Source organism: Coregonus lavaretus (genome assembly GCF_964263955.1).
Source record: "Coregonus lavaretus genome assembly, contig: HAP1_SCAFFOLD_352, whole genome shotgun sequence".
In the NCBI taxonomy this organism is placed as follows: Eukaryota; Metazoa; Chordata; class Actinopteri; order Salmoniformes; family Salmonidae; genus Coregonus; species Coregonus lavaretus.
Window position 1 is genome coordinate 220,143 of NW_028164143.1, and position 64,858 is coordinate 285,000.

Consider the following 64,858-nt stretch of genomic DNA (forward strand, 5'->3'; position numbering starts at 1 on the left):
TACCAGGTAGCGTGGCGAGAATCTGTCTCCGCACCATGTGCTCTCACCACTGGTGTCCCCCAGGGCTCAGTTCTAGGCCCTCTCCTATTCTCTCTATACACCAAGTCACTTGGCTCTGTCATATCCTCACATGGTCTCTCCTATCATTGCTACGCAGACGACACACAATTAATTTTCTCCTTTCCCCCTTCTGATAACCAGGTGGCGAATCGCATCTCTGCATGTCTGGCAGACATATCAGTGTGGATGTCGGATCACCACCTCAAGCTGAACCTCTGCAAGACGGAGCTGCTCTTCATCCCTGGGAAGGACTGCCCGTTCCATGATCTCGCCATCACGGTTGACAACTCCATTGTGTCCTCCTCCCAGAGTGCAAAGAGCCTTGGCGTGACCCTGGACAACACCCTGTCATTCTCTGCTAACATCAAAACGGTGACCCGATCCTGCAGGTTCATGCTCTACAACATTTGCAGAGTACGACTCTACCTTACACAGAAAGCGGCACAGTTCCTAATCCAGGCACATGTCATCTCCCGTCTGGATTACTGCAACTCGCTGTTGGCTGGGCTCCCTGCCTGTGCCATTAAACCCCTACAACTTATCCAGAACGCCGCAGCCCGTCTGGTGTTCGACCTTCCCAAGTTCTCTCATGTCACCCCGCTCAGTTGAGGCTCGCATCTACTACAAGACCATGGTGCTTGCCTACGGAGCTGTGAGAGGAACGGCACCTCCTTACCTTCAGGCTCTGGCACCCCAATGGTGGAACAAGCTCCCCCACGACGCCAGGACAGCGGAGTCACTGACCACCTTCCGGAGACACTTGAAACCCTACCTCTTTAAGGAATACCTGGAATAGTATGAAGTAATCCTTCTACCCCCCCCCTCCCCCCCCATAAAAAAAAAGAAGAAAAATAAGTGGTTGTCCCACTGGCTATCATAAGTTGAATACACCAATTGTTGAATGCACCATTGTAAGTCGCTCTGGATAAGAGCGTCTGCTAAATGATATAAATGTAAAATGTAAATATACTGATAAAAGTCAACTTGTCCGAGAGAGATTTACATGGTTACAAAAACGTCACGCCAGGGTAAGCCTACACGAAATACAGCCTTTATTTTATGTGTTTCTAAAATCGGCTATGGGAAAAATGAATGGTGGAAAAACGATTGGAACCATGTCCCTGTTTGACCGCTAGGTTTTTTGGGTATTATCACACCTCCACTGTGGGACTCTATAGAGGGGTTGGTTGTTAAGCAACAAAACTGGCATGCAACTATGGGGCAAAATAGACAGGGTTTGACTTAGACTGTTGACAACATGTAAACTATATTTAGTCTCTAAATGTTTAATGCAAACATAAATACATTTGAACAATGAACTCGTCTCAAATACATTGTTACAGTTGTTGTTGGTTAGCTAGGTAGCGAATTTGAGTCATTGCATAGACATGATATCAGTCAAAACACCTCAAAACAAGACATGGTATCAATAACACCATACAACAAGCTGAAACATGCCACAGAGCTACGATTCCCCACATGGCAGCTTGTTGTTAGCTGAGGTTCAGAATCATAACAAGATACACGACTTCGGGCCATCGATGCGCGGGCATCGTTTTCGTGACGTCAGCCAACCCTTCTATGGCTCCTGGTCAAAAGTAGTACACTAGCCTACATAGGGAATAGGGTGCCATTTTGGACGAAATTATGAAGGTGCTGTCATAACCTTTGACCCCCATTTGACCCTACTGTACCTTTAGCCAACTCTCATGACTCCCCGGCCATAGACTTTCTAGTTTGATATTACAGCATGAATAGCACATTATTTCATTTGTTAAACAATATTTAATCCACAGTAATTAATATAATTGAAGATTTAAAAATAAATAACATGCCTACCTTGAACTCTTTATTCTCCATCTCCTTGCAAAATCAGCACATTTCCTTGCCAAAATGAACGCGCATCCAGAGCGAAAACAAACGCAATCCTCCAGCACTAGGGAGGTTTAGACTGAACTGCTCCAGCGGTTTTTCATCAGTTTCAACGTTTATCAGTGATGACGTAACAATGACCTGTACAGATTTGACGCACTTTCGATCTCGTGCTGATGCAACACTCTGTGTTGTTGAAAGCTCATGTATGGAAATCCTGCGAGTTGTAAACAAATTTAGGCTATTGTTGCCCTTAAAACTGTAATGTTGAGGACGCCATGAAAAATAAAATACATAACCCACACCGTTAGGCCAAGGTACATGCAATATTCATCACTTTGCCAATAGACTTCTTGTTCCTTGTTGTATGTAGCCTTTCTTTTGGGATTAGCACCACTGTCACCTAGAAATTGATACTGCGGTTGTCACATAAAACAGATAACCCATAGTTCATTATTAAATAACATAACTCATTTCTTTATTTTATTACTCATAAAATATACAGCAATCTTCAGATACTGAAAGAATTCATGGGAGTTTCGATTCAGTCACTATTTCATATGTACATGCTAGTTTCATCCTTTTAAAGAAAAAAAGGACACGAAAAAACCTGTGAACCTCCTGATCCTGATTTGACGAACATAGCATATGTATTGTACATATTTCCAGTTAAAATTATTTTAAAAAAGAGACAAAAACGGGGGTTTGAACAAGCAATCACATAAAAGGTTTGAGTGGTTTCATTTTTTTGAAGAAGTTAAGCAAGCAAAACCTGTCAAAATACATTGATTATAAGACCAAGACAAATAATATATATATATTTTTTTCAACAGAAGAAAATCTAAATGCTGCTGTCCTACCATTGGTTTACAGTGTTTCTCCTCTCCAAGGGAGGCATGTTTTCCCCCTCGTATGCCTCGGAATAGTATCAGTGCTTTTCACAAACGTTGTATTACTTAGTGTGCATCATTGTTTTCGCTCATACAGCTGCCCCTACTCTCCTAACCTCCCCTCAGTAACTAAAGAAGGCACAAAATGATGACATAAATATCACAAGAAAGAATACATGAATTAATAATTTACTTTCTAAAATATTTTCTAGAGGGCAAAGGACAGGTAGGTTTAATAACGCAAATGTAAAAAGTCCTGTCGCTCACATACAAATGCAAAATCTAAATGGCACCCTATTCTTTATAGAGTACACTACTTTTGACCAGAACCCTATGGCCCTGGTCAAAAGTAGTGTACTATAAAGGGAATAGGGTGCCATTGGGGATGGAAATTCTTTGAAATTACTCATGAGAGCAAATACTACGATTCTTTGGTTCCCACAGAGGGTCAGGAGCTTAAGACATGAATGATATTATTAAAATGTTTGTTCATAAAAAATAAATGATTTCCCCTCCTCCCACATGGATTACAGACAAGAGGCTAGGTGCGTTCTGACTGTCTTAGTGTGCGGATAAACATGACCATCACTCTCATAAAACTTAAATGAAACATCACTCCTTATGTTTTTTCTCAGGCCAAAACGCTCAATCCCATTTCTACTGTCAAAACAGGTTTTGAAAAGGCTTCTTCCGCATCTTTTGGTCCATGTCTGTTTTTCACTCAGTGAAGTGCTACTATCCCCTTGGACTACAGGTTATTGCCGTCATAAGGTGTCCGTCTGTCTGTTGGCTGGACAGTTTCTACCGTTTAGGACCTTTGTGGGTAAAGGTAAAGGTGGGGTATAGCAGCAGCAGTTCCTCTGAAGTCCAGTATCTGCTGGAAGGACACCTGGTGGTACGAGAGGATGAGTGTGGCCAGCCAGCCTGTTGTGCCTCCCCCTCTCCCTCCCTCCCTCCATTTCTCTCTCTCCATCTGCAGGACTCTTAAGGCTCCTGTGCGGACTGTCTCGGCTCGTGCCCTCCCAAAGCTGGCTGTGGTGATTTAAGACACGGTGTGTATGTGTGGATTTGTTTGTGGCCTCTGCCCCACTTCACTGTCCATCCGCCTACCCTTGGCTCCCCTCCTGGGCAGCGACCACCACCCCCCTCAGTATGTCTCTGAGTCTGAGTCGTTGAGTTCCTCATCCTTGTAGAAGCCTCCATCGTGGTCGCGGTGGCCGATGTTGTTGAAGCTGCAGTAGGAGCTGTGCTCGCTGCGCAGCACGGGCAGGCTGTCGAAGGTCACACTCTTGGAGGGGCTGGTGGTGTAGTGGTTAATGGCACTGAAGGACAGGCTGGGCGCCGGGTTGCAGGGGGACACGGGCATCATGGTGGCCAGGATCAGCGCCAGGCAGTCCGCCACGTCTTTGTTGGGGGCGCAGGCCAAGGCAGGCGTGTAACCTGAGGGGTTCAAACAGAACAGCAGAGGGTCACTTCAGGAGCATCACCGTTTACTATAACACTTTTGGTGAAAAACATGAAATAACAGCAGGCTAGGAGATACAAAGTTAAGACAATAACCAAGCAGTGGACTAGAGAGAAACATTTGTGGACACATTGAGAAGAGAAGTACAGAAGAAAACGGTGTTAGCGTTATGGATCTTACCATTGTCATCGACTGCTAGCACGCTAGCACCCTTCACTAGTAGCTCCTGAACCACCACCGTCAGACCATTTCTGGCTGCAACGTGTAACGGCCTGAGGAGAAAGTACCGTCAGATTAGCCAGCAGCAAATGAGGATACCTCCCAAATGCCAGACTATTCCCTATATAGTGCACTTCTTCTAATTCTTCTGGCCCAATTAATACAGCTGAACCATACGTACGTCTGTAAGGCTGCGTTAGTCGAGTTGATGAGGTTCCTGTCTGTAATCTTCTCCAATATCAACAAAGCACTGGTTTCATGCCCCTTTAAAAACCAGAGTCAAACATGTCAGACCAAAATGTCAACCAGAGAGAGCCAACTGTTCAGATGAACGTCATCTTCATGTGGGGATGCTCACCTTACTGCAGGCCAGATGAAGAGCAGTGTTCTTGACTGCATCCTGCAGGGTGAGCTCTGCTTTGGCACTGCTCACCAACAGCTCTGACACAGACAGAGAAACATAAAGAAACTCAATTAGGAAATGAAGCGACTTATTAAAATGTAAAACAGACATGTTGAACTTAAGCCGGCTGGGCGAGGCAAAGCGGAGGAGAGGGGGCTGCGTACCGACAGCGTTGGTTTGTCCGTTCTCAGCAGCCATCATGAGGGAGGTCTTCCCGGAGGCATCGGGGGAGTTGACCTGGGCGTTGTGGCCTAGCAGCAGCTGAAGACACTCCACGTGGTCCGTGAAAGCCGCCGCATGCAGGGGGGTCCTGGAGAGAGAGGAAACTTATTTCACCGATATCATGTAGGACTGTTATAAACAAGTTTGTTCAATTAACCCTGTTTATACCATAGAAATATAAAATCACTAATAGATGTATTAAAAGTAATCTACAATCCCTCATCCAACCCCAGAGGTCATTTTATTCCCAAGACAACATTATTCTCCAGAAGAAAAGGACTTTGTCATGTGCTGTAGTTACCGGTTCTTGGTGTCAGTGGCGTTGACAATGGCCGGCCCCAGAGTGTCAATCAGCATCTCTGCAGCCCCCTCGTTGTCATTGATCACAGCACAGTGGAGGGGGCTGAACGAGTTGCCCTCGGTGACATATGCTATGACAAAGTCCTGTTTCAGTGTAAGGTCCTCCACTGAGAGTCATAACCCCTAATTCTGTTGTAGTCTTGTTCATTCCCCCACATGGCTCCGTCCACACCAATCGAATGCTTTTCAAGCCACAAGAGGGAGTGAATGAGTGTACACTTCATGGAGGAGAGAACAGAGCTACAGTCCAGTTAGTCAGTACGTACCGTTGTATGTAGGGGTGTAACGATCCATCTACTACATCGATGTATCGATTTATATTCCTATGATCCAACTACATCGATCTGTGCTCGGTGAGTTGGCCTTTTGGACAACATATATCACTCTAACATCGTTTTAAAATGTAATAAATCGATTGTATCGATACTAGGAAATAACCCATTGGATTTAAGCACGTCAGACTTTATATGGATGTTTTTTCTTAGCACTTTTAATGATAAAGGCTTTAAACATTACTCGATTCAGTCTGCCTATCCGTGACGTCATCGCCCCACGCCAGCAGCAGCGCAAAGGCGCAAAGACAACAAAACATAGCATGGCGGACGACAGAGGAGAAGCCGACGAGCGAGAAATTATCAAGCCACCATTGCGGTCCTTACAAGAAACAGGAATCTAGGAAACTTCACCTGCACTGTCCAGTATCCAGGTATTTATTTCAGTCACACTGGTTGAATTTTTGGCTAAAAGGTTACTGAATCGATTTCAAGTCACTGAATCGTTTCGGATCGTATCGTTCTAAATGAACCAATATCGTCCTTGAATCGTATCGACAACCACGAATCGTGATACAAATCGAATCGTTACACCCCTAGTTGTATGGCCTGCCTAATTCAGGGACATGTTTACGGTGCTGAAGAGAGAAAATCAGAAAATATCTAGTGTTCCGTTAGTCCAGTACGTACCGTTGTAGCAGGCCCAGTGTAGTGGCGTGTAGCCCTGGTTGTCTGTGATGACGGGGAGGGTCTCCACTGACTGGGCGGCGTGTAGGAGTCCCCCCAGCACCCCGATGTGTCCGGATGCCGCCGCCAGGTGGACAGGGGTCCGCCCCTTACAGTCCCGAACCAGGAAGCTGGCGCTGTGCTGCAGCAGGGCCTCCACACACTCCTCATGACCCGTCAACGCCTGGGAGGAAGGGCAGGGAGACAAGAATGGATTTGAATAACTAATAATCAATGATATAATAATGAATCATCAATTATTACAAATGATGTCTGGAGGCAGGTCCCCCTACAGGGATGAATACACCACTACCCATGGACAACTACTTTTCTGAAGATAATATGTATATTTGAGCCTCCCCGTCTCTTTCTGTGTGTGAGCGTATACAGCCAGCTCTCCTCCTCACCCCTCTGTGTAGCGCTGTTCTGCCCCACTTGTCTTTGGCTTCTACGCTGGCTCCCTTGTTGAGCAGTGAGTACACACAGTCTGTGTGTCCGCTCAGCACTGACAGCATCAGAGGGGTTCTGATACACAAGACAACAAGGTCATATTACAAACTGGTAATAACCAGGCTGAGTCCCAAATGGCAACCTATTCCCTATATGGTACACTACTTTTGACCCGAGCCCATAGGGTTCTGGTTTAAAGTAGTGCACCAAGTAGGGCATAGGGTGCCATTTGGGACGTAGAACTAGTGTCAAAATCTCTTTATTTCAGGAATTGTATCCAAAACCCAATTGACTTACTGTCCATTCCCGTCTTGAACGTCCACTGGACTCTGGAGGTCAGCATTTCCAATCAGCAAACGCAAACACTCCGAATGACCGTTGGTAGCTAGAGGAGGATAAACAGAGAGGATATAAGAATGTGAGATGATTGACCGTTGGTAGCTAGAGGAGGCTAAACAGAGAGGATATGAGCTGATTGCTGGACGACTATTACCTTCACATGAACAGACAGATTTCTAGAACAGTGGTATTGGTAGATGACATCCTCATGATGTTAACACAGCAGATAATAAAACATTTTGGGGCTGAGGCCCTCGAAGCCTGTCACCTGCTAGCTGTGTACCTGGCTCTGGATAGAAGTCCCCCTGTGCACTGATCTAGGATCAGCTTACCCTCCCCAGATCCTCAGCAATAATGACAAAAAATGACCTTAGATCAGTGTGTAGTGGGCATTTTCACACTATGCTATATAATATCCCTAGAGTGGACATTGGCGTCCTAGCAACATGACCAAACAAATGTCCATCTTGGTAAGGAAAACTTTTGAATTACAGAATCTCTAGGTCTTACGTGATATCCTATGCGTACCTGCAGCGTGGATGGGGGTCCTCTTCAGGGTGAAGTCTTTAACCAGGATGGAGGCTCCCTGGTTGATGAGGACGTCAACACACTCCACATGGCCTTTAAAGGCAGCCAGGTCCAGAGGGGTGCGCCCCTGGCTGTTCCTCACGTCTAGATCCAGCAGAGACTGAACCAGGACCTCCATAGCATGGTGGTGGCCGTGGTACGCCTGAATGGAAACAAACACACAGTCTGAAGCAAAGTCCAGTGGTATGCCTGAACAGATATACACTCCTAATATAATCAATGTCCTATAGTAGACCAGTGGTATGCCTGAACAGATATACACTCCTAATATAATCAATGTCCTATAGTAGACCAGTGGTATGCCAGAACAGATATACACTCCTAATATAATCAATGTCCTATAGTAGACCAGTGGTATGCCTGAACAGATATACACTCCTAATATAATCAATGTCCTATAGTAGACCAGTGGTATGCCAGAACAGATATACACTCTTAATATAATCAATGTCCTATAGTAGACCAGTGGTACGCCTGAACAGAAATACACTCCTAATATAATCAATGTCCTATAGTAGACCAGTGGTGCGCCTGAACAGATATACACTCTTAATATAATCAATGTCCTATAGTAGACCAGTGGTATGCCTGAACAGAAACAGTCCTAGACCCCTAAAGTAGACCAGTGTCTCTCAAATCGGGTGCCCATTTTTTCTCCCGCCCAGCATCAACATCGAAGGTCCCTGCCAAGCGTGAGATTTAGAAACACTCTACTTCTCCTCTGTTGGAGGTTGATTAACTCAAATGGCAAAATAAGGAAATCATCCTCATCATCACCGTGTCAAAATATGCATGTATTTTACACTAATCAGGAACAGATAGGAACATGGTGTGTGAGTGTCTGGACAATCAACTTTTCGTGGAAAAACAACACCATGCCTGCATCCCAGATAGCACCCTATTTCCCATGTAGTGCAGTACTTTTGATCTGGGCCCATAAGGCTCTGGTCAAAAGTAGTGCACTAAATAGGGAATAGGGTGCCATTTGTCATGTGGCGAGACCCCTACAGGAGCAGGTAGGCTTTACTCACAGCTAAGTGTAGGGGGCTGATGGGAGCTCTGACATCAGAGTCGTTCAGGATGTCTGTCCCTGAGGTTTCCATTAGCTGGGGAAAGACAAGGACGGGCCAGTTTAGACTTGTAACATATTTACTTTGAAGGTTAGTCTAGTAGCATGTTTCATGTTGTAAATCTCAGTGACCAGCCCCTGCAGACATACTGGGGTGTTGCATTCGTATCTTAAACAAGCTAGTGTGAGGAAAAGTAACCAACTGGTACTTACCACATCTAAAGGTGTTTCACTTGCAATCTGGAAAAAGAACATCAAGAGTGACGATGCGGCCACGACAAACATGCAACCACACCTTAAAACCTACTGAATATCAACGTCTGTCCCAAATGGCACCCTATTCCCTATATAGTGCATTACTTTTGACCAGAGCCCTATGGGCCCTACATTCATTTGGGACGCAGACAAAATGGTCTGTGAATGCAGGGCGTCTAGTCCCCTGTGGTTCTGACTCACCAGCTCCAGACAGAGGCGGTGTCCGTACGCAGACGCGTAATGGACTGCGTTGTAGCCCTGATTGTCCCTGATCCCTGGGTTAGCGTCGTTTCGCAGCAAATATTCCAGACACCTAGAGGTCAGAGGTCAAGAGTTCACTAATCATTATACCAACATCAAGACAGACAGATAAGCAAGCAGAGACACTTTCCCAAAGGAGACGTGGCCAAGCTTTCACACTGCAGATTTAACACTAGTATGTATTCAAACACGACCAACAACATACTCTAGACTACAGTGAAATGTGAAAGGTCATGGCACCACAACATACTCTCCAGACTACAGTGAAATGTGAAAGGTCATGGCACCACAACATACTCTCCAGACTACAATGAAATGTGAAAGGTCATGGCACCACAACATACTCTCCAGACTACAGTGAAATGTGAAAGGTCATGGCACCACAACATACTCTCCAGACTACAGTGAAATGTGAAAGGTCATGGTACCACAACATACTCTCCAGACTACAGTGAAATGTGAAAGGTCATGGCACCACAACATACTCTCCAGACTACAGTGAAATGTGAAAGGTCATGGCACCACAACATACTCTCCAGACTACAGTGAAATGTGAAAGGTCATGGCACCACAACATACTCTCCAGACTACAGTGAAATGTGAAAGGTCATGGCACCACAACATACTCTCCAGACTACAGTGAAATGTGAAAGGTCATGGCACCACAACATACTCTCCAGACTACAGTGAAATGTGAAAGGTCATGGCACCACAACATACTCTCCAGACTACAATGAAATGTGAAAGGTCATGGCACCACAACATACTCTCCAGACTACAGTGAAATGTGAAAGGTCATGGCACCACAACATACTCTCCAGACTACAGTGAAATGTGAAAGGTCATGGCACCACAACATACTCTCCAGACTACAGTGAAATGTGAAAGGTCATGGCACCACAACACACACAACAGTAAGAGAGGTGTGAGACGTACTTTCCGTCTGTGTCGGAGGCAGCAGCGTAGTGGAGCGGGGTGCAACCCCTTTTATCCAGATCGTTCACACTGGCCCCAGACCCCACCAAGGCAAACAGACACTGGTAGTTACAATTGGCTGCCGCATAATGCAGAGGACTCCTAGAAGAACGCACAGAAACCATTCAACATCAACAACAGAAACAGCTTATTGGAGCTGTATAACATTTACATTTTACATTTACGTCATTTAGCAGACACTCTTATCCAGTGCGACTTACAGGAGCAATTAGGGTTAAGTGCCTTGCTGCAGTGCACATAGACACATTTTTCACCTAGTCAGCTAGGGGATTTGAACCAGCAACCTTTCGGTTACTGACCCAACGCTCTTAACCGCTAGGCTACCTGCCGCCCAATATTTCCCATAATAATTCCTATATGCCCCTATACTATATTCCCCATTATCATAAAGATCACATATGAAAGTTATTTTATGCCACAGACAGACCTTCCGAAGCTGTCCTTTCTGTTGAAGTCTGCCCCTGTGTTGAGCAGCAGATTCAGACAGTCCAGGTTCCTGGTAACAAGATATCAAGTTCAGAAAGGCTCTCGTACATCTGAGCTATCAGGTGGATGGTAACAAGATATCAAGTTCAGAAAGGCCCTCGTACATCTGAGCTATCAGGTGAATGGTAACAAGATATCAAGTTCAGAAAGGCTCTCGTACATCTGAGCTATCAGGTGGATGGTAACAAGATATCAAGTTCAGAAAGGCTCTCGTACATCTGAGCTATCAGGTGGATGGTAACAAGATATCAAGTTCAGAAAGGCTCTCGTACATCTGAGCTATCAGGTGGATGGTAACAAGATATCAAGTTCAGAAAGGCTCTCGTTCATCTGAGCTATCAGGTGGATGGTAACAAGATATCAAGTTCAGAAAGGCTCTCGTACATCTGAGCTATCAGGTGGATGGTAACAAGATATCAAGTTCAGAAAGGCTCTCGTACATCTGAGCTATCAGGTGGATGGTAACAAGATATCAAGTTCAGAAAGGCTCTCGTTCATCTGAGCTATCAGGTGGATGGTAACAAGATATCAAGTTCAGAAAGGCCCTTTCACATCTGAGCTATCAGGTGGATGGTAACAATGAGAACCTTAAAGAAAAGAGAAACCCGTACACTGCTCTTGCTAGTATCACTGTTTTTATAATGCTAATAAAAGCTATAATAAAAAGTGATACTAGCAAGAGCAGTTTGCAGGTTTCTCTTCTCTTTCAAGAAGATATAAAGACAATTTAGACCAGAGCGCAAGTCAATACCACCATGGCATGGAACCACATTATACAGAAATGATACCGCACTAATGATCTAAACGATTTTTTTATACTGCTAAACAATGTGAAATGTAAGAGTGTGAATATGTGTTTGTTCTTTCTGGTGGCTTTCCAGTTCATGAACTAAATATTCCTTGGTGTAAAGCCTGGACCAGTCCACTCACCCAACAGCTGCTGCAGCATGTAAACAGGTCCTTCCAAAGTCGTCAGGGGTGTCTATATCAAAGCCTGATGAGAGGAGCTTCCGACAGCAGTCAGAGAACCCACTGAGAGCAGCCAGGTGGAGGGGGAACATCCCATGGACGCCTCGCCTGCAACACATTTTTACATTTTAGACTTTAAGCAGACACTCTTATCCAGAGTGACTTACAGTTGATTCAGCTAAGATTGGAAACAGCACCACATCACAGTCCTCATTAAACCCCACAGCAGATCAACACATCAGCATGCTGCAATGCCCTGTCTATCAACCCCCCACACACCACAATGTGTTGAGCATAGTCTCCAAGCGGCAATTCGGTCAATGACAGAATTGCAGATGCATGTTGCATTATTGCTGGAAACTGTGTGTGTGTGTGTTCTCACTTGGCTGTGTCAGCTCCGTTCGTGATGAGTGTATTGATGAGTAACTCGTGGCCGTAGCGAGCAGAGATGTGCAGGGGTGTGTTTCCATTCTTTTCTTCACAGTCGATCTCAGCACCTACAGAACACACACACACACAGACACACACACACAGACACACACACACAGACACACACACACACACACACACACAGACACACACACACGTCAACCACTTGACCCTAGAGGCCTCATGAAGCTTCATGTTCAACCACATTGCAAGTAACATTGCTCTGTGCCAGTGAATCATGGTTTGAAGACTAAAGACAATGCTGAAGAGCCTACTGGTTCATATATATTCAGTTGAGAGCATTCACAGCGACTCACCATTCTGGATGATGGCTTGAGATCTGGAGAAGCGTCCGTGGATGGCCGTCATGTGGAGGGGGGTCTTTCCATCTTTACTCTGCAGATAGAAAGACAAAGATGGTTCACACGGCAGTCTGTGCTGCTGACCACAGGCAAAATCAAACACGTATTGGAGGAGCGCTTGATTGCATTTAGTTTGCATTGTTAGGCCTATTCCATTGGTATTTGAATGTAGACCAGGGCCAAATACTAAGCCATGTGCTGCGTCAGTGTGTGCGTCGCAAATGGCACCCTATTCTCTTCATAGTGAACTACTTTTTGAACCAAAGTAGTGTACTTATAAAGGGAACAGGGTGCCATTTGGGACACAGACAGTGTCACCACGGCTCCTTGCTCTATGGGCCCCTGGTCAAAAGTAGTGCACTACATAGGGAATAGGGTGTTATTTAGTTCAGACACAGTGTTGGTCATCCGGTCTCCTCACCTTGATGTTGACGAGGGCCCCGTTGCCCACCAGCAGCTCCAGGCAGAGCGCCCCATGGCACGAGGCGGCCGTGAAGTGGAGTGGGGCGAAACCCTTCTCGTTCACCTGGTTCACGTTGGCGCCACACTCGATCAGCTCATTCACCACCACGTCCTGCCCGTTGTAGCATGCCACGTGGAGGGGGGTGTTACCGTACCCATTGGGCTCATTTATCTGGAGGGAGCAAGGGAGGGAAAAGAGTGGAGAGAGAGAGGGGGGGGGGGGGGGGGGGGGGGGGAACAAAACAATACATTCCTGATCAGGTCACTTGGTTCTGAAAACCCCCTGGCCCAAAACACTGGCTCCAACCTCCATCTCTTCATTACTTGGTTATGAAAACCCCCTGGTCCAACCTCCATCTCTTCATTACTTGGTTCTGAAAACCCCCTGGTCCAACCTCTCTCTCTTCATTACTTGGTTCTGAAAACCCCCTGGTCCAACCTCTCTCTCTTCATTACTTGGTTCTGAAAACCCCCTGGTCCAACCTCTCTCTCTTCATTACTTGGTTCTGAAAACCCCCTGGTCCAACCTCTCTCTCTTCATTACTTGGTTATGAAAACCCCCTGGTCCAACCTCTCTCTCTTCATTACTTGGTTCTGAAAACCCCCTGGTCCAACCTCTCTCTCTTCATTACTTGGTTATGAAAACCCCCTGGTCCAACCTCTCTCTCTTCATTACTTGGTTATGAAAACCCCCTGGTCCAACCTCTCTCTCTTCATTACTTGGTTCTGAAAACCCCCTGGTCCAACCTCTCTCTCTTCATTACTTGGTTCTGAAAACCCCCTGGTCCAACCTCTCTCTCTTCATTACTTGGTTATGAAAACCCCCTGGTCCAACCTCTCTCTCTTCATTACTTGGTTCTGAAAACCCCCTGGTCCAACCTCTCTCTCTTCATTACTTGGTTCTGAAAACCCCCTGGTCCAACCTCTCTCTCTTCATTACTTGGTTCTGAAAACCCCCTGGTCCAACCTCTCTCTCTTCATTACTTGGTTCTGAAAACCCCCTGGTCCAACCTCTCTCTCTTCATTACCTGGTTATGAAAACCCCCTGGTCCAACCTCTCTCTCTTCATTACTTGGTTCTGAAAACCCCCTGGTCCAACCTCTCTCTCTTCATTACTTGGTTCTGAAAACCCCCTGGTCCAACCTCTCTCTCTTCATTACTTGGTTATGAAAACCCCCTGGTCCAACCTCTCTCTCTTCATTACTTGGTTATGAAAACCCCCTGGTACAACCTCTCTCTCTTCATTACTTGGTTCTGAAAACCCCCTGGTCCAACCTCTCTCTCTTCATTACTTGGTTATGAAAACCCCCTGGTCCAACCTCTCTCTCTTCATTACTTGGTTATGAAAACCCCCTGGTCCAACCTCTCTCTCTTCATTACTTGGTTATGAAAACCCCCTGGTCCAACCTCTCTCTCTTCATTACTTGGTTATGAAAACCCCCTGGTCCAACCTCTCTCTCTTCATTACTTGGTTATGAAAACCCCCTGGTCCAACCTCTCTCTCTTCATTACTTGGTTATGAAAACCCCCTGGTCCAACCTCTCTCTCTTCATTACTTGGTTATGAAAACCCCCTGGTCCAACCTCTCTCTCTTCATTACTTGGTTATGAAAACCCCCTGGTCCAACCTCTCTCTCTTCATTACTTGGTTATGAAAACCCCCTGGTACAACCTCTCTCTCTTCATTACTTGGTTATGAAAACCCCCTGGTCCAACCTCTCTCTCTTCATTACTTGGTTATGAAAACCCCCTGGTCCAACCTCCATCTCTTCATTAGTTGGTTCTGAAAACCCCCTGGTCCAACCTCTCTCTCTTCATTACTTGGTTATGAAAACCCCCTGGTCCAACCTCTCTCTCTTCATTACTTGGTTATGAAAACCCCCTGGTACAACCTCTCTCTCTTCATTACTTGGTTATGAAAACCCCCTGGTCCAATCTCTCTCTCTTCATTACTTGGTTATGAAAACCCCCTGGTCCAACCTCTCTCTCTTCATTACTTGGTTATGAAAACCCCCTGGTCCAACCTCTCTCTCTTCATTACTTGGTTATGAAAACCCCCTGGTCCAACCTCTCTCTCTTCATTACTTGGTTATGAAAACCCCCTGGTCCAACCTCTCTCTCTTCATTACTTGGTTATGAAAACCCCCTGGTCCAACCTCTCTCTCTTCATTACTTGGTTATGAAAACCCCCTGGTCCAACCTCTCTCTCTTCATTACCTGGTTATGAAAACCCCCTGGTCCAACCTCTCTCTCTTCATTACTTGGTTCTGAAAACCCCCTGGTCCAACCTCTCTCTCTTCATTACTTGGTTATGAAAACCCCCTGGTCCAACCTCTCTCTCTTCATTACCTGGTTATGAAACCCCCCTGGTCCAACCTCTCTCTCTTCATTACTTGGTTCTGAAAACCCCCTGGTCCAACCTCTCTCTCTTCATTACTTGGTTCTGAAAACCCCCTGGTCCAACCTCTCTCTCTTCATTACTTGGTTCTGAAAACCCCCTGGTCCAACCTCTCTCTCTTCATTACTTGGTTATGAAAACCCCCTGGTACAACCTCTCTCTCTTCATTACTTGGTTCTGAAAACCCCCTGGTCCAACCTCCATCTCTTCATTACTTGGTTCTGAAAACCCCCTGGTCCAACCTCTCTCTCTTCATTACTTGGTTCTGAAAACCCCCTGGTCCAACCTCTCTCTCTTCATTACTTGGTTATGAAAACCCCCTGGTCCAACCTCTCTCTCTTCATTACTTGGTTTTGAAAACCCCCTGGTACAACCTCTCTCTCTTCATTACTTGGTTATGAAAACCCCCTGGTCCAACCTCTCTCTCTTCATTACTTGGTTATGAAAACCCCCTGGTCCAACCTCTCTCTCTTCATTACTTGGTTCTGAAAACCCCCTGGTCCAACCTCTCTCTCTTCATTACTTGGTTATGAAAACCCCCTGGTCCAACCTCTCTCTCTTCATTACTTGGTTATGAAAACCCCCTGGTCCAACCTCTCTCTCTTCATTACTTGGTTATGAAAACCCCCTGGTCCAACCTCTCTCTCTTCATTACCTGGTTATGAAAACCCCCTGGTCCAACCTCTCTCTCTTCATTACTTGGTTCTGAAAACCCCCTGGTCCAACCTCTCTCTCTTCATTACTTGGTTATGAAAACCCCCTGGTCCAACCTCTCTCTCTTCATTACCTGGTTATGAAAACCCCCTGGTCCAACCTCTCTCTCTTCATTACTTGGTTCTGAAAACCCCCTGGTCCAACCTCTCTCTCTTCATTACTTGGTTCTGAAAACCCCCTGGTCCAACCTCTCTCTCTTCATTACTTGGTTCTGAAAACCCCCTGGTCCAACCTCTCTCTCTTCATTACTTGGTTCTGAAAACCCCCTGGTCCAACCTCTCTCTCTTCATTACTTGGTTCTGAAAACCCCCTGGTCCAACCTCTCTCTCTTCATTACTTGGTTCTGAAAACCCCCTGGTCCAACCTCTCTCTCTTCATTACTTGGTTATGAAAACCCCCTGGTACAACCTCTCTCTCTTCATTACTTGGTTCTGAAAACCCCCTGGTCCAACCTCTCTCTCTTCATTACTTGGTTATGAAAACCCCCTGGTCCAACCTCTCTCTCTTCATTACTTGGTTCTGAAAACCCCCTGGTCCAACCTCTCTCTCTTCATTACCTGGTTCTGAAAACCCCCTGGTCCAACCTCTCTCTCTTCATTACCTGGTTCTGAAAACCCCCTGGTCCAACCTCTCTCTCTTCATTACTTGGTTCTGAAAACCCCCTGGTCCAAAACACTGGCTCCAACCTCCATCTCTTCATTACTTGAAAGGAAATCATTCGCCAACCCACTAGAGCTCTGTATTTTCATTGAGTTGTAATTGAACAGTGACTACACATTTGAATGCGTGTTGACTCACATCCACTCCAAGGTCCAGGAGGTACTTGACCACACTGATCATTCCACTGGAGGCTGCAGAGTGGAGAGGGGTGTAGGCCTTCTTGTCTTTACAGGACACCTCTGATCCATGAGAGGCCAGCAGTTTCACCACCTCAATGTGCCCTATGGTAGGTAGAGAGAGCGAGAGCGAGAGAGAGAGAGAGATTAGTTTACAGTGGTACACAGCACCATAAGCAACACCTACATCATGTTAGTACAACTGAAAACATCTAATCAACCTACTTAGTACATGATTCTGACATAATAACACACTAGACGTGGCTCATACAGCTGAGCTGTGAGACTAACACACAGTCCATTCATTCATTCATTCATTGGTATAAAGGACATTAGTCAGAATGTAAATGATGTGGTAAACTCATCACCCATGTAAGCAGCCCAGTGGATTGCTCGGCGATCCTTCTTGTCAAAGGCATTAATGTTGGCTCCTCTGGAGAGAAGCAGCCTCACCATCTAACAGGGAGAGGAGAGAGAAACAAAACACAGGTTGAGGAAAACTAAACAGCAAAATCCGCTAAATCTGGCTTCAAAGCCTTCCCTTTCAAATTATATATTTTGTATTCACAATGAATGAAAGATAACATGTAAAGACATGGTACATTTCTCCCCTTTTAGTCCCCCTTTGACCTCCCCCTCCCCCCAGAATGCCTCCAAACACATTTAAAAAGAAAGGGAAAGTAATTGACTTACATGTCAGAAAACAAAACAAAAGTATACAACAACGTTACTTCAAGCAAAAATGTAATAGCCTAACAATTTCAGGTGATTAAGTGATTTTATAGGCCTATATAGCAGTAATCTCAAGGTGGGGCCAAGAGTACTAATCTGGAGGAAGTGTTTGGAGCTGTTCAAAATAGGATATCATCGGGTCCCAGGAGGAATAAAATGAGTTGGTTGACCCTCGAATGGTAACTTCATTTTTTCTCATTTTAGGAACAGCTTCAGATCTTCGAGCCAAAGAGAGGCTAAGGGAGGATTGATAGATTTCCAATCCAATAAAATCCTTCTGCGGGCTAACAGGGAGGCAAAGGCAATGGCATCTAGCTGTCTATTGGTCAGAGAAGGATTGTTGTTTGGTACTCCAAAAATAGCAATTTCTGCACTAGGCTGCAACTTTATATCAAATGCTTCAGAAAGGGTTTTAAATAGTGGACAAATAATCTGCCAGACGGGGACAGGACCAGAACATGTGGGTCAAGTCCACCAAGGAGCTTTTACACCTGTCACATGTACCATCAATATTTGGGTAGAATTTGGACAATCTGGCCTTACTGAAATGGATACGGTAAAGTACCTTAAACTGTATAAGGCTGAGCCGGGCACAAGAGGAGCTTCCATTTACCCTCAGTAAGGCATTTCACACTCAGATCGGATTTTATTCAAAGCCTCCTCTGAACAAACTCAAGCATACAACTAGGGCTGTGATGGTCATGGAACTTCAGGTGTCGGTGATTGGCGTGTCTTATGTACGTGGTCATCGACAAAACTGACAGCTGACAGGGGGGCGGGACGGACATTAGCAAAGGAAAACATTAGCGCGTTTAGGCCAGTCTTGCTCTCAAGTTTGGGGAAGCTAATTTTCTCCATGAAAAATATCAAGCATTCCATGCATCATCACATTTGCAAACTTATTAAAAAAATTAAAAAAAATTCACCTTTATTTAACCAGGTAAGCCAGTTGAGAACAAGTTCTCATTTACAACTGCGACCTGGCCAAGATAAAGCAAAGCAGTGCGATAAAAACAACACAGAGTTACATTTGGGGTAAAAAAACAAAGTCAAAAATACAACAGAAAATATATATACAGTGTGTGCAAATGTAGCAAGTTATGGAGGTAAGGCAATAAATAGGCTATAGTGCAAAATAATTACAATAGTATTAACACTGGAATGCTAGATGTGCAAGAGATTATGTGCAAATAGAGATACCGGGGTGCAAAAGAGCAAAATAAATAACAATATAGGGATGAGGTAGTTGGGTGGCCTAATTTCAGATGGGCTGTGTACAGGTGCAGTGATCGGTAAGGTGCTCTGACAACTGATGCTTAAAGTTAGTGAGGGAGATAAGAGTCTCCAGCTTCAGAGATTTTTGCAATTCGTTCCAGTCATTGGCAGCAGAGAACTGGAAGGAATGGCGGCCAAAGGAGGTGTTGGCTTTGGGAATGACCAGTGAGATATACCTGCTGGAGCGCAGACTACGGGTGGGTGCTGCTATGGTGACCAATGAGCTAAGATAAGGCGGGGATTTGCCTAGCAGTGATTTATAGATGGCCTGGAGCCAGTGGGTTTGACGACGAACATGTAGTGAGGACCAGCCAACAAGAGCGTACAGGTCACAGTGGTGGGTAGTGTATGGGGCTTTGGAGACAAAACGGATGGCACTGTGATAGACTACATCCAGTTTGCTGAGTAGAGTGTTGGAGGCTATTTTGTAAATGACATCGCCGAAGTCAAGGATCGGTAGGATAGTCAGTTTTACGAGGGCATGTTTGGCAGCATGAGTGAAGGAGGCTTTGTTTGCGAAATAGGAAGCTGATTCTAGATTTAACTTTGGATTGGAGATTCTTTATGTGAGTCTGGAAGGAGAGTTTACAGTCTAACCAGACACCTAGGTATTTGTAGTTGTCCACATACTCTAGGTCAGACCCGTCGAGAGTGGTGATTCTAGTCGGGAGGGAGGGTGCCAGCAGCGTTCGATTGAAAAGCATACATTTAGTTTTACTAGTGTTTAAGAGCAGTTGGAGGCTACTGAAGGAGTGTTGTATGGCATTGAAGCTCGTTTGGAGGTTTGTTAACACAGTGTCCAATGAAGGGCCAGATGTATACAAAATGGTGTCGTCTGCGTAGAGGTGGATCTGAGAGTCACCAGCAGCAAGAGCGACATCATTGATATACACGGAGAAAAGTGTCGGCCCAAGAATTGAACCCTGTGGCACCCCCATAGAGACTGCCATAGGTCCAGACAACAGGCCCTCCGATTTGACACACTGAACTCTATCTGAGAAGTAGTTGGTGAACCAGGCGAGGCAGTCATTTGAGAAACCAAGGCTATTTAGTCTGCCAATAAGAATGCGGTGGTTGACAGAGTCGAAAGCCTTGGCCAGGTCGATGAAGACGGCTGCACAGTACTGTCTATTATCAATCGCGGTTATAATATCGTTATCCTATGTTGATTTATGACAAGTTCATTGACTAGGGCCCTATAAAATAAGCGTTGCGGACCGAATCACGGAATCCAGACATTAAACCGAAATTCAACAATATTCAAACATTTATTGAACTTAGTAAGAAATCAACTAAATCTATTCAACTTGTTAGAAAACACATTCATTTGCCCAAGTCAATCATAAGACATGAACAAAATGCATCAGTGATTCGTATTTCCATGAACTTTCTGAAACGGCACAGGAATGCCCCTGTCTGTGTGCATGTGTGCGGTGCGCGCGTATGTCTACACTTTGTGTAGCCGTTAGCGATGATGCTAATGATAACCTTCTTCTGGTAGGGAAGGAATGGCTTTCCCCAAAACCTTCGCAAGTAAATGTTAACTACAAAGTAGCCTATGCCTGCCTGGCAGAATTATACCGTGATCATTTGCATCACTCCAGTGGCCATTTGTTCTACAGCAACACCGCTTAACCAAACAAAGGTCTCTTCCTGGTGCACGCTTGCATTTAAGGGTAACTACACCCCAAAATCTAAATGTCTTACATTTTTCCCAGACCTCACAAATGGTCACCTGATAGGGTTTAAACATTGTTGTGGACATAGAACATCCAATTGTGCTGTTTTGCTATTAAAAAGGTGTACTTTTGAGAGCGAAAACCTGCCAAAACAGGGACAAACGGTCAACGGGGAAATCTAAACGGAGAAAAGGGAACTTGGGAATTAACGGAATCAGGCAAAACATTGAAGGGATTTTATAGTGCCCTAATGGACTACAGACATTGACTGTCTCCTAGACTAAAAACTAAGATTGCATGTACTGCCTATATTTTGAGGGAAACGCACTGTCCATTATTTGATTTGATCAGGGCAGGGCAGGGCAGCACACAAACTGCATTTAGTCCAATAACAATCCATGATATTATTAGGGTGATAAATAAAAGGCAGTTGCTCCATGACACAAGAGCACGCTCTACTGGGACAAAAAGCTTACAGCACCTGGTATTCCCAGGCGGTCTCCCATCCAAGTACTAACCAGGCCCAACCCTGCTTAGCTTCCGAGATCGGGCGTATTCAGGCTGGTATGGCCGTAAGCGAGGGAACAACTCTTGGTACACTATAGAAAGTAAATTTGTCACTCACTCTGAAAGGGACACAGAAACTTATCCACTTTGTGACACAAACTGAAGAAGCTCAACCCTTGCTTACATTTCCTATATATATATATATATATATATATATGAGTCTTGTGGGGGGGGGGGGGGGGGAAGAGGGCCTATCCTATGTTGATTTATGACAAGTTCATTGACTAGGAATCCTCATCTCATTCCCAGACCCAGTGTAACCCCTCTTCTCTAGGTAGACTTCCATTAACTCCTCCCACTCCAGGACAGAGTACTTATCTGAGCCATCACCCCTAAAAAGAGGTGGAGCACTAACATCTGACTTCACAACCAGATTCAGCTTGGACGCATCAATAAAGGTTGACCCACACTGCTCAGGCAGGGGAAACTGCTGGGGTTGGTGAGGGGGACGGGCAGGAGAAAGACTTGAAACCCCAGGCTGCAGTAAACTCGCTCTGATAGATTCTCCTATCTCTGAACCAATCTGCTTAATAAGGTCACTAAGCTGACTCGGAGGCGTCCCATTATCACCGAGTACTGTGGATGATGGTACATCAAAAGACAGAGGTGGGATACCCTGGTCAGGTGGAACAAACAGCCTACCCCTCCCAGTGCTTGCAAACTCAGGACTAGCAAACGCTCTACTCCCAGGAGCTGACTGTACAATTGGTGTAAATGGAAGGACACCCCTCCCTCTACCCACACTAAAATCCCCAGCATAACACGGGTGCATTTAGTGCATTCAAATACCCCCCCCAAAAAATGCAATAAACAAATTCATCCAAAACATACAAATAAGCACGAATACCTGTATCTAATGAATATGCTACATTCACTTTCACTGTTTACAGTATATATTCACTTACAGTAAGCCATCAACAAATTCACATGCGCAGGTCGTGCACCTCATCCACATGCACAGCTCCGGCGGTCGGCTTGAGCTGACCAGTCGGCAGGTCACGTAATTAGGACACTGCCACAACTGGAATTCTGATGGTTGGATAATTTTTATTCGACCTGCACACGAAGAGACAACACACAATATGTTAGCTCTTGGTGCAGCCACAGCTCTCGGGCACCTTGCTAGTTGAAGGTCAGGCAAAAGAGAACAGGTGCTGCATGCACACATTCAGTGCCTAACAACACACTATACAATACAAGTAAAATGATATACAACATAATTCTGACAAAATAAATGACATACCTGTACACGAAGAGACAACACACAATAGTTTAGCCCTTGGTGCAGCCACAGCTCTCGGGCACCTGCGTGAGCACATAGAAACTCACTCAAACACTGCCCCAAATACTCCCGAGTTACAATAGGTACCCTAATTAGCGAGCTCGGTGAAAGTTGTTAACATAAATCTTTATATTGTCCACATTGTAACAAAACCTGTAGTTGCGTAACAGCACTTTGTGTAACTTTACCACAGTTTTATATCGACAAATTACGGCGCCAAGGACAACATACCTTGCTAGTTGAAGGTCAGGCAAAAGAGAACAATAAGAGGGTACATAAATACAGATAACCCGCGATGGACCAAACCAAAATATACACAACTTTTACAATTAGGTGTATTAACAATATAGATACATAAAAATGTTTGTACACCAAAAAATAACATTAGCTATGGAGCTGTAATTAAATAAAGAAACCACATTGAATTACTATTATTATTAACTTTTTAACATCCCCTCTTGACCTGGCCTACTTGAACTGTCCTTGTGTGCAATTTGGTGCATAATCTAGGGGAACAACATCACACTACTACACATATAATTCAAGTCATACCTTTATTGTCATTCATGCTCTTATTTTTAACCGAGTAGTTTTGCAAAAGTGTAACCTGCGTCAATTCTAGGAAATATTGGAATAACGTGCTTAAGAGGACACCTGACACGCACAACAGGATAACACAACAACCAGATTTTCAATTGACAATCATTGATTTAAATGGACGTGGTCAATAGATTTGTATAGGCATATATACTAATTTAATTTAACTTGTAAGCCAAGGTTTGATTAGTAGGTCTATGCAACTTGCACCTGGATAACCGCGTCATGAATCGGAACGGGCTCCAACGTCCTCATATACACATTATGACAAAAAAAAGATCTTAATATTTCACGAAATAAAGATATAGAAGAAAACAGGTTCTAGAAACTCAATTTCTCCATGGCAATAGAATGTAAACATGTATGTTGCGCCAAACATAACCAAATATCGCCTACAACTCAATTCTCAGCGCAGCAAATTGGACGATTCCACAGGCATTGATCATTCGCGACTTTAAGTAATTCCTGTTATCTCTAGAGCATCCCGTATATTTATAGCGCTGCATTTCGTCCCCCTCTGACCATGGATAGGATTGGGAGCATTCCTGAGTTCACTTATGGTCCCACTAAGGTAATTTTAGGAGATATTCCTTTTGGCATACTGTAAATGCCTGTGCATAATGTACCTAATAAAGCATACTTATTTTAATTATTTTCAAAGGAATTCTGTAGAAGCAGCCTTTATTTTCAGACTCTGCAGGCCTGCTGGGAGGAAGCATATTACAATAAACAGGTAAGATTCATCCCACAAAAACAGTAACCACAGAAAGAAAGAGATAGATTTAATCCCAAAACAAGAGTTTTATTTCAAGACAGTTTAGAGAAGATGGTCATAAGAGTTCTTAATATCACTTGCAAATTGTGAGACATGAGCAGTTGTGAAATGTTACGAGAGGCCCTTCTGAAAGCACATTATATGGTCTTTAGTGGCACGGTCTCACACCTTACCTCATCTTGCAGAAGAAGCTCATGGTCCACTATCTGCTGCTCCAGAGTCGAGGCCAGGTCTCGCCCCATGTCACCATGGAGCACATGAGCGACTGGCTGGTGTCTCAGGGCAAAAAATCCCTTAGGGAGAGGTGAGTACCACGTCAGCTCTCACCTTCACTGCCATTCTCTGTCACCAGCAGCACTCCAGGAGGTGTGGGTAAAATAAACAACAGATAAATAGGAAGCCAGGAAAGTTGAAATGCTTTGTGTTTTATTTGAAGGGTGTGGAAGGAAACCCTGGAGGAGGGGAACGAACTCGCTCGGCTGGTAAGAGAATGAGAGTTAGAGACTTAGACTATCAGTCAGTGAGCTCTTTTCTAGCCTTTCAACAACTAGTTAGTACAGCAGAATATATCTGTTGTGAAATTACACTAATGGGACTTCCTGTTTCCTACGGCAGACCTGGGAAGTAAACACCTGCCTAAAAATGATTGACATGGAGCACAAGGCTGTCTGCAAGCTCCGCCGCTCTATGCACCCCACCTCTCCAGCTGGCGCTGACATGTGAGTTCCATGTACTGCCCCGCATACGGCTTGCTCCATTCATCTACACATCTGGAGCTATGCAGAAAAAAACTAGGGCAGTGTTCTCTGTGTGAACATTGCACATTGTTTAGCTTTCTCTGCTGCTTTTTGTTGATTTCAGCGACCCCAAGGTCCACATCATCATGGAGAGAGCTGTGAGGAGCATTCAGGACAAGCTGTCCAATAAGCCCTGTAGCAACCTGCTCAGCCCATCCCAGGTGGTGGTGGAGCTGGTGCCCAGGATCCTCCTGGCCCTGTGGCTTCAGCCAGAGGAAGGCCATTCAGATCACCCCATCCTCCTAAGCGGGATGGCTGTGAGTATGGTGGTGGCCGTAGGGGAGAAGCTCTCCAGCATGTTGAAGGCCTCTTCTCCTCACACCCCTTTCTCCCGGGCTGCTACTTTTGACTCTGTGAGGTCGATCCTTGGGAGAATCAGCCAGTCCTTCTCCCTGGATGACCTCACAACCCCTTTTTTTATGAGCTCTGTCTGTGCCTTTGTGGCGGACGAGGTGAAAAGCTACTTCCAGCCTACTGCAGACACCCTGCCAGTTCCCCCTGTCCTAGTGGTGGCCGTCTCCGCCACACTACCAGCTGACATCCAAGCAGGTGAGTAGCACTCATAGAGAACACTCTGACATATGCCTTTTGTCATGACATCCTGGTGCCTTGTAGTAGTAAAGCCAATCAGGATTTTAATTGTCACCCCAAACACAGATGCAGACCAGGATTCTTCCCACCTGGAGGTTGTGGAAATCCCCCATAACACAGAGGCAGACCCAGCTTCTTCCCACCCATTGGTTGTGGACATCACCCCTAACACAGAGTCAGACCCTGCTTCTTCCAACTTGGAGGTTGTGGACATCACCCATAACACAGAGGCAGACCCGGCTTCTTCTCAGCTGGAGGTTGTGGACATCACCCCTAACAAAGAGGCACACCTGGCTTCTTCCCACCTGGAGCTTGTGGACATCACCCCTAACACAGAGGCTGAGACGGCTTCTACCCACCTGAAGTTTGTGGTCATCACCCCTAACACAGAGTTAGACCCGGCTTCTTCCTATCAGGAGGTTGTGGAAACCACCCCTAACACAGAGACAGACCCGGCTTCTTCCCACCTGGAGCTTGTGGACATCACCCCAAACACAGAGGCAGACCCGGCTTCTTCCCACCGTATGGTTGTTGACATCTCCCATAACTCAGAGGCAGACCCAGCATCTTCCCACCTGGAGGTTGTGGACATCACCTCAAACACAGAGGCAGACCCGGCTTCTTCTCACCTGGAGGTTGTGGACATCACCCCTAACAAAGAGGCACACCTTGCTTCTTCCCAACTGGAGGTTGTGGACATCACTCCTAACAAAGAGGCACACCTGGCTTCTTCCCACCAGGAGCTTGTGGACATCACCCCTAACACAGAGGCAGACCCATCTTCTTCCCACCAGGAGGTTATGGAAATCATCCCTAACACAGAGGCAGACCTGGCTGCTTTCCACTTGGAGCTTGTGGACATCACCCCTAACACAGAGGCTAAGAAGGCTTCTACCCACCTGAAGTTTGTGGTCCTCACCCCTAACACAGAGTTAGACCCGGCTTCTTCCTATCAGGAGGTTGTGGAAACCACCCCTAACACAGAGTTAGACCCGGCTTCTTCCTATCAGGAGGTTGTGGAAACCACCCCTAACACAGAGACAGACCCGGCATCTTCCCACCTGGAGCTTGTGGACATCACCCCAAACAAAGAGGCAGATCCTGCTTCTTCCCACCTGGAGTTTGTGGACATCACCCCTAACACAGATGCAGACCTGGCTTCTTCCCACCTAGAGGTTGTGGACATCACCCCAAACACAGAGGCAGATCCTGCTTCTTCCCACCTGGAGCTTGTGGACATCACCCCTAACACAGAGGCAGACCCGGCTTCTTTCCACCTAGTTGTTGTGGACATAACCTTTAACACAGAGGCAGACCCGGCTTATTCCCAGCTGGAAGTTGTGGAAATCACCCCTAACATAGAGGCAGACCCGGCTTCTTCCCACCGTAAGGTTGTGGACATCACCCCTAATACAGAGGTAGACCCGGCTTCTTCTCACCTGGAGGTTGTGGAAATCACCCCTAACAAAGAGGCAGAACCCGTCTCTTCCCACTTGGAGATTGTATTCGTCACACCTAACACAGAGGCAGAACCCGTCTCGTCCCACTTGGAAGTTGTGGACATCACCCCTTACACAGAGGCAGACCCGGCTTCTACCCACCTGAAGGTTGTGGACATCACCCCTAACACAGAGGCAGATCCGGCTTGTTCTCAGCTGGAGGTTTTGGACCTCACCCCTAACACAGATAAATACCCTGCTTCTGCACTCTTGGAGGTTGCGGACGTCACACCTGAAGAAAAGCCTCTCATGGTGGCCGTCTACGCCACTCTGCCATCTGACATCCAAGCAGGTGAGTAAGACTTATAGAAAGCACTCTGACAGGTGCCGTTCATCATGATAACATGTAAAGTGTTGGTCCCATGTTTCATGAGCTGAAATAAAAGATCCCATTCAACTGGCCAGTGTTTAGAACCTACGGTTTGCATTTATTTACATTCTGCCCCACTTTTGTCCCTTTCCAGAGGATGTTGCTGTGGTCACCCTGGACGTCACCCCACACGTCACCAAGGAGGTGACCCTGGATGTTCCATGCAGGGCGAGGAAAGGGGCAGTCCGGCGTTTTTTTTGCAGGCTTTGGAGGGCAGTGTGCTGCTGCGCTTGCCACAAGGAAGAGGAGGAACAATATTAATTATTCATTAGACCAGAAACAGGATTGAACCATAGACCATTAAATTCTTTGCATTATAGTTGCCTTCAATTCTGATTTTCTTCTGTTTAATTCTTAATTAATTTCAGAACATTTCTCTAAACTTTGTGGAGTAGGTTGTATAAATAAGTGGGAAACATCCCAATCCCAATTTTAATGCTTTTAATAATTAACTTATTACATTTTTTTTAGATGTATTATTTGACAAAAAAAGTGGAGGGCGCGACCAAAAAACTTTAATCATCATAGAAAACTCTTGCTCACTATGAAAAATGCATTGTTTTATTTAAGCAAAGTTAAAAGATGAACGTTTCCGCCTAGTCTATGACGATATGCAAGTTGTGTTTGCCCAGTTAAAGGGGGACCCAGACTCACCCTGGTTCTTGAGGGTTGCAGACACTGAATAATTATCATTTGAAATAAATGGCACTTTTCAAGTCTTGACTAAAAATCTTTAATGAATATGAATTTAAATACAATTGACTTGAGGATCAGAGCAGGCAGACTGACTGGCTTGCCCTGAAGGCCCTCTACCTCTACCTCTGTGTGGTTAATCTCAGCCAAGAGGTTGTATGGGTTGTCTGTCTCTCTCTGGGTGTGAATCACTATCACTATGACCTCTCGCTCCGCCTGCCCGTTGGCCTGATCACAGGAGCAGGGGTGATGGCATCCGGGGTAACCTCCTCCTCTCCTGTATCTAACCCATCTTTCTGGCTGTGAGTTCGACTGAGGTCACTCGTTCTCTCTCCCAGGGTGTTGGATAGTTTCTCCTCCTCTGTGTCTTGTGTATTTTCTACATTGTAGAATAATAGTGAAGTCTTCAAAACTATTAAATAACACATATGGCATCATGTAGTAACCAAAAACGTGTTACACATATCAAAATATATTTCAGATTTGAGATTCTTCAAAGTAGCCACCCTTTGCCTTGAAATGTTTTGAGACCAGGTTGCGCTTTCACCTCCCTCGGTAAGAGGGGAATAAGGCAACCTCAGAGTTACATCCAAGGATACTTTATTGACACAAACGGATGAAATGGACATGGAAAGGTAGTGGAATGATAGTGGTCCTGTAATGGACAGATAACAGGGGTAATGAATATGCACAATAACTGATAGCACAAGTAGAGCAACAACGCTATTAACAAAGGAAGGGCTGTATTAATGGCATAATGCTACCTGCGGAGTATTACACAACACAGTAAAACACAGAGAGGCAACTTACAATAGGCAATGGTAGTAACTATAAAGAACAACAAGCAAGAATGATATACATGTTACAAACTCACTTTGTGCACGTACACTATCCCACGGTATCTCTGTGCATTCAAATTGTCATCGATAAAATGCAATTGTGTTCATTGTCCGTAGCTTATGCCTGCCCATACCATAACCCCAATGCCACCATGGGGCATTCACAACGTTGACATCAGCCAACAGCTCGCCCATATGCTGCTTTACAAGTGGTCTGAAGTCGTGAGGCCAGTTAGAAGTACTGCCAAATTCTCTAAAGCCGCCTTGGCTTATGGTTGAGAAATTAACATAAACGTATCTGGCAACAGCTCTGGTGGACATTCCTGCAGTCTGTAAGCCAATTGCACGCTGCCTCAAAACTTGAAACATCTGTGCATTGTGTTGTGTGACAAAACTGCACATTTTAGAGTGGCATTTTATTGTCCTCAGCACAAGGTGCACCTGTGTAATTATCATGCTGTTTAATCAGCTTCTTGATATGCCATATTTGTCAGGTGGATGGATTATCTTGGCAAAGGAGAAATGCTTGCTTACAGGGATGTAAACAAATGTGTGTACACAATTTGAGAGAAATAAGCTTTTTGTGCAAATGGAACATTTCTGGGATTTTGGGACCAACACTTTACATGTTGCGTTTATATTTTTGTTCAGTGTAGTTATTAGGTTGGGAGATTGGGATCCTATCTGGGCTAGCTAAAGCCAACTTCATGGTTAGTAGTATGACAGAGAAAATATAACAAGACAAATTTAAACATCACAAATCTGAGGGGGCAAGTGACCCTGTGCCCCCTTTGGGCATGACGTCTCTGCTATCAACCACATCATTCTGTCTCCGTGAATATTCAAAACAGACACATTCATTCAGGTCTGGTACTGGTCCTACCATATAGATCAGGGATGGACAATTCCAGTCCTTGGGGGTCGGAGGGGTGTCACACTTTTTCCCCATCCCTAGCAAACACAGATGATTAAACTTATTGCATTCTAAACTGAAACCCATGAGCACTTGATTATTAGAGTCAAACGTGTTAGCTGGGGCTGGGGAAAAAGTGTAACACCAATCAGGTCCCGAGGACTGGAGTTGCCCATCCCTGATATAGATGCTCTGTTTGCACGCATCGAGGGATGTGGTGACAGTGGAGACAAGGGAACACACATAAACAGCTTTGTCCTTTTAGAAAGTCATCATAATCCTTACATAAATATGATATGTATGCAAGAAATGCAGAGCCACTTCCAAAAACATATTGACAGAGTCTAGTATCTAGTAATCTAATCAATTTGTTTTCAACCCCTTTGTTATGGCAAGTGTAAATAAGCTCAGGAGTAAAAATGTGCTTAACAAGTCACATAATCAGTTAGATGTACTCACTATGTGTGCAATAATAGTGATTTTTGAACGAATACATAATCTCTGTACCCCACACATGCAATTATCTATTAGGTCCCTCAGTCGAGCAGTGAATTTCAAACATAGATTCAACCATGAAGACCAGGGAGGTTTTCCAATGCCTCGCAAAGAAGGGCACCTTTTGGTAGATGGGTACAAATAAAGCAGACATTGAATATTCCTTTGAGCATGGTGAAGTTATTAATTATGCTTTGGATGGTGTATCAATACACCCAGTCACCACAAAAATACAGGTGTCCATCCTAACTCAGCTGCCAGAGAGGAAGGAAAACGCTCAGGGATTTCACCATGAGGCCAATTGTGACTTTAAAACAGTTAGAAAGTTTAATGCTTTGATAGGAGAAAACTGAGGATGAATCATCAACATTGTAGTTACTCCACAATACTAACCTAATTGACAGAGTATGCACTCACTAACTGTAAGTCGCTCTGGATAAGAGCGTCTGCTAAATGACTAAAATGTAAATGTAAAAGAAGGAAACCTGTACATGCATTGTGTTTGCAATAAGGCACTAAAGTAAAACTGCAAATAATGTGGCAAAGAAATGAACTTAATGCCCTGAATACAAAGCCTAATGTTTGGGGCAAATCCAACACAACACATCACTGAGTACCACTCTTCATATTTCCAAGCATGGTGGTGGCTGCATCATGTTATGGGTATGCATGTCATTGGCAAGGACTAGATACTTTTTTAGGATAAAAATAAACGGCATAGAGCTAAGTACAGGCAGATTCCTAGAGGAAAACCTGGTTCAGTCTGCTTTCCAACAGACACTGGGAGACAAATTCCCTCTTCAGCAGGACAATAACCTAAAACACAAGGCCAAATATTCACTGGAGTTGCTTACCAAGACGACATTGAATGTTTCTGAGTGGCTTAGTTACAGTTTTGACTTAATTCGGCTTGAAAACCTATGGCAAAAAAAAAATGTCTGTCTATATATTGTATAATGCATATATTTTACAATCCAGTTGTGCAAAGCTCTTGGAGATTTATCAAGTAAGACACAGCTTTAATCGACTCAGGGGTGGGAATACTTATGTAAATGAGATATTTCTGTATGTAATTTCCAATACATTTGCAAAAATTTCAAAAGCGTGTTTTCAATTTGTCATTATGGGGTATTGTGTGTAGCTGCGTGAGAGAAAATGTTATAATTGAATCCATTTTGAATTCAGGCTGTAAGAAAGCAACATGTGGAATAAGTTAAGGGGTATGAATACTTTCTGAATGCACTGTATATCTGCAAGAAAGTGATAAATAAGTGACTGTTTGAAAGGGGGTCATATAATGTCACGCTCGTCTACGAGAGAGGACCAATGCGCAGCGTTGAAGGTGAACATAATATATATTTATTAACTGATCAACACGATCAAAACAATAACCAACGATGCGTGACGTCTAAGGTTACAACACGAACAAACCTTAACGGAACAAGAAACCACAACACAAAGTGAAAAGACCGATAGTTAAATATGGCTCCCAGTCAGAGACAACCAGCTGACACTCGTTGCCTCTGATTGGGAGTCACTCAGGCCAACATAGATATACAAACATAGACTTACACACCCTGGCTCAACATAACATAGTCCCCAGAGCCAGGGCGTGACATATAAACATTGCCTTATTTATATTTTTACATATAACATAAAGTTAATTTTGTCTGAAATAGTCATGCTAAAATGGGCGTCGTTTCTCAGACCAAATTTCCATTCTGGCTCAAACAAAGCAATCGGATCATGCTCCAGTCAAAAACAGCTATAGGGAATGCCTATACATTGTCCAATCTCCTTCCACACATTGATTTCATCTTATTCAGAAAAAAACAAACTTGAAATTAAGTGTTGTTTCAGTGTCTTGTTGCAGGTTGTGCAATGTTCAAAAGTGTGTGAGAGAAAAAGCATTAACTTGTGTGTGTGGTGTCAAGTGTGGATGGTCCTATGTATGCAAATAGCTCGAGATTGGATATTTCAGCACCATGGACAGCAGCGACATTGGGATAGCGAGATCTGTAATTCAGCAACACATGACACTGGATAGTGGCTGTCTCAGGTGAAGTTGGCATTGGGAAAATCCCATCTAATGGGAAACGAGGCATAGGAGGCAAAAAGACTGAAGGAGAAGACTCCCACAGGAACTCTTGGCTTAACTGTTCTGTCACATTCATTTCAAATGTTACATTTTTCGATTTGTAAATAAAAGGGAACACATCTGCAAATAATGTAAACTGACTTTTCTAACTACACTGTACAGCTTTAGTGTGTCTGTGTGTCATAGGTACAACTGCAAGCAATTCGCTTCTCAAATCCTTCTCAAATGTCTGTTTAATGTGAGAAATAAAATAAATGAAAACAATAAAATGAAAAACAACTGTTAGACTAATGATTAACTAACTAAGGCTCCTCTGTCCTCCACTCGTTACCTGTATTAATGGAACCTGTTTGAACTTGTTATCAGTATAAAAGACACCTGTCCACAACCTCAAACAGTCACACTCCAAACTCCACTATGGCCAAGACCAAAGAGCTGTCAAAGGACACCAGAAACAAAATTGTAGACCTGCACCAGGCTGGGAAGACTGAATCTGCAATAGGTAAGCAGCTTGGTTTGAAGAAATCAACTGTGGGAGCAATTATTAGGAAATGGAAGACATACAAGACCACTGATAATCTCCCTCGATATGGGGCTCCACGCAAGATCTCACCCCGTGGGGTCAAAATGATCACAAGAACGGTGAGCAAAAATCCCAGAACCACACGGGGGGACCTAGTGAATGACCTGCAGAGAGCTGGGACCAAAGTAACAAAGCCTACCATCAGTAACACACTACGCCGCCAGGGACTCAAATCCTGCAGTGCGAGATGTGTCCCCCTGCTTAAGCCAGTACATATCCAGGCCCGTCTGAAGTTTGCTAGAGTGCATTTGGATGATCCAGAAGAGGATTGGGAGAATGTCATATGGTCAGATGAAACCAAAATATAACTTTTTGGTAAAAACTCAACTCGTCGTGTTTGGAGGACAAAGAATGCTGAGTTGCATCCAAAGAACACCATACCTACTGTGAAGCATGGGGGTGGAAACATCATGCTTTGGGGCTGTTTTTCTGCAAAGGGACCAGGACGACTGATCCGTGTAAAGGAAAGAATGAATGGGGCCATGTATCGTGAGATTTTGAGTGAAAACCTCCTTCCATCAGCAAGGGCATTGAAGATGAAACGTGGCTGGGTCTTTCAGCATGACAATGATCCCAAACACACCGCCTGGGCAACGAAGGAGTGGGTTCGTAAGAAGCATTTCAAGGTCCTGGAGTGGCCTAGCCAGTCTCCAGATCTCAACCCCATAGAAAATCTTTGGAGGGAGTTGAAAGTCCGTGTTGCCCAGCGACAGCCCCAAAACATCACTGCTCTAGAGGAGATCTGCATGGAGGAATGGGCCAAAATACCAGCAACAGTGTGTGAAAACCTTGTGAAGACTTACAGAAAACGTTTGACCTGTGTCATTGCCAACAAAGGGTATATAACAAAGTATTGAGAAACTTTTGTTATTGACCAAATACTTATTTTCCACCATAATTTGCAAATCAATTCATTAAAAATCCTACAATGTGATTTTCTGGATTTTTTTTCTAATTTTGTCTGTCATAGTTGACGTGTACCTATGATGAAAATTACAGGCCTCTCTCATCTTTTTAAGTGGGAGAACTTGCACAATTGGTGGCTGACTAAATACTTTTTTTCCCCACTGTACATACATACATATACACATACACATATATATATACATACATATATACACATACACATATATACATACATATACACATACACACACACACACCATTACACATCACTATTATTAAAATACCAGTGGCATTAAAATAAAGGATAGTTGTAAACAAATTAATAAGAATGGCCCAAAAAATAAGTACAAAGCAATCTGCAACCCTGTGTCTGTGTGTGTGCGTGTGTGCGTGCGTGTGAATGAAAGGGTCTGTTTATCCCAGTAGTCTGCATATTAGATGCAGTAGTTGGCGCACCTCTCCAATCTCTGATAGTTCTAGGTGTCTTTTGCCAGAGGTTACCTCAGCATATGTAGGCTGATGATCTGAATGATACATGGTGTGGACTGCATCATGTGGTGTACTTCTCTGAAGGACAGTGTTCTGCCCGACCCTGGAGTAGTGGGCAGTGCTGTGTTGTGATGGGCCAGGTCTAGTAGAGCTGTGTTGTGATGGGCCGGGTCTAGTAGAGCTGTGTTGTGATGGGCCAGGTCTAGTAGAGCTGTGTTGTGATGGGACGGGTCTGGTCGTGCTGTCCTGAGGCGGGTCTGGTCTGGTAAATCTGTGCTGTGTTGGGCCTGGTCTTGTAGAGCTGTGCTGTAATAAGCCGTGTCTGGCTATTCTCTCTTGGGGATGGTGGGGGTACTGTTGTTTCAGAAGGTGGGGCGGGGGGAGTGGGGGGGGGAGGGGGGGGGGGCTCTGTTGCTGAGGTGATGGGTGTGTGGGTCCCTGCCAAGTGTTGCATCCTTTAGGTCCTTGGCAAAGGTTCTGATACTGTCCTGATCAAGATGTACATTATCGTATAAATGTTCACATGTCAGAGTGGGGTGGTGAGCCGTTGAGCAGTGAGGCACAGTCCACAGTGATCTGTTGATTTATTTTTTCGATCAACTTTCCTGGGAAGTGTGGATGATGACGTTGTCGGGGGTGTCAATCCTGGTCTGACTGAGTAGCTGCATTGCACTCTCAGTTGTAGGACACCAGAACTTATACACCTGGTGTCTAGGGAATAATCTTTCCTGGACTAAGAACTTCCCATTTGAATCAATAAGGATTGCAGTTGTGGGTGACTGTCTGGGTGGAGCAGACTGGGAGACTGGTATTCTGACCTGGGCTGGAGCAGACTGGGAGACTGGTATTCTGACCTGGGCTGGAGCAGACTGGGAGGCTGGTTGGCTGACCTGGGCTGGAGCAGACTGGGTGGCTGGTTGGCTGACCTGGGTTGGAGCAGACTGGTTTGCTGGTTGGCTGACCTGGGTTGGAGCACACTGTGCTGGAGCAGACTGGGAAGCAGGTAGGCTGACCTGGGCTAGAGCAGAGTGGGATGCTGGTTGGCTGATCTGGACTGGAGCAGACTGGTAGGCGGGTGCAGTGTCATCAGGCTGTGTGGTGGAGGCCATGCTGGTCTCAGGTTCTGCTTGTGTTGTACCAGGCTGGTGGACATGTTCTCTAGATGCAGAGGACATATTGACTAGCTGCTGGTTGAGGGTCTCAATGTACCTCTCTCTTTGTTCTAGCTCCTTTCTTGTTGTGCTCAGATGGTCTCTGAGGTCATCATTTGTCTGATTGAACTGTTTCATCTCTTCTTTTAGTTTCTGGACAGTGTCCTCCTCCCTCTCTTTGAATTATATGACCTCTGCTTCAATTAGAGAGAGGGTGTTGTGGAAACATTGCATAGCAGGTGTTCTTGGTGTCGTAGGCATGTCCTTGGCTTTGTCTGCTGCAGGTGAGGTAGGTAGAGGGACACTGAGGGCTTCTTGCTGTGTCACAGAGACCGTTGGGGCCTGCTTTTCTCCATCTCCCTCATTGACTTTTTCCTCAGTTTCTGAGATGAGTTTAGCTTCTGCTTTTAGGGTAGCAAACATATTCTAAAAATCCTGGAGGCTTGAATCATTGCCTTGTATCAATACAGTTCCATTATTATATAAGTTTACTGTTTAATACGTGTTGCTCTTGTCAGCTTCTTCAAAAATGCTGATCTGACATCCTTGGCTGATGCCTCTCTTTTTTGAGAAAGGGAAATTGTTGCAAATAACCCTTTTTCATATGTGCCCTTGTTTGGTATTAAATATTACATTTGCTCTTGTTTTGCAACTGGTAAGATCTGCAAACAGGCATTCATGGTTCTGTTCCATCATCAAACCTTTGAAACTTTTCTTAGCTTTCTCCGTCTGGATGTCTGGTGGGTAAACAATTTCACACAATGTTGCAATAGAAGCGTTGTTTCTTGTATTATTCTCTCTTGTGTCTTTTAGAGGACTGTTTTACTTTGATGTCATTTGTCTTCTGTCCTTATTTTGTCTTATTTTGTCTTTCTTTTCTTCAGTTAACTAGATATTCTTTGTTAGCTAGCTAGCTTCTTCCAGGAGAGTCCCTAGCAACTGCTTAGCAACTGGTAAACAATTCAGCTAGCTAAGATAACTGTACAGTTTTATGAAAAATAGTTACTTTTTCAAAAGCCTTTCTTCTTTGTTTGTTGCTTGTTTTGTCTCTTATTCAGTCTTGCAGTTTTCTTTTGGTTTTTTTCCGATGTACTTCACTCTAAAAACTCATTTTTTCATTAGTAGCTGCTCTATTTGAAATTTTTTGAATAGTATCTCTCTCTCTCTCTCTCTCTCTCTCTCTCTTGCCATCTCTCTCTCTCTCTCTCTCTCTCTCTCTCTCCCTCTCCCTCTCTCTCTCTCTCTCTCTCTCTCTCTCTCTCTCTCAATCGCCATCTCTCTCTCTCTTTCTCTCTCTCTTTCTCTCTCTCTCTCTCTCGCCATCTCTCTCTCTCTCTCTTTTTCTCTCTCTCTTTTTCTCTCTCTCTCTCTGTCTCTCTCTCCAGTCTCTATCTCTCCAGTCTCTCTCTCTCTCTCTCTCTCTCTCTTGCCATCTCTCTCTCTCTCTCTCTCTCCCTCTCCCTCTCTCTCTCTCTCTCTCTCTCTCTCTCAATCGCCATCTCTCTCTCTCTTTCTCTCTCTCTCTTTCTCTCTCTCTCGCCATCTCTCTCTCTCTCTCTATTTTTCTCTCTCTCTTTTTCTCTCTCTCTCTCTGTCTCTCTCTCCAGTCTCTATCTCTCCAGTCTCTCTCTCTCTCTCTCTCTAGAGACTGGAGAGAGATAGACTGGAGAGAGATAGACTGGAGAGAGAGAGAGTGAGAGAGTGAGAGAGAGAGAGAGAGAGAGAGAGAGAGAGAGAGAGAGAGAGAGATACTATCTTACTCAAACTTGATCTTTATCCATAGATTACACATTGATTTTGGATTTTAGATTAATCCATAGATTAAAGTCCATACCAGACAATAGAATGGTTCAAGAGTGCGTCTGTTCATACCGCTAAACTGTTTAATGAGCACTAGGTGGCAGTGTTTCATCGTGTTTGTTTGTAATATAGTGTGTGTTACAGTTTTTTTTTGTTTTATTTCACCTTTATTTAACCAGGTAAGCCAGTTGAGAACAAGTTCTCATTTACAACTGCGACCTGGCCAAGATAAAGCAAAGCAGTGCGATAAAAACAACAACAACACAGAGTTACATATGGGATAAACAAAATGTACAGTCAATAACACAATAGAAAATCTATATACAGTGTGTGCAAATGTAGTAAGTTATGGAGGTAAGGCAATAAATAGGCCATAGTGCAAAATAATTACAATTTAGTATTAACACTGGAGTGATAGATGTGCAGAAGATGATGTCAGTTACTTGTTGCCTGTCCAAAATTGTAATCAGTAACGTAACTTTTGGATTACCCAAACTCAGTAATGTAATCTGATTACTTTCAGTTACATTTTGATTACTGTCCCCTTAAGAGGCATTAGAAGAACACAAAAAGGATCCATCAAACGCATTTGGTGTGTTATCATAGTGGTCTCTGATTGGTGGTCATCATTTGGTGTGTCATCATAGTGGTCTCTGATTGGTGGTCATCATTTGGTGTGTCATCATAGTGGTCTCTGATTGGTGGTCATCATTTGGTGTGTCATCATAGTGGTCTCTGATTGGTGGTCATCATTTGGTGTGTCATCATAGTGGTCTCTGATTGGTGGTCATCATTTGGTGTGTCATCATAGTGGTCTCTGATTGGTGGTCATCATTTGGTGTGTCATCATAGTGGTCTCTGATTGGTGGTCATCATTTGGTGTGTCATCATAGTGGTGTCTGACTGGTGGTCATCATTTGGTGTGTCATCATAGTGGTCTCTGATTGGTGGTCATCATTTGGTGTGTCATCATAGTGGTCTGTGATTGGTGGTCATCATTTGGTGTGTCATTTTAGAGGTCTCTGATTGGTGGTCATCATTTGTTGTGTCATCATAGTGGTCTCTGACTGGTGGTCATCATTTGGTGTGTCATCATAGCCGTCCGTCCGCCCGTCCGTCCGTCCGTCCGCCCGTCCGTGTGTGTGTTTAACACTCTGCACCCTCAGCAGTAAAGTGAAATATTATGACTCCAGTTCTGAGAAGATGAGACTTTGTATCCCAGAGCTGATGTCTTTACAATATCCCTCCTGTCATCTGTCTGACATCACTTTCAATTTCCTTTTCAGTCTTTTTGTAGTGTAGTCCTATTCTATTACCCCAGTGATATCTGAGACGTGCTGAGAGCTAGTCACATAGTAAAGGAGACATACAGTTGAAGTCGGAAGTTGACATACACTTAGGTTGGAGTCATTAAAACTCGTTTTTCAACAACTCCACAAATGTCATGTTAACAAACTATAGTTTTGGCAAGTCGGTTAGGACATCTAATTTGTGCATGACACAAGTAATTTTTCCAACAATTGTTTACAGACTGATTATTTCACTTATAATTCACTGTATCACAATTCCAGTTGGTCAGAAGTTTACATACACTAAGTTGATTGTGCCTTTAAACAGCTTGGAAAATTCCAGAAAATGGCTTTAGACGCTTCTGATAGGCTAATTGACATTGTTTGAGTCAATTGGAGGTGTACCTGTGGATATATTTCCAGGCCTACCTTCAAACTCTGTGCCACTTTGCTTGACATCATGGGAAAATCAAAAGAAATCAGCCAAGACCTCAAAAAAAAAATGTGTAGACGTACACAAGTATGGTTCATCCTTGGGAGCAATTTCCAAACATCTGAAGGTACCACGTTCATCTGTACAAACAATAGTACGTAAGTATAAACACCATGGGACCACGCAGCCGTCATACCGCTCAGGAAGGAGACGCGTTCTGTCTCCTAGAGATGAACGTACTTTGGTGCGAAAAATGCAAATAAATCCCAGAACAACAGTAAAGGACCTTGTGAAGATGCTGGAGGAAACAGGTACAAAAGGTACTGAAAGGTCAATCAGCAAGGAAGAAGGCACTGCTCCAAAACCGCCATAGAAAAGCCAGACTACGGTTTGCAACTGCATATGGGGACAAAGATCGTACTTTTTGGAGAAATGTCCTCTGGTCTGATGAAACAAAAATAGAACTGTTTGGCCATAATGACCATTGTTATGTTTGGAGGAAAAAGGGGGTTGCTTGCAAGTCGAAGATCACCCTCCCAACCGTGAAGCACGGGGGTGGCAGCATCATGCTGTGGGGGTGATTTTCCAAGCTGTTTAAAGGCATCTGGGGAGATGGCGCCGGAGAAGATGGCTGCCGTTTTACAGCCCTCTAACCAATTGTACTATAATGTGTGTTTTTTCGCGTTATTTGTAATTTATTCTGTACATAATGTTTCTGTCATCGTCTCTTATAACCAGAAAGAGCTTCTGGATATCAGGATAGCGATTACTCACCTCATATTGGACGAAGATTTTTTCTTCAACGAGTCGGACGCGAAGGATATCCTACAGACACCCGACAAGGACCAAATCCCCGTCATTCGCAGGAGAAAGAGACGGAGATATCGTGGACGTAGGTCAGGGTGCCTTGTAAGAATCCGACGGCGAGCAAGTAAACTGCCTCTTCAATCAATCCTATTAGCCAATGTTCAATCATTTGAAAATAAATTAGAAGACCTACGATTACGGTTATCCTACCAACGGGACATTAAAAACTGTAATATCTTATGTTTCACCAAGTCGTGGCTGAAGGACGACATGGACAACATACAGCTGACGGGATATACGCTACATCGGCAGGAAAGAGCGGCTGACTCCGGTAAGACAAGGGGTGGCGGTCTGTGTATATTTGTAAACAACAGCTGGTGCACAAAATCAAATACTAAGGAAGTCTTGAGGTTTTGCTTGCAAACGCCATGCTCTATCAACTGAGCTACATCCCTGCCGGCCATTCCCTCCCCTACCCTGGACGACGCTGGGCCAATTGTGCGTCGCCCATGAGTCTCCCGGTCGCGGCCGGCTGCGACAGAGCCTGGATTCATAGAAAGTGTTACAAATGTTCTCCTGTCATCTTATAGGAGATCCATTCATGGATTTAGTTATGGCTTGAGAATGTGACTGGTCTACGGAGTTCTCCTTTATGTCTGTCTTTGTATGTGACAACAACTTTTCTGTATTATGTGTATTTCCACAATCAATAATCATAAACGGTACTTCACTATGAATACTTTTGACTATGTGGTTTGAAGTACTTTACCGTTATCTTGCACATACATGAAGACTACTATAGACAGAAATCAATGCAGTAATGTTTTATTAAATAAAGGCTCTGATTAAAATATAATATTAATAAAATCAGGCATTTGGCTAATTCTTCTTCCCAGAAGCTCCTCTGAATGGTTTGGAGATGGCTCTGGAGAGAGCGTGTAACACCCTGACTATGAGTGGGCGTTTACGGGACTGGGACTCCTGGGGAGCAGGGGCCGGTGTGGTTGTCAGGTCCTCCTTGGGAGGGGAAGTGGATGGAACCTCTGGAACCTCACACTCAGCATCTGTCATAAGAACATTTCATAATCAGAAAATGAATGTGTGTGTTTGTGTCTGTCCGTCTGCCTGCCTGTCCGTCTGCCTGCCTGCCTGCCTGCCTGCCTGCCTGCCTGTCTGTCTGTCTGTCTGCCTGCCCGTCCGTCTGCCTGTATCTGTTGTCACTGTTTTAACAAGCTTGTCATAGGGTGATACATCAATATGACATTATCGATGCTTATCACTTACCCTGAGAAATATGAGTCTCTCTGAGACGTTTGGTAGGCAGTGCATCCTGTTTAGGGTGGCTCTTCGGTTCCCCTTTTGTCTTGAACAGCTGTTGACAAAACACATCAGGACAACTGAGCCTGTGTAAAATACAGAGTGTGCATCCCAAAAGGCACCCTATTCGCTACATAAGGCACTACTTTTGAAAAGGGCCCATAGAGCGCTGGTAAAAAGTAGTGCACTATATAGGGAATAGGGTGCCATTTGGGACATAGCCATTGACTCTCTCCCATGTGTATTAGGATTGAATTACAGCGTCCTCACTCAACCTCCTAAAGACAATGACAACAGTATTGTTCTAATGCTGAGAGACAATAGGGGTGTAGTGAATCTGTAGGGTAAATTTCAGCCCTGCCTTACAGAGGTAATCTCAAAACACAGAGCACCCTACCTTAATCATGATCTTTGGAAACTTATGCATTTTCGGTAGGAAACGCCACTTCCTGTTACGCAGACGCGTAATGGACTGCGTTGTAGCCCTGATTGTCCCTGATCCCTGGGTTAGCGTCGTTTCACAGCAAATATTCCAGACACCTAGAGGTCAGAGGTCAAGAGTTCACTAATCATTATACCAACATCAAGACAGACAGATAAGCAAGCAGAGACACTTTCCCAAAGGAGACGTGGCCAAGCTTTCACACTGCAGATTTTAACACTAGTATGTATTCAAACACGACCAACAACATACTCTAGACTACAATGAAATGTGAAAGGTCATGGCACCACAACATACTCTCCAGACTACAGTGAAATGTGAAAGGTCATGGCACCACAACATACTCTCCAGACTACAATGAAATGTGAAAGGTCATGGCACCACAACATACTCTCCAGACTACAGTGAAATGTGAAAGGTCATGGCACCACAACACACACAACAGTAAGAGAGGTGTGAGACGTACTTTCCGTCTGTGTCGGAGGCAGCAGCGTAGTGGAGCGGGGTGCAACCCCTTTTATCCAGATCGTTCACACTGGCCCCAGACCCCACCAAGGCAAACAGACACTGGTAGTTACAATTGGCTGCCGCATAATGCAGAGGACTCCTAGAAGAACGCACAGAAACCATTCAACATCAACAACAGAAACAGCTTATTGGAGCTGTAAAACATTTACATTTTACATTTAGCAGACACTCTTATCCAGTGCGACTTACAGGAGCAATTAGGGTTAAGTGCCTTTCTGCAGGGCACATAGATTTTTCACCTAGTCGGCTAGGGGATTCGAACCAGCAACCTTTCAGTTACTGACCCAACGCTCTTAACCGCTAGGCTACCTGCCGCCCAATCTTCCCCATAATAATTCCTATATGCCCCTATACTATATTCCCCATTATCATAAAGATCACATATGAAAGTTATTTGATGCCACAGACAGACCTTCCGAAGCTGTCCTTTCTGTTGAAGTCTGCCCCTGTGTTGAGCAGCAGATTCAGACAGTCCAGGTTCCTGGTAACAAGATATCAAGTTCAGAAAGGCTCTCGTACATCTGAGCTATCAGGTGGATGGTAACAAGATATCAAGTTCAGAAAGGCTCTCGTACATCTGAGCTATCAGGTGGATGGTAACAAGATATCAAGTTCAGAAAGGCTATCGTACATCTGAGCTATCAGGTGGATGGTAACAAGATATCAAGTTCAGAAAGGCTCTCGTACATCTGAGCTATCAGGTGGATGGTAACAAGATATCAAGTTCAGAAAGGCTCTCGTACATCTGAGCTATCAGGTGGATGGTAACAAGATATCAAGTTCAGAAAGGCTCTCGTACATCTGAGCTATCAGGTGGATGGTAACAAGATATCTAGTTCAGAAAGGCTCTCGTACATCTGAGCTATCAGGTGGATGGTAACAAGATATCAAGTTCAGAAAGGCTCTCGTTCATCTGAGCTATCAGGTGGACGGTAACAAGATATCAAGTTCAGAAAGGCTCTCGTTCATCTGAGCTATCAGGTGGATGGTAAAAAGATATCAAGTTTAGAAAGGCTCTCGTACATCTGAGCTATCAGGTGGATGGTAACAAGATATCAAGCTCAGAAAGGCTCTCGTACATCTGAGCTATCAGGTGGATGGTAACAAGATATCAAGTCTAGAAAGGCTCTCGTACATCTGAGCTATCAGGTGGATGGTAACAAGATATCAAGTTCAGAAAGGCTATCGTACATCTGAGCTATCAGGTGGATGGTAACAAGATATCAAGTTCAGAAAGGCTCTCGTACATCTGAGCTATCAGGTGGATGGTAACAAGATATCAAGTTCAGAAAGGCTCTCGTACATCTGAGCTATCAGGTGGATGGTAACAAGATATCAAGTTCAGAAAGGCTCTCGTTCATCTGAGCTATCAGGTGGACGGTAACAAGATATCAAGTTCAGAAAGGCTCTCGTTCATCTGAGCTATCAGGTGGATGGTAAAAAGATATCAAGTTCAGAAAGGCTCTCGTACATCTGAGCTATCAGGTGGATGGTAACAAGATATCAAGTTCAGAAAGGCTCTCGTTCATCTGAGCTATCAGGTGGATGGTAACAATGAGAACCTGAAAGAAAAGAGAAACCCGTACACTGCTCTTGCTAGTATCACTGTTTTTATAATGCTACTAAAAGCAATAATAAAAAGTGATACTAGCAAGAGCAGTTTGCAGGCTTCTCTTTCAAGAAGATATAAAGACAATTTAGACCAGAGCTCAAGTCAATACCACCATGGCATGGAACCACATTATACAGAAATGATACCGCACTAATGATCTATACGATTTTTTAAATAACTCTAAACAATACTGCTAAACCATGTGAAATGTAAGAGTGTGAATATGTGTTTGTTCTTTCTGGTGGCTTTCCAGTTCATGAACTAAATATTCCTTGGTGTAAAGCCTGGACCAGTCCACTCACCCTCCAGCTGCTGCAGCATGTAAACAGGTCCTTCCAAAGTCGTCAGGGGTGTCTATATCAAAGCCTGATGAGAGGAGCTTCCGACAGCAGTCAGAGAACCCACTGAGAGCAGCCAGGTGGAGGGGGAACATCCCATGGACGCCTCGCCTGCAACACATTTTTACATTTTAGACTTTAAGCAGACACTCTTATCCAGAGCGACTTACAGTTCATTCAGCTAAGATTGGAAACAGCACCACATCACAGTCCTCATTAAACCCCACAGCAGATCAACACATCAGCATGCTGCAATGCCCTGTCTATCAACCCCCCACACACCACAATGTGTTGAGCATAGTCTCCAAGCGGCTATTCGGTCAATGACAGAATTGCAGATGCATGTTGCATTATTGCTGGAAACTGTGTGTGTTCTCACTTGGCTGTGTCAGCTCCGTTCGTGATGAGTGTATTGATGAGTAACTCGTGGCCGTAGCGAGCAGAGATGTGCAGGGGTGTGTTTCCATTCTTATCTTCACAGTCGATCTCAGCACCTACAGAACACACACACACACACACACACGTCAACCACTTGACCCAAGAGGCATCATGAAGCATTATGTTCAACCACATTGCAAGTAACATTGCTCTGTGCCAGTGAATCATGGTTTGAAGACTAAAGACAATGCTGAAGAGCCTACTGGTTCATATATATTCAGTTGAGAGCATTCACAGCGACTCACCATTCTGGATGATGGCTTGAGATCTGGAGAAGCGTCCGTGGATGGCCGTCATGTGGAGGGGGGTCTTTCCATCTTTACTCTGCAGATAGAAAGACAAAGATGGTTCACACGGCAGTCTGTGCTGCTGACCACAGGCAAAATCAAACACGTATTGGAGGAGCGCTTGATTGCATTTAGTTTGCATTGTTAGGCCTATTCCATTGGTATTTGAATGTAGACCAGGGCCAAATACTAAGCCATGTGCTGCGTCAGTGTGTGCGTCCCAAATGGCACCCTATTCTCTTCATAGTGAACTACTTTTTGAACCAAAGTAGTGTACTTATAAAGGGAACAGGGTGCCATTTGGGACACAGGCAGTGCCACCACGGCTCCTTGCTCTATGGGCCCCTGGTCAAAAGTAGTGCACTACATAGGGAATAGGGTGTTATTTAGTTCAGACACAGTGTTGGTCATCCGGTCTCCTCACCTTGATGTTGACGAGGGCCCCGTTGCCCACCAGCAGCTCCAAGCAGAGCGCCCCATGGCGCAAGGCGGCCGTGAAGTGGAGTGGGGCGAAACCCTTCTCGTTCACCTGGTTCACGTTGGCGCCGCACTCGATCAGCTCATTCACCACCACGTCCTGCCCGTTGTAGCATGCCACGTGGAGGGGGGTGTTACCGTAACCATTGGGCTCATTTATCTGGAGGGAGCAAGGGAGGGAAAAGAGTGGAGAGAGAGAGGGGGGGGGGGGGGAACAAAACAATACATTCCTGATCAGGTCACTTGGTTCTGAAAACCCCCTGGCCCAAAACACTGGCTCCAACCTTCATCTCTTCATTACTTGGTTCTGAAAACCCCCTGGCCCAAAACACTGGCTCCAACCTCCATCTCTTCATTACTTGAAAGGAAATCATTCGCCAACCCACTAGAGCTCTGTATTTTCATTGAGTTGTAATTGAACAGTGACTACACATTTGAATGCGTGTTGACTCACATCCACTCCAAGGTCCAGGAGGTACTTGACCACACTGATCATTCCACTGGAGGCTGCAGAGTGGAGAGGGGTGTAGGCCTTCTTGTCTTTACAGGACACCTCTGATCCATGAGAGGCCAGAAGTTTCACCACCTCAATGTGCCCTATGGTAGAGAGAGAGGGGGAGGGATAAATAGAGAGAGAGAGAGAGAGAGAGAGAGAGAGAGAGAGAGAGAGAGAGAGAGAGAGAGAGAGAGAGAGAGAGAGAGAGAGAGAGAGAGAGAGAGAGAGAGAGAGAGAGAGAGAAGGGGAGGGAGATAGTAAGGGGGTTAAGAGAGAAACAGAGATACAAACACAGAGAGATAGGCAGAGAGAGGGAGAGATAGATTAGTTTACAGTGGTACACAGCACCATAAGCAACACCTACATCATGTTAGTACAACTGAAAACATCTAATCAACCTACTAAGTACATGATTCTGACATAATAACACACTAGACGTGGCTCATACAGCTGAGCTGTGAGACTAACACACAGTCCATTCATTCATTCATTCATTGGTATAAAGGACATTAGTCAGAATGTAAATGATGTGGTAAACTCATCACCCATGTAAGCAGCCCAGTGGATTGCTCGGCGATCCTTCTTGTCAAAGGCATTAATGTTGGCTCCTCTGGAGAGAAGCAGCCTCACCATCTAACAGGGAGAGGAGAGCGAAACAAAACACAGGTTGAGGAAAACTAAACAGCAAAATCCGCTAAATCTGGCTTCAAAGCCTCCCCTTTAAAAAATATATTTTGTATTCACAATGAATGAAAGATAACATGTAAAGACATGGTACATTTCTCCCCTTTTAGTCCCCCTTTGACCTCCCCCTCTCCCCAGAATGCCTCCAAACACATTTAAAAAGAAAGGGAAAGTAATTGACTTACATGTCAGAAAACAAAACAAAAGTATACAACAACGTTACTTCAAGCAAAAATGTAATAGCCTAACAATTTCAGGTGATTAAGTGATTTTATAGGCCTATATAGCAGTAATCTCAAGGTGGGGCCAAGAGTACAAATTTGGAGGAAGTGTTTGGAGCTGTTCAAAATAGGATATCATCGGGTCCCAGGAGGAATAAAATGAGTTGGTTGACCCTCGAATGGTAACTTCATTTTTTCTCATTTTAGGAACAGCTTCAGATCTTCGAGCCAAAGAGAGGCTAAGGGAGGATTGATAGATTTCCAATCCAATAAAATCCTTCTGCGGGCTAACAGGGAGGCAAAGGCAATGGCATCTAGCTGTCTATTGGTCAGAGAAGGATTGTTGTTTGGTACTCCAAAAATAGCAATTTCTGCACTAGGCTGCAACTTTATATCAAATGCTTCAGAAAGGGTTTTAAATAGTGGACAAATAATCTGCCAGACGGGGACAGGACCAGAACATGTGGGTCAAGTCCACCAAGGAGCTTTTACACCTGTCACATGTACCATCAATATTTGGGTAGAATTTGGACAATCTGGCCTTACTGAAATGGATACGGTAAAGTACCTTAAACCGTATAAGGCTGAGCCGGGCACAAGAGGAGCTTCCATTTACCCTCAGTAAGGCATTTCACACTCAGATCGGATTTTATTCAAAGCCTCCTCTGAACAAACTCAAGCATACAACTAGGGCTGTGATGGTCATGGAACTTCAGGTGTCGGTGATTGGCGTGTCTTATGTACGTGGTCATCGACAAAACTGACAGCTGACAGGGGGGCGGGACGGACATTAGCAAAGGAAAACATTAGCGCGTTTAGGCCAGTCTTGCTCTCAATTTTGGGGAAGCTAATTTTCTCCATGAAAAATATCAAGTATTCCATGCATCATCACATTTGCAAACATATTTTTGTTTTGTTTTTTGTTTTCACCTTTATTTAACCAGGTAAGCCAGTTGAGAACAAGTTCTCATTTACAACTGCGACCTGGCCAAGATAAAGCAAAGCAGTGCGATAAAAACAACACAGAGTTACATATGGGGTAAAAAAACATAAAGTCAAAAATACAACAGAAAATATATATACAGTGTGTGCAAATGTAGCAAGTTATGGAGGTAAGGCAATAAATAGGCTATAGTGCAAAATAATTACAATAGTATTAACACTGGAATGCTAGATGTGCAAGAGATTATGTGCAAATAGAGATACCGGGGTGCAAAAGAGCAAAATAAATAACAATATAGGGATGAGGTAGTTACATTTTACATTTTAGTCATTTAGCAGACGCTCTTATCCAGAGCGACTTACAGTTAGTGAATACATATTTTTTTATACTGGCCCCCCCGTGGGAATCGAACCCACAACCCTGGCGTTGCAAACGCCATGCTCTATCAACTGAGCTACATCCCTGCCGGCCATTCCCTCCCCTACCCTGGACGACGCTGGGCCAATTGTGCGCCGCCCATGAGTCTCCCGGTCGCGGCCAGCTGCGACAGAGCCTGGATTCGAACCAGGATCTCTAGTGGCACAGTTAGCACTGCGATGCAGTGCCTTAGACCACTGCGCCACTCAGGAGTAGTAGTTGGGTGGCCTAATTTCAGATGGGCTGTGTACAGGTGCAGTGATCGGTAAGGTGCTCTGACAACTGATGCTTAAAGTTAGTGAGGGAGATAAGAGTCTCCAGCTTCAGAGATTTTTGCAATTCGTTCCAGTCATTGGCAGCAGAGAACTGGAAGGAATGGCGGCCAAAGGAGGTGTTGGCTTTGGGAATGACCAGTGAGATATACCTGCTGGAGCGCAGACTACGTGTGGGTGCTGCTATGGTGACCAATGAGCTAAGATAAGGCAGGGATTTGCCTAGCAGTGATTTATAGATGGCCTGGAGCCAGTGGGTTTGACGACGAACATGTAGTGAGGACCAGCCAACAAGAGCGTACAGGTCACAGTGGTGGGTAGTGTATGGGGCTTTGGAGACAAAACGGATGGCACTGTGATAGACTACATCCAGTTTGCTGAGTAGAGTGTTGGAGGCTATTTTGTAAATGACATCGCCGAAGTCAAGGATCGGTAGGATAGTCCGTTTTACGAGGGCATGTTTGGCAGCATGAGTGAAGGAGGCTTTGTTGCGAAATAGGAAGCCGATTCTAGATTTAACTTTGGATTGGAGATTCTTTATGTGAGTCTGGAAGGAGAGTTTACAGTCTAACCAGACACCTAGGTATTTGTAGTTGTCCACATACTCTAGGTCAGACCCGTCGAGAGTGGTGATTCTAGTCGGGTGGGCGGCTGCCAGCAGCGTTCGATTGAAAAGCATACATTTAGTTTTACTAGTGTTTAAGAGCAGTTGGAGGCTACTGAAGGAGTGTTGTATGGCATTGAAGCTCGTTTGGAGGTTTGTTAACACAGTGTCCAATGAAGGGCCAGATGTATACAAAATGGTGTCGTCTGCGTAGAGGTGGATCTGAGAGTCACCAGCAGCAAGAGCGACATCATTGATATACAAGGAGAAAAGTGTCGGCCCAAGAATTGAACCCTGTGGCACCCCCATAGAGACTGCCATAGGTCCAGACAACAGGCCCTCCGATTTGACACACTGAACTCTATCTGAGAAGTAGTTGGTGAACCAGGCGAGGCAGTCATTTGAGAAACCAAGGCTATTTAGTCTGCCAATAAGAATGCGGTGGTTGACAGAGTCGAAAGCCTTGGCCAGGTCGATGAAGACGGCTGCACAGTACTGTCTATTATCAATCGCGGTTATAATATCGTTTAGGACCTTGAGCGTGGCTGAAGTGCACCCATGACCAGCTCGGAACTTATGTAAAATAGCTGACTATTCCTAATGTGATTAGTAAATTGGATAGTCATAATTTAGGCTAATAATATAACTCAATCACAGGCTGTTCAATGCAGCGGGTGGTGGAGTAGGTTTCTTTTCACTGGAAAAATGTGGCCTTTTATTATTTTAAAATCACGCAATTCTACTACACTTTATATGACTAGAGAGATTAGCAGAATATTTTTCAACACGACTTTCAAGTGGCACTGACCCAGTGATAAAGACAGTGAATATGCACACTCACCAGGGATATAGCCGATGCCAATGATACTGTTCCCTCAATTAAGTTGAGGATTTTGATCATTAAAAAGACATTAGTATTTTCATCTTCTTCTCTTTGAAGCAATAAGCCAATTGCTTTCCAAACTGTTTTCCCTCCATTGTATTTTGAAAAATTGCGATATGCCTGGTTGAGCCTCTCTTTCACTGACATTCACAACTCAACAGTCATCTATTTGGAAGCCTATTCGCCGCACCCGCTGCCTTCCGACAGGCTACGCGATTTAAAACAATCCAGAAGAAGCTAATGATCATGCTTTCTGGTATAGTATACACACGTAACATGTAGGATTCCCAGAATATGTTCTATATTCTCATTATTAACTCATTATAATCAGTGGTTTAATTAGAGTATGATTGGCTAAATAAAACAATGGGCCTATGGTAATGCAACATTAAGTGATTCAAGGAAACTAGCCTATTTTGTTTGTTTATTTGCTCGGGCATCTGAATTACAATTATTCATGAACAATCATTTTGCATAGCTTATTCTTTTAATATTGAATAGCCTATAAATGGTTATTACAGCTTAGTTATTAAAACTTAATTTCTCACAAGAATGAGGTTGTGAATTGGGAGGTTCAGCTCGGTCTGGGCCTTACTAGGTCCCCCTGTTAAATCGCCAGCTCTGCTAAAAAGTGCCCACCAGAGTTCTACATAGGCCTAGAACACGGCCTGTGCTCTAGCTTCACATTGATGGTGACAGCGAGATGGTGATTGTGGCCAAAGCAATTTAGCCAAGGCCAGTTCAGTTGCCTCACTTCAGCCACAATGTTGGCCCTGTTGTCTGTGGCGATACAGGACATTAGATTTTCATCAAGGGCCCAGTCAAGGAATTCCGAACGCAGGGCTTCGGAGAGTTTGTCGGCTGTGTGGTATTCCGGAATGTAGGTTGTTTCCAAACAGTTGGATTTCAGTGTCCAGTCTTTCGTCAGATAGTGCACTGTTAGGTTCATGTAAGGAGTCATATTTACACTTGACCACATGTCCGTATTCAGTGCAAAAATAAACAAATCTACGTCCTTTAGCTCTGTCTGAACCTCCCCCTTCACCTTGTTGAACAAGGTAGGGACCGCTGTTTGAGACAAATACTTTCTCCCCGGTAACTCGTATAGTCTGTCAAATTTCCAGAGCATTTATTTGAAGGCGGGTTTCTCCACCGTTCGTAAAGGCACCATTCCTATGACTAAATAACGAGTTCCAGTGTCTGGCAGTGCTCGCCACTTATCGGTGTCCCGTTTGTGGTGCTGGAATTCTTAGTAGGTAGCCTATGGGTTTGGCGCATATTCTGCAAACAGGCTGGCCAAGTCATCTGGTTCTCCATCGTCATTAGGTGTGAAACTGAAATGTGCCCAAACAGGTTGTTATGGGTTTTTTTTTGCAATGAGAGCCATCTTTTTCACCTCACTCCTCTGATCTACTGTAACAATGAAAAAGGTCAGAGGTGAAGGTCAGAGGTCAGAGGCTACCCACCCACCCCCAGCCTGTAGGCTATAGATCTAGAGGTACTATAGTTACCCCCGGTCCCCACTTTTCACCTTACCCCCCCTCTTCAATTAACCTGAATTGACCTTCAAAGATTCTCTCCTATTCGCACATAGAGCAGATTTGGTGATTGCGGTGCATCAAAAGATAGTCCATCTATTAAACTGTCTATATCTCCTCCAACTAAGTCAGCAAAACAATACCATATAATCAAGAGTTAACACTCCCGCTATGGATAAAGTATATCTACATTCAAATAAAAGGTGATAAAACATTTTATGGAGAGAAAATCATACTTGGTTTTGACGGTTATTTTATTTTCATGGCGTTCTTCATCCAAAACCGTCAATGTCACGGTTATCCAATTACCGTCACAGCCCTACATTCAACCAATATAAGTAATCGGATGCACAGTAAGCTCAACGTGGGGATAGGACAGGTATAAAGTGTAGACTACAGTGTGTAATCATGTCCATGCTAATTGCTAACCTCCTGGTGTCCACTGAAGGCTGCATGGTGCAGCGCCGTGCGCCCGGCCCGGTCTGACACGTTCACGTTGCTGAGGAGAGGGACCAGGGCCTCGGCACAGCGGACTGCCTTATTGGCCGCAGCGATGTGGAGCGGCGTTTGCCAGTTCTTGTCCCTGGCGTTCACGTCAGTAGAGTGTTTCAATAACACCTGGACAGCCTCCTACAGGAACACAGTTCAAATCATGTTCAACTTTGTTTAAAGTGCATTTAAAAATCACAACACACTTAACAGTCAAACACATATGCACAGGAGTGTGTGTGAGGGCTGACAGTATCAGTACACGTACCTCACTGCAGGAAGCCACGGCCCGGTGCAGAGGAGTGAGCCACTTGTTGTCTTTGGCATTTACTCTGGCTCCTGGGACACAGACAGAAAAACAGGTGACAGACTGACAGGGGGACAGACCGACAGGGGACAGACCGACAGGGGACAGACCGACAGGGGGACAGACCGACAGGGGACACATTCAGTGCCTAACAACACACTATACAATACAAGTAAAATGATATACAACATAATTCTGACAAAATAAATGACATACCTGTACACGAAGAGACAACACACAATAGCTTAGCCCTTGGTGCAGCCACAGCTCTCGGGCACCTGCGTGAGCACATAGAAAATCACTGTCTAATCAGAGACTTCAACACATTAGTTCCCACAATGAGTTAATCAACCTGCCCATCAACAATAAGCACTGGGACTACATAACAGAAGCCATAAAGTTGAATTTTTAAGTCACATGCCCACTGGGCTAGTTTGTTCCCACCACAACCCACCAGGATGATGTCTGAAGGAGCTAGAAAGTTCCCCTCTACCACTCCTGCCTCCCTCAACCGAGGTACAATATCTGCGCGCAGAGTAGTAGCCATGGACCCACTATCTAACATCCCCTTCAGCTCAACTTTATCCTGTACTAGCACAGTGGTGTAAAACAAACTGTCATTCTGAGTAATTCTCATTGTGTTCTGAAAAATGACTGTGTTGTTCTTGGGTACTGACTCACAAAAGTAAGAATAAACAGATTGGATATCATCATCAGTGGAGGAAAAATAAGAATGCCCCACATTGCCCTCCTCAGAACGGAGGCTTTCTAGTTTTCCTGAGACCTGCCAGTCTGTCCACATCCAGGGTTCTGTCGCTGCCCAGCCTCACTACAGTCAAAGCTCATGTGGCCCGGAGAAAAGCACTTGACGCACAGCTGGTGCATCTGACAGTGAGCTTTGGTCCAGTGATTAGTGCTTCCACAGTCAGAGCACTCATGCTGACGTTTGTGGAACTGTTTACGGGGCCCTCTACATTTAACATGTTTAAGTCATTTAGCAGACGCTCTTATCCAGAGCGACTTACAGTTAGTGCATACGTTACTTTTTTTTTTTTCATACCCCCCGTGGGAATCGAACCTACAACCCTGGCGTTTATTGGGGATTTATTATTCTCCTAAATTGATGGGATGACTAACTTAGAAAGAATGCATTCTTGACTGGGCTAATGTAGGTTGTGACACCTGGCAGGCTGTGATTGATGTGAAGAGCTGTTTTAGGGGGTAAAATGAGATAAGGATTGTTTCTCCAAATGCTAGACTATGCTGGTTCTTTGTGATCTGTGAACCTTCCTTGGACGTAGGAATGAGGTCTAAGGGAGCTGGCTCTTCTCACTATGACAGGTTGTTATGATAAACTTGTGCCTGGCTGAAGTGTGCAACAAATGGCGCCGAGGAGATGGGACCAACACCTGAACCAACGGATTGGCTGAGTAAAGTTAAAACCACACTCATTCCTTTACTCTAATTGGCCAGCAGAGAAGTGGGAAACTTTCTCTGTCAGAGTATTTGAGTATTGGATCTGAAACAATGTTTTAGTTCTCTGAAGTGCCCTGCGAGGTATTTCAAAGAGTCCGTATATACGAAACATCATATTTACCATTGAAGTTTTTTGCATTAATTAAAATAACTAGTATATCTTAGAAGTCGTGTTGACCTCTTTTGTTCCTAATACCAGATTTGAATTGACGCGACTTTGACAATTGGTGACCCCGACGTGATCTGGTAGAAGGGACTTCGCTGGATACTGTCCGGCCCATTTGGTCACCTCTTTCATCGAACCGTGTGTTTCACAAACTGCCCGGGCTTCTAAAAAGGTAAGCAGATACCTATTGTTAAATAACTAAAGATCTGCACATTGGCTTTATCCAAATTAATTTTGTGAAACACCTGTCTGATGTAAGTGAACTCAATTATGAAACTATTATGAGTAGATAAGCACAATATTGTGACATGCAAGCCTTTAGTAAATGTGATGTTTAAACCATGGTACCAGAGAGTATTGGTTCTACCGGCAAGGTCCGTGAGATACGGCTAGGTTCAGGAGACAATACTGACATCTACCGGCAAGGTCCGTAATTGCGACAATACGGCTAAGGTTCGGAAGATATAGGGAATAATTGGTTTAAATAATTGCTATCGGCAAGGTTCGTAACTACGACAGTACGACTAAGGTTCGAAGAATTATACCGGCAAGGTCCGTAACTGAGATACGGCTAGGTTCGGGAAATTTTTGATAATACTGGTGACTGGCAAGGTCCGTAACTAAGGGTTGCGGCTAGGTTCAGCACAGTGTTTTGAATAAAATAGACGCGGCTGTGTGCCCAAATAGATTGTGTGTGGAATATAAGTGTGTCATTTATGACTGTGTGACATATTTGACTGTATGATAGGATTATGACTGTGTATTGTGAGTGAGTGCGATAACTGTGTACTATTTTTGCTGTGTGATAACTGTATACTACGTTTAACTGTGTACCATTTTTGACTGTGAATACAAAGAATATTTTAAAACAGTAAATGATGAGAATTACAATTAGGAAATAAAGTTTAAAGTGTGCAAACGTTAACAAAAGACACCCATAGGAGGTACTATAAAAGTTAGACAGTGCGAGTGTTGTCGTATGCATGAAAGTGTGAATGATAAACCTGTATACCTTGATAGAAAACAAATTGGGAATCAAAAGACGTTTGTGGCTGTCCAAACGGTATAATTTGGGAATAAATGTTGGATTTGTGTTTACTCAAACCATATAACCCGTCAGTAACAATCGAAAACATGAAATGAAAAGTGATGAATGAGTGTGACTGAACTAAAACGTTTGAACTGATATATTTGAAATATAACATTTGATGTTTGACATAGCGTAATACTGCTTTTAAATAAGTAAATTGAAGTGATTTGGTGTGGCGTTTAATTTGATGTATCAACCATTGGTTAAATAATTGAAAAACTTGGGTTTATTCGTTCAATTTACCAATTGATGTGTGGCGTTTAATTTGATGTATCACCACATTGGTTAAATTATTGAAAAACTTGGGTTTATTTGTTCAATTTACCAATTGATGTGTGGCGTTTAATTTGATGTATCGCCACATTGGTTAAATAATTGAAACAATTGGGTTTATTCCTTCAATTTACCATTTGATGTGTGGCACTGTAAGAATACTGCTTTCAAACAATTAAGGTTGAAATAACCTGGCGCCGAGTTTAACTAATTAGGTGGGAATAATAGATAGATGTACTTTAAATAACTAAATAGCGGACGAATATTACAAATTAAAACGAAAAAAACATGACTACCAGCGGAGAAGCGGAAAGAATATTGAAGGCTCTAAAATCCACACTTGAAACAAACGGAGGAAAAGATGGAAAAGAATGGAGCAGGCGAGGAGAAAAACTTTATAGAGAATGGATAGACGATGGTTGTATACTGTCCCCCGATGGAGTGCCTGTAGAAGGCGAACCAGGGAGAATACTGGAGACGTTGAAACGGAAAACCCAGAAAGCAGAAGGCGAATGGAAAAGTGAAGGAGAGCCCCGCAGTGGCAAAATTAAAGACGCAATGGAGAAAGCAAAGCTAAAGGAGAGGATTGGCCTAGCAATGCTTGGAAAATTGAAGAAACTGTGTGCGGAGAAAACAGGACAAAAGGAAAGGACCCGTTTATACCCACCCTTACCAACAGCGCCACCACCATATGAAGACCACCCAAAAACAATGGCTCCGGTTCTGGATATAGCGGGAAAAGTCCACTATCAACAAAGGACAGATGAGGGGGAAGAAGGAGTGTGGGTCAGAAAGAGCGATATGACTGACAGAAGGGGAGAAGTGGATGGCGGGCGGCAGGTAGCTTAGTGGGTAAGAGCGTTGTGCCAGTAACCGAAAGGTCGCTGGTTCTAATCCCAGAGCCGACTAGGTGAAAAATCTGTCGATGTGCCCTTGAGCAAGGCACTTAACCCTAATTGCTCCTGTAAGTCGCTCTGGATAAGAGCGTCTGCTAAATGACTAAAAATGTAAAAAAAATGTAAATGTACTTCTAAAAGCTGCAAGAGCGCTAGAAAAAGGAGTGTTTGAACTGAGTAGAATTGAGGGAGAGACGGGGAACAGATGCGGAACAGAAGGAGGAGGGAGTATTTACGGTGACGGTGAGAGTGAGAAGGAAGAGAGAATGAGCCTAACTGGAGGAAACGTAAGAGGTGGTCTAGCCCAGGGGGAGTGGCAACGAAACAAGGATGCTGAAGAAGGGGAAAGGAGGGAGAGACTTGAGAGACAGAGAGATGAAGAACGACTGGAAGAGTTGAAGATGATAAAAGAGGAAGTACGACACCAGGAAGCACAATTGCAAAAGTAAAAAATGGAGCTCAAAGCGAACAAGAACGGAAGTGAAAGTGAACGCTCACCAGTAAGGGGACACTGTATTGACCTCAGAGATGAGGAGGAAAGAGGGAAACAACAAAAACTAATATGTGGAGCTTTTGATGGAGACATATGGGACAACAATGATGGACCTGCATACCATACCCGAGCCAGGGCCCAGTCCAGAGAAGGACACAAAGGGGGGCAGTACCCGTTGAGGGAGACCCCAGGGGGGGTCTCAGTTTACAAGCCATGGTCTCACAGAGACATACAGACACTGGTGGACAGTCTCCCCCAACCTGATGAATCTGGACACAGATGGGTGAAGTCTTTTGAGAGTCTCACAGCAGCGGATGAACTCACCATAGGTGATATGGTTACTGTAATGAACAGGTGTATGGGAGACCAGGAATGCAGAGAGATAATGACCTCTGGGGGACTGAGAGGGCAAGTGTGGTCGGCTACAAGATTTGACCCCCACCGCAGTGACGTATGGAATGTCATAAGGAGGAAGTATCCTACCCAGGCCAGACCCGAACTGATGAGAACTCTGATATTGAATGACGATGAAACCATACCAGCATACATGAAGAGGGCTAAGTGCCTCTGGAGGCAAGCATGGAATGAAGAACCAGGAAAAGACACCATGAAGCACCTCTTCCTGACAAACTGCTTGGGGGGACTCCCGGATCAGGCTCGAGCTGAATGTGAAAAAGTTGTGGCAATCACCGCAAAATCAATTCCGGAATTTACCGAGATAGCACAACACCATGTGGAACGATGGAGAGAGGGTAAGCGAAAGGAAGAGGATGAACTCAAACAACTTCAGAAAAAGGTTCTGAAGAAGCAACTGACAGAGGACAAGCCGGGAAAACAAATGGTGGTAACCAGTACCCCAACATCTAATCCTACCACTCCTGCACCCGGAAATGATACTACTGCTGCAGTTACTGCTGTAATACAGGCAATGACGGAAATGATGGCACCTTCTGGTCCTCCTGGATATGGTGCACCCGCATACCAGCAATCCTATATACCACCACGACAACAGGGATACACCCCTAGATACGCTGACCAAGGGTGTTTTAACTGTGGGATGCATGGCCACCTGGCAAGACACTGTTATCTCCCAAGACAGGGACAACAAAGAGGGAGGGGTTACATGGGACAGTCCAGAAGACAAGCACCGAGATACCAACAAGGATGGGGAAACTGGCAAGGAGGAGGAATGCCAGTCCAGCAGCACCAACCACCACAACAGCAGAACCGAAAACAAGACCCAGCAGTGCCTAACGCTGCCTTCCTGCCCAGCATGTCATGGCTGGGTGATGAACACAATTACCAATGAAGCTGCCCAGAAACCCATAAGGATCCCACCACCAACATTTACACTTTCCCACCAGGTTCAGAGCCGATAGTGACATGTTCGATTGGAGGAAGACAACATAATATGCTGATTGATACAGGATGTACATGGTCTTCTGTACAAGCAACATATCAACTCACTACCAAAACACAAGCTTTCTCTGGGGTTTCTGGGGCTATAATGAGAAAGCCATACACAGTTCCATTGGAGGTTGTATGGGATGACCAACAGGTTACCCATCAGTTTCTATACAACCCGGAATGCTCAATGGGGCTCATGGGGAGGGACCAGCTTTCCAAACTGGGATGTAGTATCTATTGTAACCAGGAGGGTTTACATGCATCCATCACGCCCATAGATGATCTCATGCCAGTAATCATGAAAAAACTCTCCGACCCCCCTCACATGCTATATGTGGGAACACACCTAAACGAGGAAGATGAGGAGGAAGCATATGTTTACTGGCTGAAGCTCATGGATACTGACCCTGATGCTCCCCGAGTATGCAGAGAGTTCCAACTATGGAAGGCCTGGATACAGACCTTAAATGCATACTATCCACCTGAGGACCCTCCGCACATGACAATGAACTATACCAGGGACTTGGATGAAGCCTGGGAGGAGGAAATGGACGATAGGCGCCCGATTGTGACCAGCAATTATATGTACATACTCAAAGAAGGAGTGGCTACCAGCTGCATGGTCATGGATGGAGACGTGGTACTCACAGACAAATGGTTTGCTCTTCCTAATGATTCTATGCCGCATGTTACCCTTCTCGTGGGATTTGGATATGAGGCAAGATCTCTGGGACCAGCGGTAAAGGCAGCAAGTTGCCTACGGTGGAACAAAACCTCTTGTTACAAAGTGGAAAGCGCATTCCTTGAGGGAAATCAAGTATGGAGAATTAAACTCAATGTGGATGATGTGTCAAAACCAGAGGTTGTGAGGAGATCACGTTACCATGGCAGGGAGATGACTGATCATCCGGATACTCCTAACATTTTCAATCAACTACCAGAGGAACTGTGGACAACAAGTGCTGAAGATGTGGGGCTGGTTGATGTAGAACCAGTGGTTGTCTCCATTCGAGAAGGAAGTGAACTCACTATCCCAGTTCACAAATCTCAATACCCTCTCAGTGAAGAGAAGACGAGGGGTATTGAGCCTACGATATCAGGACTCCAAAAAGGACAGGTTATATATCCAACCTGTTCTGTGTGGAATACACCCATCCTTCCAGTAAAGAAAGGTGACACTGGGAAATGGAGGATGGTGCAGGACTTCAGACCAATCAACGAAGTAACTGTACCAGATGTTCGACCTGTACCAGACCCATATCTGGCCTTACAGAACATTTCACCCACCCAAGATTGGTTTACAGTAGTGGATCTCGCCAATGCATTTTTCTGCATCCCATTACATCCAGAGTCCCAACCACTTTTTGCATTTACCTATAGAGGGCAGCAATTTACGTATTCCCGACTTCCACAAGGCTACCGTGATTCCCCGGGAATCTTCAACGCTATCCTGAAGAGCCACTTGGAAGAACTAACATTACCTGAGGGGGTGACACTACTCCAATACGTTGATGATCTTCTGTTGGCAGCACCCACTGCTGAGTCTTGTTTGCAGGCCACCAAGTCCCTTCTCCTGTTGGTGGCCAAAAAGGGATACAAGGTAAAGAAAGAGAAAGTGCAGTGCTGTCGGAGAAGTGTCCAGTTCCTGGGAAGAGTGCTGTCAGGGAAGGGACAAGCTGTGTCTGTGGCTCAGAGGACCTCCATCTTGGAACATCCCAAACCTACTACTGTACAACACCTTTTGTCATTTCTTGGCCTTACTGGATATAGCAGAACGCATGTGCCAGAATACTGTCTTAAAGTGGAACCACTGCGGGCAATCTTGAGAGAAGCAGGAAACAGAAACCTCACAGCAGTCCTTAAGTGGACTCCGGAAGCAGAGGCAGCTTTAATCCAACTCAAACAGATGCTGGCACAGGCTGAAGCACTGTCCTTACCCGATTACACCACGCCATTCTGTTTGGATGTTTCGGAGCAGGATGGTTATGTACATTCCATCCTGTATCAGAAACAAAAGGGGGAAAGAAGAGTGTTACACTACTATAGCGCGAAACTGGACAACATTGAAACAGGACAGACTGACTGTGCCAGACACATGGCTGCCATTGCAAAAGCTATAGGTAAAACAGCCCACATTGTGATGAGACATCCACTTGAAATCAATACAGATCATGGGGTGACCGCTTTTATAGGCTCCAAACTTTTCACAATGTCCAGTAAAAGAAAATCCAGCATAACAAAGGCCATCACTGCAAAGCACATTACATATGTGACAACAGCAACCAATATGACCGATGGTATGGGTTTTGGAGAACCACATGTCTGTGAGGATAGAGCAGCCAAACAGATTAAAGTCCGAATGGACCTGCAAAACTCACCCTTGGAGGGGAACAAAATCACCCTGTTCACTGATGGATGCTGCTACAGGTCAAAGGACCCAAAGGAAGGAAACACTGCTGCCTATGCAGTGGTGAAACAAGACACAGAAGGAGGACATTAAGTAATGGAAGCAGAGAAACTTGGTCCCAATGAAGCTTCAGCACAGTTAGCTGAACTTAGGCCGTTGAGGAGAGCTCTACAACTAAGTGAAGGAAAGAATGTGGACATCTACACAGACTCTGCCCATGCACATGGGATTGCACACATTGATGGACCACAATGGATGAGAAGAGGCTAGGCTAGATATTGCAAAAATCAGATATACAGACTACATGCAGGCACTAATTTCTCTTGTTGAAAGATTGTCTAAACAGGTGGTGGAAGTGCGCACTCCTGCTGTTGAAACCACGGACGAGAACAGAGACATCCTGGTGGGAGATTGGGTGAGAGTGAAGGTGCATTCCAGGAAGTGGACGGAGCCAAGGTGGGAAGGGCCTTTTCAGGTGAAAGAGGTATCAAGTCACTCGCTGAGGGTAAACACGAGTAAGAAGGACGTGTGGTACCACAGACCACATTGTGCCAAAGATATAGTTCCAGGAAGAACTCTAGATCAAGTACAACAGGACTTGGCTGCAGACGGGGAGGATGGTATGGTTACTAGCGGGGCTGGCCCTATGGGGAACAGTGACATCCAGTCAGTATCATAATATAGTCATTACCTTACAGGAAGGGGAATCTCAAGTGATGTCCCTAGAACCATGTAAGATCTGGTCATGGAGGAATAGGGCTAGTGGAATTGGGGACACTGGTTGCAATTGGAACCAGAAGGAAAACTGTAACAAAATGTATCCCCATGTGTTAAAGAGAAGTACTTATCTGTGTGGGGGAAAGTGGTGTCCATATTGGGATTTTATGATTACAAATGTTGGCACCTTCTGGGAATGGCGTAGAGGCTATCCATATGTAATAGGAGATGCTTCTAAAGCAGCTAGGTTTTCAATGATAAGGGGTGTGCAGGGGTCAAAAGGGGGTGCATGTAAAGGTGATGAAATCCTACTAACCATCCAAGACATTAAACTTACAGACGCAGGTGTGTACACCTTAGCAGCAGTACGATCCGGACCAGACACCATGGGTGTGTTCACCATTGTGGTCACACCCAAACCTGCAGCTGGGGAGAGACAGACCCAGTTGAACCACATCACCACTCCAGGACCAGCTCAGCTTCAATCCACTAAGGTCCACTGGAGAGTTCATCAATGAGCTTGACGCCTTGATAAGTTCCTTTCCTGAGGATGGCTCACCCCTCACAGTTTTGGGGGATTTCAACCTCCCTATGTCCACATTTGACTCATTTCTCTCTGCCTCCTTCTTTCCACTTCTCTCCTCTTTTGACCTCACCCTCTCACCGTCCCCCCCTACTCACAAGGCAGGCAATACGCTTGACCTCATCTTTACTAGATGCTGCTCTTCTACTAATCTCACTGCAACTCCCCTCCATGTCTCCGACCACTACTTTGTTTCCTTTTCTCTCTCGCTCTCCTCCCACACTACTCACTCTGCCCCTACACAGATGGTAATGCGCCGCCGCAACCTTCGCTCTCTCTCTCCCACTACTCTCTCCTCTTCCATCCTATCATCTCTTCCCTCTGCTCAATCCTTCTCCCTCCAATCTCCTGATTCTGCCTCCTCAACCCTCCTCTCCTCCCTTTCTGCATCCTTTGACTCTCTGTGTCCCCTATCCTCCCGGCCGGCTCGGTCCTCCCCTCCAGCTCCGTGGCTTGATGACTCATTGCGAGCTCACAGAACAGAGCTCCGGGCAGCGGAGCGGAAATGGAAGAAAACTAAACTCCCTGCCGACCTGGCATCTTTTCACTCCCTCCTCTCTACATTTTCTTCATCTGTTTCTGCTGCTAAGGCCACTTTCTACCACTCTAAATTCCAAGCATCTGCCTCTAACCCTAGGAAGCTCTTTGCCACATTTTCCTCCCTCCTGAATCCTCCCCCCCCGCCCCCCCCCTCCTCTCTCTCTGTGGATGACTTCGTCAACCACTTTGAAAAGAAGGTTGACGACATTCGATCCTCGTTTGTTAAGTCTAATGACACTGCTGGTCCTACTCACACTGCCCTACCCTATGCTTTGACTTCTTTCTCCCCTCTCTCTCCAGATAAAATCCTGCGACTTGTGACTGCAGGCCGCCCAACAACCTGCCCGCTTGACCCCATCCCCTCCTCTCTTCTCCAGACCATCTCCGGTGACCTTCTCCCCTACCTCACCTTGCTGATCAACTCATCCTTGACCGCTGGCCATGTCCCTTCCGTCTTCAAGAGAGCGAGAGTTGCTCCCCTTCTCAAGAAACCAACACTCGATCCCACTGATGTCAACAACTACAGACCAGTATCCCTTCTTTCTTTTCTTTCCAAAACTATTGAGCGTGCCGTCTTTAGCCAACTCTCTTGCTATCTCTCAGAATGACCTTCTTGATCCAAACCAGTCAGGTTTCAGGACTGGTCATTCAACTGAGACTGCTCTTCTCTGTGTCACGGAGGCTCTCCGCACTGCTAAAGCTAACTCTCTCTCCTCTGCTCTTGTCCTTCTAGACCTGTCTGCTGCCTTTGATACTGTGAACCATCAGATCCTCCTCTCCACCCTCTCCGAGCTGGGCATCTCCGGCGCGGCTCACTCCTGGATTGCGTCCTACCTGACCGGTCGCTCCTACCAAGTGGCGTGGCGAGAAGCTGTCTCCGCACCACGTGCTCTCACCACTGGTGTCCCCCAGGGCTCAGTTCTAGGCCCTCTCCTTTTCTCCCTATACACCAAGTCACTTGGCTCTGTCATATCCTCACATGGCCTCTCCTATCATTGCTACGCTGACGATACACAACTAATCTTCTCCTTTCCCCCTTCTGATAACCAGGTGGCGAATCGCATCTCTGCATGTCTGGCAGACATATCAGTATGGATGACGGATCACCACCTCAAGCTGAACCCTGGCAAGACGGAGCTGCTCTTCCTCCCGGGGAAGGACTGCCCGTTCCATGATCTCGCCATCACGGTTGACAACTCCGCTGTGTCCTCCTCCCAGAGTGCGAAGAGCCTAGGCGTGACCCTGGACAACACCCTGTCGTTCTCCGCCAACATCAAGGCGGTGACCCGCTCCTGCAGGTTCATGCTCTACAACATTCGGAGAGTACGACCCTGCCTTACACAGGAAGCGGCACAGGTCCTAATCCAGGCACTTGTCATCTCCCGTCTGGACTACTGCAACTCGCTGTTGGCTGGCCTCCCTGCCTGTGCCATTAAAGCCCTACAACTCATCCAGAATGCCGCAGCCCGTCTGGTGTTCAACCTTCCCAAGTTCTCTCACGTCACCCCCCTCCTCCGCACACTCCACTGGCTTCCAGTTGAAGCTCGCATCCGCTACAAGACCATGGTGCTTGCCTATGGAGCAGTGAGGGGAACGGCACCTCTGTACCTTCGGGCTCTGATCAGTCCCTACACCCAAACGAGGGCATTGCGTTCATCCACCTCTGGCCTGCTGGCTCCCCTTCCTCTGCGGAAGCATAGTTCCCGCTCAGCCCAGTCAAAACTGTTCGCTGCTCTGGCACCCCAATGGTGGAACAAGCTCCCTCACGACGCCAGGACAGCGGAGTCACTCACCACCTTCCGGAGGCATTTGAAACCCCACCTCTTTAAGGAATACCTGGGATAGGATAAAGTAATCCTTCTACCCCCCCCCCAAATTGTAAAGTGGTTATCCTACTGGCTATAGGGTGAACGCACCAATTGGTGCGTCGCTCTGGATAAGAGCGTCTGCTAAATGACGTAAATGTGCCCTTGAGCAAGGCACCTAACCCTAATTGCTCCTGTAAGTCGCTCTGGATAAGAGCGTCTGCTAAATGACTAAAATGTAAAATGTAAAATGGGGGGAAGAGGGCATATCCTATGTTGACTTATGACAAGTTCATGGACTAGGGCCCTATAAAATAGGCGTTGCGGACCGAATCACGGAATCCAGACATTAAACCCAAATTCAACAATATTCAAACATTTATTGAACTTAGTAGGAAATCAACTAAATCTATTCAACTTGTTAGAAAACGCATTCATTTGCCCAAGCCAATCATAAGACATGAACAAAATGCATCAGTGATTGGTATTTCCATGAACTTTCTGAAAGGGCACAGGAATGCCCCTGTCTGTGTGCATGTGTGCGGTGCGCGCGTATGTCTACACTTTGTGTAGCCGTTAGCGATGATGCTAATGATAACCTTCTTCTGGTAGGGAAGGAATGGCTTTCCCCCAAAACCTTCGCAAGTAAATGTTAACTACAAAGTAGCCTATGCCTGCCTGGCAGAATTATACCGTGATCATTTGCATCACTCCAGTGGCCATTTGTCCTACAGCAACACCGCTTAACCAAACAAAGGTCTCTTCCTGGTGCACGCTTGCATTTAAGGGTAACTACACCCCAAAATCTAAATGTCTTCCATTTTTCCCAGACCTAAAAAATTGTCACCTGATAGGGTTTAAACATTGTTGTGGACATAGAACATCCAATTGTGCTGTTTTGCTATTAAAAAGGTGTACTTTTGAGAGCGAAAACCTGCCAAAACAGGGAC

General features: G+C 45.0%; 1 protein-coding gene and 1 long non-coding RNA gene across 2 annotated transcripts in view; both read right to left on the reverse strand.

Moving 5' to 3' along the window:
• LOC311117430 overlaps window positions 1–1,981 on the reverse strand; it is a 7,016-nt gene extending 5,035 nt beyond the window's left edge. Inside the window, exon 1 of the long non-coding RNA XR_014611628.1 lies at window positions 1,900–1,981. This is a non-coding gene — a long non-coding RNA (uncharacterized lncRNA). The remainder of the gene's footprint in view (window positions 1–1,899) is intronic.
• Window positions 1,982–3,839: 1,858 nt separating this feature from the next.
• On the reverse strand, window positions 3,840–59,962 carry LOC311117425 (serine/threonine-protein phosphatase 6 regulatory ankyrin repeat subunit A-like; the record flags this gene model as incomplete). Its single annotated transcript, XM_084192361.1, has 25 exons — window positions 3,840–4,262; window positions 4,468–4,559; window positions 4,688–4,770; window positions 4,865–4,947; window positions 5,074–5,219; window positions 5,433–5,598; window positions 6,454–6,673; window positions 6,897–7,014; window positions 7,237–7,324; window positions 7,807–8,008; window positions 8,898–8,972; window positions 9,149–9,175; window positions 9,392–9,503; window positions 10,388–10,528; window positions 10,875–10,943; window positions 11,864–12,010; window positions 12,285–12,399; window positions 12,649–12,727; window positions 13,115–13,327; window positions 17,065–17,207; window positions 17,471–17,558; window positions 51,689–51,889; window positions 52,017–52,087; window positions 52,272–52,333; window positions 59,940–59,962. 25 exons carry the CDS (start codon window positions 59,960–59,962, stop codon window positions 3,970–3,972), a joined length of 3,057 nt encoding a protein of 1,018 aa, XP_084048487.1. The 3' UTR covers window positions 3,840–3,969.
• Between the last annotated feature and the right edge of the window lie 4,896 nt (window positions 59,963–64,858).